Consider the following 72,089-nt stretch of genomic DNA (forward strand, 5'->3'; position numbering starts at 1 on the left):
TGCAAATTTCAAAAAACCATTAAAGAGTTAAAGAAAGTAGATTTCCAGGGGGGTGCTGAGTAATTTTTTTTTGAAAAGGGGGCAGTAGGTCAAATAAATTTGGGAACCTCTGATTTAGACCTTTGATTAATTCAACAATTATCTGTTGATCACCCATTGTTCAGTGCTGGGAAAGTACATAGTTTAAATAAGACAACTTCTGCTCTCATAGTCTAATAGGGAAATATGACACATGCACAAGTAATTATAATATAAAATTAATGTATGATGAGAATGACAAAATTAAATGTAATGTGAAGTATCAGGGTAAAGGTCATTTCCAACCAGGAAATTCAGAGAAGGCTCTTGGAGGAGGTGGGTGTTGAGTCAAATCAGTTTAAGGATAAATAGTAATTCAATTCAACAGACACTTATTATGTAACCCTGGGCAAGTCACTTCACCCTATTTGCCTCAGTTTCCCCATCTGTACAATGAGCTGCAAAAGGAATGGTAAACCACTCCAGTGTCTTTGCTAAAAAAAAAACCAAACAAACCCAAATGAGGTCAGGAGGAGTTGGACATGACTGAAAAACGACTGAAGAACAGTAAGAAGGAATTCGATAGGTGAAAGAGAAGATATTCCCAGGCATAGGGCAGAAGTAGAAGAATGTGCTGGGGCCTGCATGAAGAATAGAAACTAGTTTAATGTAATTGGAGCATAGAGTATGTGGATATACATAATGATAATTATAATAGTATGTCTCTATAGTACTTCAAGGGTTAAAATATATTTATTCACATAACCCCATGAGGTAGGGAATATAAGTATGGTGTTATAGAAATGGGAGCTATTATGATTATTACTTGAGAATAGGGTTAATTTTGTAATTACTTCTGGATTGACAGCACTAACATTAGTAGCCACTTAATACATGTTGAGTCGATGTCAAATTGATGTCAAATCATGGAATCATTAGTCCAAAGCCTTATATCTCCATGGATGTCTGGCTGATCTAGTATGAAAAGTAAGTTAGGCCTTCTCCTGAGCAAACCACATTTGGACCATTGTGTTCAGTTCTGGATGCATTTTAGGAAGGTCATGAACAGCCCAGAGTGTGTCTGGTAGAGATCATTCAGGATGCTAAAAGGACTGGAGACCATGCTACATGAATTGCCATTGAAGGAAGTGGACACATTCTCCAGGAAAGGGAAGACGGGAATATAATATTAAAAGAAATCTTGGTTCTGGCCTCACCCTGGTCAATAAGGCAAACTCAGGAAAAGAAAGATAAAAGTATTTTATTAGCACACCCAAGGGAATAAACAGTTGGGTACGCCCTGTTGGGTGCTGCTTTTATATTCTGGAGTAAAGAGTTTCCATATAAGGGCAGGAGTATGTTGATTGGCGCACATATGATGGGTTATGTGCCATGTCATCAGCCTCTCGGATGCTCAAAGGTATTTCCAGACTGCCATCTCCTGCAGGAGAGCTGTGCCCCTACCCAAAGTCTCAGCAAAGTTTAAACATGAGATCACTCAGACTGATTCTGCACTAGTAGATAATTTTGCACAATCTCCCCTTTGTTACTAACCACACTCATGATGCAGCACCACAATCAGACTTATATCGGAACCTCTATCCTCAACTGAATCATCTTAATCACTGCTGTTTATAATTTGGGAGTCCTCTTGGGAATCAGTTCTTTGTACCAAGGCAGGCACTGTAAACACAGGTAACATACAATGCCCATGAGGACTCACAAGAGAAAACCCACAAACCTACTTCAGCCATGAGGAATTTAGGAGCCAAAAGGTTAGCCATTCTCATGGGAACCAGGGTTCCTTCCCATCCTCCTGGAACCCGTTCCAAGCTTTCCAAATCAACATGGGTATGAATGTAACTCAAGTTGTCAGAAACCTTGGTGCAGTAGCACTCCTGACCTACCAGAAGTGCATACCCCTTCCCTCTCTGCCGGGGGGAAATCCAGAGCCTGCCAAATTTTAAGGCCACAGGCCTAAGTGTGTAGACCTCAGTATTAAGGTCCTTCACTGTGCCTATGGTTTCATTAACAAATGCATGCAAAAATTTGTTCATGTTATTCAGGAGCACCAGACTGTGTCTGGTCCCATACATGGAATGGAAAAGGTGTGTTCAGTTTCACTCATTAAAGGAGCAAATGTAGCAGAAACTTGGATGTCTGCACACTTGCTTCAAATGTGTGTGCCAGGAGGCAGAGTAGGTGTGGTTTGGAGGCCAAAAACACCTGCCCTAACCCACATCTGCCTGTTCAATTTGAGGGGAGCCAGTAAAATGTTTTGTTGTTGTTGTTGTTTTGTAGGAAATAAAATGCCTGTGGGTCTATCCTAAAAAAATCTAATACTGTGTTCCAGGGCCCCTGGCCTAAAACCAGTTCTCAGAAAGCCATTACCCCCAATAGTCACATTTCGTTTCAGGAATAAAGTATACTGACATCCCATTTGCCATCCTGTTTCCTGACCTTGTGCACCATTTGCTCATAATACAATACCAGAGGTCTGACAATATAATCCAAGGTCAAGGGGGGCAAGAATTGTGAAAGATTAGTGATCTTTTCCCAATTAAAAGTGAATGAGTGGGAGGTTAATTTTCTAGCCTACAGAGTACAATTTGATGCTGTATTTAAGTTTGCCTTATTGATTGCCAAAGAATAATCATACAAGTCCTGGATGTCTGCTCCCATGCCTACCAGGGGCATCTCTTCCCCCAAGGACAAAAAGGTATATGCATATATGGAATAGAGTTATCCCTTCCATGTGGGGAGGGGTTAGGGGTGTGGTCTCCCCTGCCCCACCCCCATCTAGAAAATTTGCATAAAATTTTTTGACCCTCCCTTCATACCAGAGAAGTCTGAATTATTATTGTATTGAAACATAAAATATGTTGATATTATACAATATTATACAAATATTTTATGCATTTCTGAGTTTCTCAACTTTTTTTGTATTGTCTACTGGCCTTTGCATGTTGTGTTTGGCTCCCACAAAAATCCCCCAAAATTTGAATTTAATTTTTCATGCCACACCGTGATATATCAAAACCACAAAGGGGAAAGTCACAATGTTGAAGGGATAACTGTAAATGGTCCAGTTAAAGGCATGGCTGACATATTGGATCAGAGGTCCATAATTGTTGACAAGAAAGGCAGCTAGAGACCACAGGATGGGCCTCTGTATAAACATTACAGGCATTACAGGCAAACCAGGACTGGCAAACTTGTAGTACAGGGGTCTCAGTTCCCAAATCGATATCAGTCCAAGCAGAAGTGAGAAGCAGCATACAGAATAGGTAACAGGTCTGTATCTCACAGAGAACTACTAAAACAGGCCAAATTACAACGGGGTGAATAAAGAAATCCAATATAGTGTAGTTTTAGGGGTATCAAGTCCTTTGGCAGTGTCCATGATCTTCAGGAATCTAGCAAGCATCTCCTATGCATCTACCAAACATCTGTGCATGGATCAGAGCACCCTCCATCATCTCCAGGTTCCAGGTTACTTATGGAGATTCTCTAGGTATTGTTGCTAAAGTCTGCTAGTGATAAGACTTAGTATAACTTAGTAAAATGTGACAAAATTTAATCAGATTGGCCTTCCAGTAATTAGTTCATGTGGTAAATACTCATTCAGAACTTATGGATCTAATCCTATTAACGACAGATGTATTAGAAGAACATCAAGTTAGGAACCCATTATTCACCTGAAACTTCTCTTTTAAGGATATATTTTGTCTTCATATCATCCTGAGAGAAAGAGATACTTCAAGGACCTAATCTTGGACATGAATACATATATACATATATACATACATATATGTATATATATATACATATATATATACACATATATATGTATATATATATACACATATATATAAACTATCAGCAAGCAGATGGCAAGCCTAAAAACTCATTGACTTAGTTGCTTGGAATATGGAGTTGACCAAAAAATTCAGATTAAAAATAGTAAGATCTGGGGCAGCTAGGTGGCGCAGTGAATAGCACACTGGCCCTGGAGTCAGGACGACCTGAGTTCAAATTCAGCCTCAGACATACAACATTCGCTAGCTGTGTGATCCTGGGCAAGTCACTTAAGCCCAATTGCCTCACCAAAAAAACCAAAACAAAACAAAACAGTAAGATCTTTCACACTTGCATTCCATTATAGTAACTCAGATGATTTAGTATTATTCTATTAATGAATAGATTTAATATTGCAACAATAAAACTTCTACCGTTCACTGACCCAGGGCTAGGATATTATTATTACGTTTCTCATGTTGCAATAACAGCTAACAATGAGCACATATAAGGACATCCTGTTTATCCTTAATTTACAAATTAAGAATGATCACATGCTGGGGTTTCACACACACACAGTGAATACATGATTGTTCAGTCATGTGAAACTCTTTGTAACCCCATTTGGGGTTTTCTCAGTGAGGACATTGGAGTGATTTGTCATTTCCTTCTCTAGCTCATTTTACAAATGAGGAACTGAGACAAACAGAGTTACCCAGGGTCACCCTGATAGTACGTATCTGAGGTCACATTTGAACTTAGGGAAATGAGTCTCCCTGACTCCAGGCCTGGTGCTCTATCCATTGCGCCACCTAGCTGCTAAATATGATCGTTCACTCAAAACCCCAGAAAAATGTTGACCACAGTAAACCTCCTATCTGTGTTGCCTACTGATCCCTGAGGCAAAAATGAGTTGTAAAATGCTACAATAATGAAGTTTGAGAAACTAGGACCACTCCTGGCTGATGCAGAGGAAGGATAGGTAGGATATTGCAGTCTAAAATTCTAAGGGAAAATCAGTCATTTTTAGAAAGTCATGTGTGCGGGTAGCCCCTGGCTTATGAAAGCCCTGTAAATTTGAAAGGGCAATGAGGGCAGAGGAACTTACAAATTTGGATCTAGTAAAGAGTGAACTTTATCTGAGATTATTTGACCATCCCTTAGGAATAAGAATGTTACTGAAATGGAAATTCTAGGAATCTTAGAAGGAGTGAAAAGGAGAGTAAAGCAGGTTAGTCCAAAGTTCATCCTTTATTTTGGGAGTGGATTTCAAAGAGTTCAGAGAAAGGATAGGTAGGATATTGTACCCTATGCCCAAGATGGCACTGCATTCCATTCATGCCTCCTTTCTTTTGGTTTAGGGCCTTGAGGGATAGTAAAAGGCAGATAGATGGCATTGTCCTCTTCTGGGGCATCCATGCAGTAGGGCCTAGGTGACCAGAACAATTTTAGTGGCAATAGCAGTTGAGGCAGAGACATGGCAAAGGAAAGAGTCACCTACAGAGAGAGAGAGAGAGAGAGAGAGAGAGAGAGAGAGAGAGAGGGAGTGTGTGTGTTCACACTGGAAAGTCTTTTCCTCCTCCCCATCCCCAACTAATCTATATTAGAGCTAAAATTAAAAGAGCTAAAATAAGTTATCCCTAATCTAGATTAGAAGTAAAAAAAAAATATGTTTTTCAGTAATCTGAGGTGGAGCTGGTATTAAAGCACTGTGGTACTTAGGTCCCCCATCGAGAAAAAGGGAATACAAACTACCCTGTACGACCATTGGGACCTCGATGTGGCAAGGCAATCCTTTTACACCTTCGTAATTGATTCACAATGTCACTCACCACTGCAACTTTTACAAACCTTTCCATCCGTCTACAAACCTACCATGGCTCCCCCTCCCCCACCCTCTGAGCTGAGAACTTTGCCTTATATTTCACTGAGAAAATTGAGGTCATTTTCCGAGAGCTCCCTCTTCTCTCCTCATCTCACCTCACTCTGATGACACCTGACATTATCTCCTCCTTCACAGTTCACATGAAAAGATGGTCCTTTGCTTTGCTATGCAAACCCCTTTCTTTATATGCACAAATGAACTCATTCCATCCTGTCTTCTGCAGCACATTTCTTTCTTTATCATCCCTGCTTTCATATTAATCTTGAATGTCTTCCTGTCTATTGGCCATTTCCCTGCTGCCTACAAACACATCCATATATCCTGCAAACTGAAAAATAAACAAAACCAAAAGAAAAACCCTCGCTTGATCCATCTACCTCTCCCCTGCCTCCCCAATCATCTTATATTTCTTGTCTCTTTCTTGGCTAAACTTTTTGACAGCTGTCTAAAATCCATGCCTCCAGTTCCCTTCATCTCACTCTCTAAACTCCACAGTCTGGCTCCTGACCTCAACATAAGCAGGAGCATTGTTTAACAATGTTTAACATCTGGATCTCTGAAGAAGAAAAGCAAGCATGACACATTTTAAAATTTAACCTGCACCATTAACATTTTCTCTATTACTTTCTTAAATCTAGACAATCAACACAAACAATAAATCAAATTCTGTTTTATTGATTTCAAAGATGCTTACACTGAAATGTTCCATCATATCCTTACTTCAAAGTTATCAATAATCTCTTAATTGTTAAATCTAATGATTTCTTCTTAATACTAATCCTTTTTAAGAGCTCATAAAGGATTTCCCTCTCTTTATTAGTTTATTTTAAAAAAAAATTCCTCCCCAATTATATGTAAAGATAATTTTTAGCATTCATTTTTACAAGATTTTAAGTTCAAAATTTTTCTCCCTCCCTCCTTCCCGTCTCCTCTCCTAAAATGGTAAGCAATTTGATATAGGTTATATATGTGCAATTATGTAAAACATATCTCCATATTAGTCACAGTAATATAAATCCTTCTTGACAGCCTTTGATAGCATGGATTACCTTCTCCTTAACACTTTTGTCGCTCTAGGTTTTCATGACTCTGCTCTGTCCTGATTCTCTTCCTACTTCTCTGACCACTCCTCAGTCTCCTTTGCTATACTTTATTCAGGTCATACCCACTAACCTTAAGTATCCCCCAGGGCTCTCTCCTGGGCCCTCTTCTTTTCTCCCTCTATATTGCTTCACTTGGTGGTGTCTTCAGCTCCCGTGGATTCAATTATTATCTCCAGGTGGCTTTCAGATCTGTTCATCTGCCCTGATCTCTCCTGACCTCCAGCCTCACATCCCCAGCTTCCCATTGGATGTCTCAAACTGGGTGTATTATAGATATTTTAAGCTCAACATGTCCCAAAATGAACTCATTACCTTTCCTCTAAAACTCTTCCCTCTTCCTAACTTGGCCATTAATATCAAGGGCACTCCCAACCTTCCCATTGCACAGGACTGAAACCTAGATGTCATCCTCAAATCCTGACTTTCTCTACCACTCCCTTATATCTGATCTGTTGACAAATGCTGTCACTTCTACCTTTGCAGCATCTCTCATATCTGCCCCCCTCCCTCCTCTGACACTGTTACCACCCTAGTGCAGGGCCCCATTCCTAGACCATTGAAACAGCCTGCAGGTTGGTCACTGTGCCTCAGGTCTCTTCTTTCTCCAGTCCATCCTCCACTCAGCTATCAAAGTGATCTCCCTAAAGTGAAAGTCTGACCATGGAACCCCCTACTCAATAAACCCTACTGGCTCACTATTACCTCTAAGAGGCAATAGGAGTTAAGTGACTTGCCCAGGGTCACACAGCTACTAAGTGTCAAGTGTCTGGTCTGAGATCGGATTTGAACTCAGGTCCTCCTGACTCCAAGGCTGGTGCTCTATCACTGGCCGACCCCAGAACTGGAATTCTCTTCTTCCTCCTCTCCTTCTCCTAGCTTCCCTCACTTCCTTCAAACCTCAGCTCATATCCCCGCTTCTACAAGGAGCCTCTGCAGTCCCCCTTAATGCCTGTGCTTCCCTCTCAAATTAACTCTAAGCTCTCCTGTAGATATCTTGTTTGTATGTAGCTGTTCTCATGTTGTCTCCCTGTAAGATGGTGAGCTCCCTGGAGGCAGATTATTTTATGCCTTTCTTTACATCCCCAGCAAGCATAGTGCATCCCACTTAGTAGCTGTTTGATAAATGCTTATTGATTTGACTTGGCAGACGATCCTAGACAGTGACCCACAGTTTAAGAAGCGCTGAAAGGGTCGTGAGTGGGAAAAGTTTGAGAAGCCCTGTCTAGAGCAATGAATCCAGGGGAAACCACAAGGGCAGGTAAAAGCCAGGGACTGGCAGAGGTTGTTAGCTCCTACGGCCTCAACCAAGAGGTTCCTGGCTGGCCAGTATGTTAGATAAACCAATGGTGCCCAGGAGTGTATATCTTCCCCACCCTGGTTGCCCTGCTTGTACCAGTGCTGGGGTAGATGTGTTTCTGGATTTCTGAGTTGGGACTGGGAAGATATTTTCTCTGTAGAGTTGAAATAGTAATTACAGTAACCTTTGAGGACCCTTTGCAAAATCAGTACTTCTCTAATTGTCGAGTTTAGGATCATAGCATCTCAGAGCAAAAGCAAATAAAATGGCAGCACTGAAAGAGATTTTCTAGTATAGAATGTCAGAGCTAGAAGGGACCTTAGAACTGAGAATGTCAGTTCTGGAAGTGACCTTATGATATAGGATGTTATAGATGGAAGGGCCTTTAGAACACAAAATATTGGAGCTAGGGGAGCCAGAAACTCAGCAGGGAGAGATCCCTTTCAGCTGGTCTAACCTATATCATACAGGCATTCCCTCTTCAATATCCCCACAAGTGCTCATATAGCCTCATTATTTGGAGACCTCCAATGACAGGGAATCTGTTGCAGAATATAGAGTGTCAGAATGGGGTGGGAGGGGAAGAACTTTAAATATATATATATATTTTTTCAGACAAGAGCTGTGATTTCATTAGTAGAGGAAACTTCTGGTGAGCAAATGTCTTTAGGGAAGTTTAGACACAGGAAACAGAATCATTGAGGCCATGGAGGGATGCATTTTCAGAAGTGTGTCAGCTAATAGTGAAAGATTGAGTTTGATTCAATGGTGCATGTGTAGAAGAATAATGCTTTCAGTATGGGGACCATTTTAGGAAGGACCCTGATAAGTATGTCCAGAGGAGGTGAATGAGGATGGTAAAGGAACTAGATACCAGACCACAGGATGATTAGTTACAATAAAATAACAAACAATTAGTAAGCATCTACTGTATATGGAGCCCCAAGGGAAAAAAAATTAGATTATGCCTTTATGGAGCTTATAATATAAAAGTAGAAGAACAAGAAAGTATCATAGATAGCTGTAACATATATGATAAGAAGGAAGTTGGGATATTTAACGTGGAGGAGAAAATGGTTGAATAAGTATTTATTAAGCACTTACTCTGTTCTAGGCCCTGTGCTAAGTGTTAGGATATAAAGATTTTTCAAAAAACCTGTCTGTGTCTTCAACGACCTTACATTTAATGGGAAAGACAATGCATAGAAGGGAGGGATGACCAGGGAAGAGAGTTTTGTTCTGGAGTGATGGGAAGTGGGATGGGTAGGAGGGAAGAGCAGACAGGTGGTGGGATAGCTGTATGGGCTTTGAGGCTGAAACTTTGTCTGGTGCTTACGGCCAGACAGTAGATTTTTAGCAGGATAAGTAGGCTAGTTTGCACAAACTCAGTCACCAATCATCTAGCTTGGGCTCTAGGTCAAGCTTTCCAAAGATGAGTAAGCCTGGATTCAGGAAGACTCAGGTATGGAGGACCAGGTTTCAGGTCTAGTGTGGAGGGTGCTGATCCAAGTAGGAAGGGGCAGGTCAGTGGAGGTAGGCAGAAGGTGAAACGTCTGGGTGGCTGGATAAGCTGTGAAGATAGGGGACATGATTGTCATTTTCAGGTTTCTAGTTCCATAAAGGCTAGGTCAGATAGCTGATCTCCTGTGAAAGAGGGCGGGGGTAGGGGAGTGAGGGGCGTGGGGGAGGTTGGAATGAACACCATCAACTAGAGGACAGTTGAACTGCTGAGAACAGATTAGAGAGGAGATACACAGATAGTTATGACACCACTATATGGATTGTCTTCCCAGTTAGAATGTAAGCTACTTGAAGACAGGAACTCTCTCTCTCTCTCTCTCTCTCTCTTTAATCTTCATGCCCCCATTACTGAGCACAGTGCCTGGTCCAGAATAAGTGCTCAATGAATGATTTTTCCATTCATTCATGCATTCCGATCTCCATATCCTGAGTTTGTGTCATATTGTGTCATAACTGTGTGTGTTTTTATTTTACCTAGCCCTCTGCTGGAGGGGAGCTGAACTGTGGAGAGCATCCAAGCACAGTAAAAGTAGACCTGCAGGGGACAAGATACTAATGCCTGACCATGCCTGCTAGGTGCCCACTGGGTCAGCCATCACCAAATGTGATGATAGGCTCTCTCAGATACTGGGCTTCGCCAAGGACAAGATGAATCTGCTGTTGGATGGGCCAAGGATGCACATGGCAACACCGAGCCATTTCTGCTTGTGTAGTCATCCTGCCCCGCCTTGACTGCATCCAGGGTCTCAGGATGCTCAGCCTCTAAGGGTATGCGGCATCACAGATGCCGTCAGATATGTGTCCAGACATCCTTAGAGACCCACAGCCTGAGACTGGGGCAACCCAACAATGACTATAGGTAGAAGCTTTTTACATATTTAGCACATAATGAACTGGTATCAACAAATTAATTTATTGGCCCAGGAGAGTTCAAGCAATACAATGGAGGTAAAATGTCAGAGTCTGATAAACCTAGTGGTTTCATGGTTCCCCAGGGTGGGTTGGTGGGAGGTGCCATTAATTTCTATGGGACCGATGCAAGTTTTATCTGTTTCCACTAAATTATGAGTAAAATTTCATGTTTTGATCCACTTCCCCTTATGATCTCATATGGGGGGCGGGGGAGGATGATGCCTCTCCATAGGGGAGGGTCAGTCACTGAAATTCCCAGAAAATCTGAGTGGAGGCCAAGTAGCCAGAAGTGAGCAGTCCCTAAAGTCTATCAGGTCTTTTGGATCATGAAGGAGCCTTTGACACAAGAGTTACATTGAAACAAGCCAGCAAAGAGACAGCCAGTGGCACAATGGAAGACCAGTTCAAATTCAGCCTCAAACACTTATTAGCTGTGTGACCCTGAGCAAGTAACTTCCTCTGCCTCAGTTTCCTTATCTGTAAAATGGAGATCATAGTAGCACTGACCTCACAGGGTTGTGAGGATCAACTGAGTTAATATCTGTCTAGCACTTAGCACATAGTTGGTGTTTAATAAATGCTTATTCCTCTTTCCTCTCTCCAAGTATCTGATAAATAGTTCAATTCAGTTCAATGAACCAAGGGTGTGCTAGTAAATATTCAACACAGTTTTAGATTAACCTGCACTATAGACATTTTGTTTCTGATTTCCAAGGTGTAAATGCTCATATTGAAAATTTAACAACGTGCTCTCTAGCACTGGTTCAAGCTTGCTTCAGCTCACCCCTGAATGAAGAAGACATTTAAGTGCTTACAAGGTTCAGATCACTGGGAATTCATAGAGGAAAAATGACCCAGCCCTTGCCCTCACATACAAATCACTGGGTGCTGTGGGGATCAGATGATTGTGGAAGGTAGCCTTAGAAGTAAAATTAGGCTGAGGATGGAGTACATGGCCTTGGGCCCAATCCTCTTCATTTTCTTTTCCCTTTTCCTTGTTGATTTCATTCACCCCCATATCCTCAATAATTGACTTCATGCAGCTAACTCCTAAATCCATATCTCCAGGCTTTCTTTCTTGCCTGAGTTAGAGTTCTATATTTCTAATTCCCTGCTAAGTAACTTGAGTTGGGTGTCCCACTGGCATCTCAAACTCAACATTTCCAACATGGAACTTGCCATCTTTACCACCAAAAAATGTGTTCCTTTCCCTAACTTCCCTATTTCTGTTGATGACACCTCCAGTCACCCAGACTCAAGTTTTAGGCATCTTTTTCTCATCCTACATATCTAACCAGGAAACCTAGGTGGTACAGTGGATAGAGTGCCAGGCCTGGAGTCAGGAGGATCTGAGTTCAAATCTGGCCTCAGACACTTAACTAGCTGTGTCACTCTGGACAATTTGCCTCAGTTTCCTCATCTGTAAAAATGATCTGGAGAAAGACATGGCAAACCACTTCAGTATCTTTGCCAAGAAAACCCCAAGTAGGGTCACAAAGAGTTGGACACTACTGGAATGACCGAGCAACAACACCACCTATCTAACCAGTCCATAGATCCTCTTTGAAACTACCTCCTCCACCCATTCCTTTCTCTTCATTCCACCAGTTACCACCTCAGTCCAGGTCCTCATTTTCCTTATCAATTGATATCTTGGTCATCAAAACAACCAGCATCCACTTCCAAGGTTACCTTGGTAAGACATCACTATTTGCTTATGCTGAATAATCCAGGTCCCCAAAATGTCAATGATTCCTTTCTGCCTCCTGGATAAAGTTTGAGCTCCAGCTGGTTCCCTGAAACAGATGGATTCAGAGACGGCTGGGATAAGAGAAGACTGAACTTGACTGTCTTAATGCCATGCCCACAGTGCTAGTCAGAGAGAAAGTAGAAGGACCTTAGATGAACTCATAGGATTGTGGGTTTTAAGGGCCTAAGAAACATAGGCCTAAGAGAGAGGGGTAAGATGGGGCCTACGAGATAATCTAGAGAAGAGGTTTTCACCCTTTTTTATTTCTTGGACCCCTTTGGCATTTGGGTAAAGCCTATGGCCCCCCTCTCAAAATAATGCTTTTAAATATATAAAATACATGGGATTACAAAGAAAACCAATTATATTGAAATAGATATAATTTTTTCTTATCCAGCTTCATGGACACTCTGAAATCTGTCTATGGATTCCTTGGGAGGGAACTGTGGACCTCAAGTTAAGAATCCTATCTAGTCTAACCCTTTCGCTTTACAAATGAGGAAACTGAGGCCCAGAGAAGGGAAGAGTCCATGGTCATACAGGTAGTAAATTCATGGAATTTGTATTTTATCCATTCTCAAAGCCTTTTCAGGGGGAGGACAGTTTCTTGTACTCTTGTGTGGCAATGGGACTAGAAATGTTCACATCCTACAGTTTGTTTTTTTCCTTTCTTTTTTTTTTGGTTAGGCAATGGGGTTAAGTGACTTGCCCAGGGTCACACAGCTAGTAAGTGTTATGTGTCTGAGACTGGATTTGAACTTGGGTCCTCCTGAATCCAAGGCTAGTGCTCTATCCACTGCGCCACCTACCTGCCCCCACATCCTACAGTTTGAAGATAGAGAAAGGAAGGTGATTGGGCAGGGGATGGGCTTTGGAGGTCTCATCCCAAACTTGACATCCAACACTGGATGTTTTTTGCAGCTTCCCTTCCCACTCCCCTAGTCTAGGTCTGGGTACTCAAGTTTCTCTTTTGCCCCACCTCTGACAGGGAAGAAAAGATTCCTGGATCTCAAGTTCAAGGAGAAATGCCTGAGGCAATGCAGGAACAGAGAACTAGAAGGAATATTAGAGGCTAATGAGACTATTCTATTCCTTTCACAATGAGGAAACTAAGGCCAAGAGAGGTCAAGAAACTTGCCTAGAGTCACACAACTATTAAGTGTCTGAGACAGGATTTGAACACAGGTCTTCTTGATTCGAAGTCCAATACCCAATATCGCCTTTCAAAGGAACCAAAGTAAAAATGGGAACCCATGATTTACATTGCTGAGTGATAATTAGGCCAGGCAACTGGGACTTTGCCTCAGGGCAGCAAAATTTTGAAGGAACAAATATGCAAAGGACATCATGTGAAATGCCAGGGGGGATGAATCAATGGCTAGAATTAAAGTCACTGGGAGGAATACCAACAATCTCAGACCTGCAGATGATACCACTCAGATGGCAGAAAGTGAAAAAGAATTAAGAAGCTTCTTGATGAGGGTGAAAGAGGAGAGTGTAAAAACTGCCTTGAGGATTAACATAAAAAAACAAAGATCATGGCAACTGGTCCCATCACTTCCTGGCAAATAGAGGGAGAAAAAATGGAATTAGTGCTGAATTTTATATTCTTGGGCTCAAAGATCACTGCAGATGGTGAGTGCAATCATGAAATGAAAAGTTGAAAGCTATGGCAAATCTGGACAGCATACTAAAAAGCAGAGATGTCACTTTGCCAACAAAAGTCTATATGGTCAAAGCTATAGTTTTTCCAGCAACAATGAATGGCTGTGAGAGTTGGACTATAAGGAAAACTTAGTGCTGCAAAATAGATACTTTTGAATTGAGGTGCTGGAGAAGACTTTTGAGAGTTCCTTGGACAGCAAGATCAAATCAGTTAATACTTAAAGAAATTAATTCAGGCTGTTTACTGGAAGGTCAAATACTGAAGCTTAAATGCTTTGGCCACATAATGAGAAGACAGTACTCATTGGAAAAGACCCTGATGTTGGAAAAGGTTGAAGGCAAAAGGAAAAGGGCATGGCAGAAGATGAGATGGATAGGTAGTGTCATGGAAGAAATGAAATTGAGCTTGGACAGACTTCAAGAGATAGTATATGATAGAAGGGCTTTGTGTGCTATGGTCCATGAAATCACAAAGAGTTAGACATAAATGAAAAACAACAACTTTCTTTCAGCCCCTAGATGCCTAGGGGTAGAGTAGCTAGTGGTAGTGGGGAGAAGGCCCTACAGTACCTCATCTTTCATCATTCAACACAAGAGCTTCAGAGTTAGCGAAGTAATCCTCCTTCTGTAGTAATGAAACTGTGAGTGTGGCTGAAGGCATCTGACTCAACCCTATAATTAGTAATTAAATCCTTTATTCCATTCCCATTCAAACAAAGATTTTTAAAACAAAATTTTTATTGATTTATTTTTTGTCTTCACATTGTCTGAATTTTCCCCGGAATCCTTATCTCCCTTCCTACCTCCCAGAGAGCCATCCCATATAACAAAAGATTTCTTTAAAAAGAAAATGAAGATGAGAAAAAAAATAGAAAAAACCAACACTTTGAAAACTCTGCCAATAGATGCAATATGCCATACCCATGCCCCACCACCACCCTCTCCTACAAAAGAGTGGAGGTGGGGTCTTTTCATAGCTCTTTGGGGTTAAGCTCATTGTTTGTATTTTGCAACTTTCAGTTTTGATTGGTTTGTGATTGTTCTTTCTATTTGCATTGTTGTAGTTACTGTGAATATTGTTTTCCTGGGTCTGCTTACTTCACTCTGCATCAGTTTGTGTAGATCTTTCCATGCTTCTCTGTATTCATGACACATATAATTTATTACAGCATAGTAATATTCCATTACATTCATGGACCGTAGTTTGTTTAGCCATTCCCCAGCAGATGGGCAGCTACTTTGTTTTTAGTTCTCTGCTAACAAAAAAGTGCTGCCATCAATACTTTGGTGTATCTGGTGCCTTTCTTTTTATCAATGCCCTCCTCGGGATATATGACTAGCAGCAGAATTTTCTAGAACCAAGGGCATGAACATTTTAGCCCTTTATTTGAATGATTTCAGATTGCTTTCCAAAATAGTTGTACTAATCTGCAGTTTTCCCAACAACACGTTCATGTGCTTACCTTTCCATAACCCCTCAATTGAAGCTTTCTTAATTACTTTTGACATTTTTTCATATCATGAATTATGGAGCAGCTAAGTAGGTCAATGCATACAGTGTTGCCTTTGGAGTTGAGAAGACCTTAGTTCGAATCCTGTTTCTGACTCTTATTAGATGTGTGACCTTGGGAAAGTCACTTCACGTCTCTGGGCCTCCATTTCCTCATGTGTAAAATAAGGGGTTGGACTCTATATCCTCTAAGTATGAATAAGATGGATAGGAATTGTTTCTTCTGCTGCTATAGGCACCACGGTTGCTAGTCAAGGCTTCATTGTCTTGTGATGTCACCCAAGGACAGGGCAGAGGGGGAGCATGGGAGGTGGCGGGCTCATCGGAACTCCAGGTGCTGCTCTGGGGGGATGTTGTATTTGATCTTGTGGGCTTCAAAGAGGTTGCACAGTTCTGTCATGTAACGCTGGTGCAGACGGTCCACGTCTTCTTGGGATGGGTTGATATTTTGCTCCACCTTGATGGGTTTCCCCACTGGGAGATACAAAGCAGAGGGAGAGGGTGAGAGGACATATGTACTTCCCCCCTCCCCCAACAAACAGAGATCCAATGAATGGGCAAATTCTTGGGCCTAAACTGACACTCACACCAACAATCATATACGACATCCTGGGCTAATAATACACAAGGTCTCAGTTTCTCTGCCTGTCAAATGGGATTCATCCAGTGACGTGTTGTCTTTGAAGCATTTCTAAGCACCATGAATGCTCAGGCTCTTAAGGTTAGGGCTACTGGATGCCTAGGGTTTGAATGGGCATTGGTAATAGAGAGAAGGGGCAGCTAGGTGGTGCCACAGTGCACAGAGCACTGGGTATGGAGTCAGAATGACACATCTTCCTGAGTTCAAATCCAGTCTCAGACACTTACTGGGTGACCCTGGGCAAGTCACTTAACCCTTTTTGCCTTAGTTTCTCATTTGTAAAATGAAATGGAGAAACAAATGGCAAACTTCTCCAGTATCTTTGCTGAGAAAATCCCAAAAGGGGTCACAGAGAGTTGGGCATGACTGAAATGACAACAACAATAACAGAGAGGTCCAGAGGAGAGAATTCACCACTGTTACCATTTAACCCAATAGCTTCAGAGTCAGTGATGCAATCTCCTGCTGAAATGAAGGCCACATATCATAACGCCATATATTTTAAAGCTAGAAGAGACCTTACAGGCCAGTGAGTCCAAGGCCCTTATTTTACAGACAAGGAAACTGAGGCCCAGAGAGGCTAAGGAACTTGTCCAGGGTCAAAAATATCTGAGGCAATATTAGAATCCATCTTCCCGATTCCAAGTCTAGTACCCTATCCACCACTCCTACCTGGCTCAAGCCACTGACTCTTATAGGTAAAGCTTCTGGGCCTCATCTTGCCAGGGCTCAGGCCACCATGCAGCTTCTCACATTTTCTTCCCCTAGATATATTTGTCTTCTTCCATTAGAATGTAAACTCCTTGAGGGTAAGGACTGTCTTGTTTGCTTGTACTTGTATCCTCAATGATTAGTATAGTGCCTAGTAAGCGATTAGGAAATGCCCTCTGGGGCCAGCTAAGTTGCACAATGGATAGAGCGCTGGCCCTGGAGTCAGAAGGACCTGAGTTCAAATTTGACCTCATACACTTGACACTTACTAGCTGTGTGACCCTGGGCAAGTCACTTTACCCCATTGCCTAGCCAAAATAAATAAATAAATAAATTCTCTGTGTCTCTGTCTCTGCCTTTGTCTTTGTTTCCATGTCTCTCCATCTCCCTATCCCTGTCTAAAGTTTGCAAAGCACTTTATAAATGTTATATCTTTTTGTCCTCACAACAACCTTGGAAGGTAGATGCTATTGTTATACCCATTTTGCATAAGAAGATAATTGAGGCAGAAGGTTGTCACTAGCCCAGTGTCACATGGCTATGTTTTTGAAGTCATATTTGAACTCAGGTCTTCCTGACTTCAGGTCCACCATTTTATTGACCTCTATTGCCTGTGTGCCACCTAACTCTTCTCTCTCTCTCTCTCTCTCTCTCTCTCTCTCTCTCTCTCTTCTTTTGGCATAATAATAATAACTAAAATTTCTATAACACTTTAAAGTTTGCAAAGTGTTTTATGTTATATATTTTTATCCTCACAGCAACCCTGAAAAGTAGATGCTACTGTTATATCCATTTTACATATAAGGATAATTGAGATAGACAGAGATTATCACTTACCCAGGGTCACACAGCTATTTGGTTCTGAAACCAAATTTGAACTCAAATCTTCCTGACTCTAGTTCTAGCATTCTATCCACTTTATTCCTATGTGCCACCTAATTCCATGTCCCCCTCTCTGCATGAGGTTAGTAGTGCAAAGATTACAATTTCCACTTCACAGATAAGGAAATTGAGGCTCAGTGATGTTGACTGACCCTCCCAAGGTCTATCTAGCAAATGCTGAAGGCAAAAGTATTAATAATGGTGACAACAATAATGATGATAATAGTCTGGTAGATTCCACTAAGCTGGAAAGACTTTGAGTATAGGTCTACTGCTAAGCACCAGCCTAGGGAAATGGGGAGGGCCTTATCACCAGGGGATCAAGATTTTCAGCCACAACAACTCATTAAATAAATAGTCTACCAAAGTTCAGAAGAGCCACAACCTTTATGCGTACAGAGAGGACCCACACGGATATTTTTGAGGTATTAAAGTATAATGATAAAAACGATCATTGTAATGATAATAAACTACTCTATAATTTAATATAGTAACACCTCCTTTTCCAGAAATCAGTTATCTAGCAACCTTTCCTCATCAGAAAACAGCCAAGAACCAAGCATGAAACAAATACAACCTCTGAACAGCCAAAACAACTGTCATAAAGCCCAGTGCATGTTCTTTCCTCATCAGACAGGGCTTTAGCCATCTCTCAGCGCCAATTAACTGTTAATTTGCACGTAATGATGACAAAGCTTGGTGAGCATCAGAGTGCTGTAGCAGGGCTGGAGGTTCAAGGACTTGGATGACAATCCCGGCTTTCTGATTTCGTAATTACTGCGGGAACCTCATTTGACTTAACTATGAAAAGGAGGTTGGAGTAATTGATCTCTAAGGTACCTTCCAGTTCTATTTCTGATTTTCTGTACTTCTAAATTCTACCTCCTGCTATCTCATCCTGGAATTTCCCTTGAGTCTGGGGCCTACCCATACCCCTAGAACATGCTACCATCCTTGCTCACCCTGGGACATCCCTCTTCAAGGCTTGCCCCCCTGCCCCCAGCAGTGAGTGCCTCCCGGAAGCTCCATTTTGTGAAGGGCCACGAGGGCCTTCCTTCATTCCCCTCCTTTTCTCGGTTCCTGGCTTTCTGGACTCCAAAAGAGCTGTCAAACTCTTCCTCCCCACTCTTGCTTTTAGCTCCCTTTCGTGAGTTGTTGGGTAGGAAGTTTTTCTTGACATCAAATTTGAATTTGTTTTTCTGCAACTAAAACTTTTAGGGCCAAGGAGAAAAGATCTTGTCCTTTTTTTGGCAAGGCAATGGGGTTAAGTGACTTGCCCAGGGTCACACAGCTAGTAAGTGTCAAGTGTTTGGTCTGAGGCCAGATTTGAACTCAGGTCCTCCTGACTCCAGGGCTGGCACTCTATCCACTGCGCCACCTAGCCGCCCCGATCTTATCCTTTTTCCGCAGAATAGCTCTTGATCCTTGAAGCCAGCAATCATGTTTCTCCTCCAATCTTTTCTTCTCCTGGCTACACATTCTCAATTCCTTCAATTAATTTTCACATGATCTCATCTTCCATCCTCTCACTATCTTTCTTATCCTTTTCTGGATGCATTTCATTTTTTTGAGCCTCCTTAAAATATAGCCCCAGAACTGGATAAAATATTCCAGATGTGTCTAAGCAGAGCAACGTTCAGTGAGATTATCATCTCCCTTGTTGTAGACACTAAGCCTCTAAACCTGAGTTCAAATTCAGCCTTAGACACTTACTAGCTGTGTGACCCTGGGCAAGTCACTTCCACACTGTCTGCCTCAGTTTCCTCATCTGCAAAATGGGGTAATATCAGTTCCCAGCCCCCTGAGAGGATCAAATGAGTTAATATTTGTAAAGTGTTTATGCCTGACTCACAGTAGGTACTATATTCATGCTAGTAATTATTATTGTTATTAATAATAACAATAACAAGGGCTCACATTTGAAGGTATTCTGTTACGATACTATAACAATAACTGACATTACTTAGCTCTTTAAGGTTTACAAAGTGCTTTCTTGTGGAAGAAGAAGATACATCCTAACCTGGGGCAGAACTAAGGATACTGAGGGAAGTACTTAGGAGAAAACACATGGCACAATGGAAAGCCTGTAGTCAGTGGACCAGGTCTGAACCCTGGTTCTGCCACTTCCCTCCTACATGATCTGAGAAAAGTCACTTTGCCTCTCTAGGCCGCAGTTTCCTCATCTGTAAAATGAAGGGATTGAACTAGATGATTTCTAAGGTCTCTTAGCGTAAATCTATGACACTATAAGTCTAACTTGCAGATAACTGTTTCCATGCCGCCGTATAAGGAAGAGAGGATTAACAACCAAGCCATCCCAAAGTACAATGGGCTGCCTTGGGGGGTAGTGAGCTGCCCATAACTGGAGATGTTCAAATGGAAGCTGGACGTCCATTTGTTGGGGATCCGTGTTTTGGGCTGGATGACCGTGAGGTTCCTTCTAACTTAGATACGCCATAAGTCCTTCTTTGTTGGTGCCTCACTCCAACCCAAACAGATGAAAAGAGCATTGCCATTTTGCTGTTTACTGCCTAGGTGAATTTGGGAAGAGTTGCTTTTGCTCTCTGGGCATCAGTTTTCTCATCAGCAAAATGAAAATGTTGGACTAAGTTTCCTTCTATGATTTTAGCACAGAACTTCTTTGCCTTTTGGCTTCCATGGAGGGGGATTTTAGAGACCAGCAGGGGAATGCGGCTGTACATGGGAGCTATGCTGGGACATAGGCAAGAACGGAGCCTAAAGAGTGGGACACTTAGGGCCCATCCCATGTCAGTCCCACATCCCTTGACCTCCTTGTAACTTACCCACAGTAGTGATTTGCTGCCGGTAAGGGAGCAGGCCAAAGTTGTACTGGAAGATCCCTCGGCCATGGAAAAGCGGGAGGGAGATGCCCATGACCTTCTGCAGTTTCTCCTGGATCCAGCGTAGCCAGGACCCCTGGGGATTGTTAACTTGGTCAAAGAGTTCATTCTCCCCAAAGGAGAATATCGGCACTAGAGCTGCCCTGGAAAGACGGAGAGGAGATGAGGCAGAGGTGAGACAAATGCTCATGCCTGGGGTGCTCAGATGCAGGGTGGACAGGGGTCCTGGGTTCAGCACCGAGGCTCCTTCTCCAGGAGCTCTGGTCAACAGCCATTGAACAGTGCTGAGGAAAGCTGAGGCCACAATCCCTGATACCATCTTTACAGAGCAGGCCTCAGCCCTTAATCTGCCAAGTTCCCCTCAGGTACCCACAACCTCACAGAATCTTAAGAGTTAAAAGATGTTTTAAAGACCACTTAGTCCTGAACAGGAATCAGTGCTAGGCACTGGGGATAAAAAAAAAAAACCAACACTAATAAGGAAGAGATAGCTATATTGTCATAGGACTGAAAGTCTTCTCTTTAAAGTGTAATTTCTTTTGGCATCTCAACACCAGAATAGAAGACATATTGGTCTTAGAGTAACTAAAAAACTAAGAATGGGCCTTACCCATGAAGCAAAGCAAGTTTAATAAATCCTTTCCGGTTCCTCAGTAGTAGTGTGTAGCTTCCAGGACGAGCATCCAGGGCCTCCTGGGACCCTCCCACAATGACCACCAGCAAGTTTCCACCTTTCTTCTTACTCAGCAGGTACGAGACACACTCCTTCTCTGATGTGACTAGACCTGATGGAGGTCGGGGTTAGGGAACAGAGAGGGAGACAAAGGCACCAGGTCTTGCATGATGGTGACACCCACATGAGAATGTCTCGTGATACCCAATGAGAATACGGCCCTCCTTGTCCCCTTGAGGGAGTTGCAAATCAGGAAGGGACACAGCATCCTTGAGGTCCCAGGTCAGTCAGTACATGGGAAGGCAACTGAAAAGGGGAGTTTATGGTGTGTTCCAGAACAAGTATTATAATACATCTTCATGCTCCAAAGGTCATCAAGGTGTAGTGGAAACAATAATGGACTTGTAGTCAGGAGACCCAGGTTCGAATCCCAACTCTGAAACTTACTACCTGGGTAGCTATGGATATACCATTTTCTCTCTCTTAGCCTTAGTTTCCTTTTCTGTAAAAGGGGGACACTTGCATGACTTTCTTTATAGGGATGTTCCTTATAATGCATTGAATACTTTAAGTGGTTATAGAAGTGCAAGTTATTCATATCATCAATCTTTCTCATGACGCCTCTAAATAGACCCCTTATGCTAGCAAAGAATAGTTGTTTTCTGTTCCTGCTGACCTATTCCATGGTCTGTGCCTTTGCATTTACTATTCTTGTCATCTAGAAAACTCTCTTCGTCCTCCTCAGTGATCTACATTATTTACCCACTGCCAAACTTACCTCCCTGAGGAAGCTGTCTGGTATCATACCCCCAAGTAATTCATTCTTCCACTCAGAGCATGCCCCGGTGCTTACATACTCAATTTATATTTTGTCTGTGTCAAACTGTCAATATGTATTCTGGAAAAAGTTTCCTCTTTGTCATTTCTTTGTTTGTGACACCACCTAGGGCATCCCAGGGAGAGGACCATATCTGCCCAGACTTGGAGCTCCTCAAAGGCAGAGACCACGTCTCTCCCATCACAACTGGGTCTTTGTGTGTGGGATCTCTATCACTCATTGTAAGATCAAAAGGATTTAGGGTTAGAAGGAATTTCAGATATCATCTAGTTCAATCAACTTATTTACAGATAACGAAACTGAGTCCCAGAGACAGATAGAAACTCTCTTAGAGTTACATAGCTAGTAAGGAGACCAGAAGGACTCAAACCTGAGTCTGGTACTTCTGCTACACAACACAGATTGGGAGAAAGGACCATGTCTCTCTTCTATGAAAGTGGAAATTCCTCAAAGGCTGTATTCTCTTTCTTCCATATAAATCTTTAAGAGAGTTTGGTGCAGTGGAAACAGCATTGAATTTGAAATCAGAAGAGCTGGGTCACAGAAGAATCTCTGCTCTGCTACTCAATATCTTTGTAAACTCATCTGAATCAAAACCCTTCTCTTGGCCTCAGTTTTCTCATTTGCAAACTGGGAGGGTAAAACAGATGAGGAGCTTCTATCTTTAAGTCTTATGATCGCTGAAAGTCATTCTAACTTTGTCTTAGGCCCTTTTCTCTTCTTCTCCTATACTATTTCACTTGGTGATTTCATCAGCTCTCATGGATTCAATTATCATCTCTATGCAGATAATTTTCAGATCTATTTATCTATCCCTAGCCTCTTTCATTAGGTCTGATTTGAATCTCCAACTCCCTATTGGACTGGATGTCCCATACACATTTTAAAGTCAGCTTGTCCAAAACTAAACTCATTATCTTTTCCCCCAAACCCTCCTCTCTTCCTAACTTCCCTGCAGCTGTCAACGGCCCCACCATCCTCTTAGTCCAGGGGTGGGGAACCTTTGGCCTTGAGGCCACACGTAGCCTTCTAGATCCTCACATGTGGCCCTTTGACTGAATCCAAACCTCACAGAGCTGTGGCCTTGAGGCCACATGTGGACCTCTAGATCCTTAAGTGCAGCCCTTTGAGTGAACAATTTAACAGGACAAATGTGAAGTTTGGATTCAGTCAAAGGGCTGCACTTGAGGATCTAGAGGGCCATATGTGGCCTCGAGGCTGCAGGTTCCCCACCCCTGTCCTAGTTATCCAGGCTGGAAACCTAGGTGTCATCCCTGACCCCTCACTCTCCCTTTCACACCCTTAACCAATCCATTGCATATCCGCCATTCTCACCTTTGTAGCCTCTCTAGTACATGTCCCCTTCCCTCCCCTGAAAGTGACCCCTCCTTGGTGTAGGCCCTCATCACCTCATTATTGGATTATTGCAGTAGCCTGCTGGCTACTCTCCCTGTTTCAAGTCTCTCCCCAATCTTGTACTCCTCTGTCAGTGATCTTCCTAAAGTACAGGACTGCCCACATCACTCTCCTTACTCAACATATTCCAGTGACCCCCTGTTACCTCCAGGACCAAATGGAAAATCCTGTTTGGTTTTCAAAGTCCTTTGAAACCTGTTCCTTGTCTACCGTTAGTCACCTCCACAGAAGCTAGGTTCCTTGCTGTTCTTTGCATAAGACACTCCATATCCTGACCTCAGGCATTTCCACTGGCTGTCCCACATGCCTGGAATGTATCCTTTCCTTCTTTCTTTTTTTTTTATTAATTTATTTTGCTTATCAACAATCACTTCCATGAGCTTTTGAGTTTTAAATTTTTCTCCCCCTCCCTCCCCGCCTTCCTTCCTAAAATGGCACACAACCTGATATAGGCTATACATATAGAATGTACCCTTTCTTCTTCTTCTTCCTTTTTTTTTTTTTGCAGATAACAACTCTTTATTCTATTAATCATACAAAACTATTGACCAGTGGTAGTACTTTAATTTACAAATGGCCATTAACAAGATATTTAACTTGGGTTTACACTTAGTACGCCATACAGTGAAAACTCCAACTGAATTTTTGTGGCTCATTATCTTGAATGTTACATTACATTTTTTTTAAAGTAACTTTCTCAATAATGTGACACCAAAATAATTTTACAGGATAGATGCAGAAACATGAGATAATTTTTCTAAATAAATGTTTTAGGAAGAACAGAATGTATCCTTTCTTGACTCAGCCTCCTGGCTTCTTCCTTCCAGGCTTAGTTAAAATCCCACTATCTGCTTAGTGTAAGTGCCTTCTAGGGGTGTGCTGGAGACAAATCAAACTGGTTCCTGAAAGCTAGGCAAATATTTATGAGCACACATCTGGGCCCACCTTCCCTTAGAAATTACTTCCAAGTTATCGTGTATATATCTGGTTCATACCAAGTTGTTTGCTTCTTGTCTCCTCCGTTAGATTGTAAGCTCCTTGAGGGGAGGGACTGTTTTTGCCTTTTTTTTGTATCCCAAGCACTTAGCACAATTCCTGGAATGTAGTAAATGCTTAACAAATGAAACTTCTAACAGTTTCATAGATTTAGAGCTGGAAATTACCTCAGAAGTCAACTAGTCCAAACCCTTTATTTTACAGAGGAAACTGAGGCTAGAGAGTTAAATGACCTCCCTAAGGAAATATAGTTAGTAAATGGCTGAGTCAGAACTTGAACCTGGGTCCCCTAATTCCATCCTATGATCCAGTGATCAGTATTTCCGACTCTGGCAGTTTAGGTTCAATGTCTCCCAACACTTATTACTGAAATCTCTCCCCTCCCCCCACCCCAATCTAACCAAAATCTCTCTTACTTCATATCAGAGGCCATTGCCTTGGTAGAGGGACAAGTACTATTGGCTGGTCTCTTTTAACGAGTCTTTCTATCTTTGTGAACCAATTCCCACCACTGTGCAGAGACATCCTCCTTCACAAATCAGGTATGGGTAGGGACTGGCAATGGGGAAATGGGTAGGGGAAGAAACATACCTCCAGTCATGATATAATCCCTGAAGAGGGGAATTCGGAACCACAAAGTCAGCATCATCAGATGGGAGCGGATCCCAGGAAACACAGAAGAAAAACTGGTGCCTTCTGTACAAAAGTTGGTAAAGGCTCCAGCAGCCAGAACGCCATGTGGGTGGAAGCCAGCAATATAGTTCTGGGTTGGGTCCAACTCTGCTGTCTTGATGAGCTAGGGAGACACCAACCATTGGAGCAGTAAGCACCTTCTCCATCTCAATGGTTTTAGAAACTTAATGTTACAGAATCTCCCAGGAATGGTTAGTGAATCCTGCCTTAAGAAAACCTGACATATATAAAAATTTGAACTTGGAAAACATCTGTGAAGAGATGATTATCTATAAAATGAGTACCATGCCCAGTTTGGCATCCTTTGGTACATTTTTATGTTCATTACAGCTCTACTCAGTTGCTAGTGGTGTAGACGAGACCTTGGGTTCTTGAAGACAATTCAGTTTACTTGTCTTCCATCCATCTTATTTCAGTTCAGTTCAGGAAGCTTTTATCAGACACCTGATATATGTGGGGTTCTGTGCAGGGTCCTAGGGATACAAAGATAGAAATCAATACCATTCCTGCCCTCGGGGAGCTTACACACTTCTGGGGGCAGGGATACAACATTTAAGTAGATGGACACAATATGAATTTAAGGAGGGAGAGAGAAGCAACAACTAGGGGAATCGGGGAAACCTTCACGTGAGAGGTAGCGTGTGAGCTGAGTCATGAAGGAAGCGAGGGATTCCAAGAAGCAGGGGTAAGGAGTGGGAGCATTCTAGACACGCAGGACAGCCTGTGAAAAGGGATGAAAATGGGAGATGGAATGCTAGACTGGGGAATAACAAGTGGGCCAGTTCAGCTAGAATGCAGAATGTGTGGAAGACAGTAATGTAAAATAGTTCTAGAAAGATAGGTTGGACATTGTGCGATGATCAACTATGACAGACTTAGCTCTTCTCAGCAATGCAATGATACAAGGCAGTTCCAAAAGACTCGTGATGGAAAATGCTAACCACATCCAGAGAAAGAACTATGGAATCTGAATGCAGAATGCAGCATATTATTTTCACCTTTTTTTTTTTTGGTTTGTTTTTTCTTTCTTGTGGTTTTTCCCTTTTGTTCTGATTCTTGTTTCACAGCATGACTAATGTGGAAATATGTTTCCATGATTGCACATGTATAACCTATATAAAATTGCTTGCTATCTTGGGGAGGGTGGAGGGGAGAGAGGAAGGGAGGGAGAAAATTTGGAGCTCAAAATTTTACAAAAATGAATGTTGAAAACTATCTTTACATGTAATTGGAAAAAATACTATTATGAAAAAAAAGAGAGAGGTTAGAAGCAGAAAGAATGTGAAGGGCTTTCAATGCCAAGCTGAGGACTTTGTAGCTTTTCTTTTAGGCAATAGGGAGCAAGTGAAGATTTTTAACTAGGGGGAGAGACATTGTTAGACCCATGGTTTCAACGTATCATTTTGGTAGCTGTGTGGAGAACAGTGTTGCTCAAACATCAATGCCTTTCCTGACTCCTCCAACAGCAGATGCCCTCCTTCCCTAATTATTTTGTATTTGTGTTATATCCATTTATTCTATATATGCTTATTATACATGGATATGTTGTCTTTCCCAATGGAATATAAACACCTTGAGGGGAGGCATTGTTTTATTTTTGTCTTTGTATCATCAGTGCTAGGTACAGTGCTTAACACATAGCAGATGATTAATATATTCTCCTGACTCATTTCATTTATTGATAAATTTGAGAAGGGAGAGATTAAAAACAGGGAGAACAGTTGGGAGCCTAGTGAGATAGTCCAGGTGAGAAGTAAAGAGGCCTGGAATTAGGATGGTTTGTGTGTGAATGGAGAAGAAAGGAGAGATGTGAGAGACACTGTGAAGGAGATTCAGTAGGTTGGGACATTTGAGTGAATACTGGTCATGAGGGATGGGGAAGAGGTAAAGAGGAATAAGAGATTGGAAACTGGGGCGAACTGAAGGAGAAGGGTGCTCTCTTAGGAAGTTTGGCAGAGGAGGGAAGAGGAAAGATAAAGAATTCTATTTTGATTAGAAGTATAGATTGAAATAAGCATGAGATATGGGTTTTTGTTGTTAATAATATAAAATTGTTACAAAGGAGGGTTTCTATTTGGGGGAGATGTTGGGTTACGAAATAAAAAAGCATCAATAATTTTTAATGTGCAAATAAGAAAGCAAAAAGAGGAGCAGAAGGAACACAAATAGGGCAATTTTGCAATTAACTTAAATCAAAGTTAATATATACTTATTTAAAAAACAAAATTGTCCATAATGGAAGTCCACAGTCTATTCTACAATCCTCTTTCTTATTTTTCTTTGTATATTGAAATGTTTGTAGTTTTTGATGATTAAGGTCACAATTAATAATAGTTTGATTTTGAACATGTTGAGTCAATTGTGCTTGCAGACTCTAAGCAGTGATGGGCTCCTCCAAACGAGAAAGGCTTTGAGAAGGTTCCCTGCGACAGTCTGTACCTGCCACCCAAGAGCCAGCCTAGCTGATCTCATCACTGGAAAACTGATCATGTGGTGAAAAAGATTTTGGCCACTGTGATCCATGACAAAGATAAAAAGACAGCACTGTCTGGGCAGACAGGGCTAATGAAGATGCAGTTTTTGGTGATCTCTAAACAGAAATTTAGATATTAATCGTATTAGTGTTAGTCTTTCAATGTCAGTTTTAGTGTTAGTTTTTCAATGACAAATAAGTTGCCATATTACTGGAAGAACATTCTTTTTTACATATATATATATATATATATATATATGTATGTATTTGAATTTTGGCTTCATTTCTGATCTCTGTCCCATTTCTCCACTACTCCACACACCTACATGCTTAACCCCATCCAACCTCCCAGGGAGCCTTATAAAAAGATAAAAAGAAAGAGAAAAAAACAGCAAAATTTATCAACCAACTGCCTATGTCCAACAGGCTATACAATATTCCATTCCAAATAGAACTGCAGATGGGACCAAACTCTCTTACCTCCTGTACTTCTATTCCTAAAAGGGTTGGTTCCCTACCCCCCAAAGGGTTATAAGAGGCTTAGACTCCCCCAAGAGGGAGAACTAGGAGAAACTGGTGGAAATTGAAGAGAGGTCGATTTTTGATCCATATAAGGAAAAGTTCTCCAAATGTTGAACAGGTTGCCCTGGAAGGCAGCAAGTTCCCTTCCATTGGAAGCCAATCAATCAACAAACATTTATTAAGTGCTTGCTCTGGGTCAGACACTGAGCTAAGATCCAGGGATGCAAAGATAACAGTGAACAGTCCCTAGTCTCAAGGAGCTTACATTCTATTGGGAGGGACCATATGTACAAAGAGGTATAGACACCACAGATACAAAGTGATTTTGAGGGGGAATGTCTTTGAGTGGAGGCTGGATAACCACTTGCTGGGAGACATCTTGGAGGGGAATTCTGTTCCAGTAGGAGGTGGGCTAGATGCCTTTTGAGTCGAAGCCCTTTCTAACTCATATTCTAAGATTCTAAGAATAACACCGTATCATACACCTTTTCATATTACTGCATATTGTATCTGTCAGGTAACAAGCATTTGTTAAGTGTTTTCTATTTGCCAGACGCTGTGCCAAGCATTGGAGCTTCAAAGAGAGGCACAAAACAGTCCCTGCTCTCAAGAAGTTGACAGTCTAATAGGGAAGATAATATGTATATATCAAGGTGTATATATATACATATATATATATATATGTATATATATAGTATATATACACACACATATATACATATATACATATATATACATTATATAAATATATATATTATATATATAGGATATATACGTAGAATAGATGGAAGGCAATCTGTGAGGAGAAGGCAGTATGAGCTGGGGGATTGAAGAAGGTAGGATTTCAGCTGAGTCTTGAAGGAAGCCAGGGAAGCTAAGAGGTGAAGAGGGAGAATATTCTAGGTGTGAAGGACAGTCAGAAAGAAGGCAGACAGATCGTATCACTTCTGTAGAGCTGGAAGGAACCTCAACAATATCCAACTCTCTTACTTTACAAATGAGGAAACTGAGGCCCAGGTAGCTTATGTGACTTGTCCAATGTCACACAAGTACTTATATCAGATGAGGCAATATATGTAAAACCCTTTACCAATCTTCAAACACTATGCACATTATATTCCAGTTATCTGTGATTTCAGGAGGCTGGGTCTTCCTTCTCCAGATGCAGACTGTAGCTGCCTATGCCTTAGTGTGGGGGGCCTGGAAACCTAGCTTACTAAACATTTGTTGATCTAAATGGAATTAATAGTTTGGTTTTCATTGACTACTGTGACAAAACAATAACAATCCCTCTCCCCAACCCCACAAAATTGTGCCCGTGCTAGCCACCCCTCTGGAGATGAGCCTCTCTGGTCCTTGGATGACTCAAGTGCATCCATCCTCAAGCCTGGACTTTAAACTTTACCAGCTTGGTAGATACAGAGTCACAGAATTTCAGAGCCAGAATGTATTTCAATGTATATAAACCAGTCAACAAGCATTTATTAAATGCCTACCATGTACCCAGCATTGTGCTACCTGCCCTGAAGGAGCTTACCCTCTATCTCTACTCCAGTATGTGTCAGAGGTGGTCAATCATCTAGCCTCTCCTTGAAAACCTCCAATGAGAGGGAAATCACTTTCTTCTGAGACAGCCCATTTTTGTATCTTTTCTTCTCTCCTACTAGACATTGGTTTTCATGAGATAGGGTGAAAGCCAGTCACAAAATGGAGTTGGTTTGGTGTGGGAATCAAGAGAGTCAATTGGATTCTATCTCATGAACACCAGCTCCATCTTGTGCTGCCATATGTATTCTTCTCCATCTTGTTTTTCTGCAAATCATCCATTGGAAAATAGATGGTATAAGCCATCTATTGTTTCATGAATGCAGGTGGATGCAATTAATCCACATCCCTCAATTCTGGGAAAAGAAAGATCTTTAAACTTACTTGCCACCTGTCCAACTTGACCAAGATTCACTCTTCCTCTCTCCCAACTTGGAAAGCCTCTAACCTTTCTTCCAATTAGAAATCAGGTTACCTCATTTTGTATCCTAGTTTGTATCCTACTAATTGTTTTCTTTTAATTAATTGATTATTATTTGATTAATTGTTTTTTAATACATGAAAACCCATCTCATTTTGTATTCAGGGTCTTTGGACTGACTGGAGAGTCTATTGACCCATTTATTATGCCTGTTTTGCTAATAAATCATACAGCTCAGATTGTGTTTCCTCAGTTTTTATTAATTATCTGCCTTATTTAGGATCATGGGATCATTGGTCTAGAGCAGGAAGGAACCCCACAGACGACATAGTCCAACTTCATTTTACAGATGAAGAAACTGAGTCACAGGAAGGTTAGTTAACTTGTCCAAGCTAACCTGCCATCATCAGGGGCAGGATTTGACTTGGGATCCTCTGACTCAGTGGAGTACCAAGGGAAGGTAATGGAGGTAGCCTGCCTTGGGTTCAGGCAATTAGGGGTTGTATCGAGGACAGCATCTCCAATGAAAGAGGAGAGTGTGTGGACAAAGAACCACCTTCTCAGCAGGATTGAATTGCCAAGACTGGGGCAAGGGCAGCCCTGGGCGGTGGGACCTGGATGAAGATGTGAGGATGGGCATCAGTCCATGGAGAAAGATGTTATGATGGGCAGTTCCCTGTAGCTTACAAGGACCTTCTTTGTTGAGGGAAGAAACCCAGGGGCATCACATTAATCTAGTTTAAAAGTATCAACCTATTATTTTTTCTCCTTTTTTGTACTGTAATATTTATTTTATTTTTAATTTTTTTATTGGCATGACTATAATGTTTAATAAAAGGAAACTTTCATTGTGTTTATTTTCTGAACATTGTTATTATTTGTTTCATTTCATGATTATTAACAAAAATAATTTTGTCATATAGACATGGAAATGTTAAAAAAAAAAAAAAAACTGGCCTGCTCTGTGTGTCAGATACACTAAGTATACCTCTGCTCTGATTCCAGAACCTGTATTCTTTCTTCCAGGTATATCTACTCCCTACATTTCTTGAATATTAGACCTTTATGAGAGAAATCTACTGCAAAGGGTTTCCCACCCACCCCAGTCAACTTTCTCTTCTAATTCCTGTTGCATTGTGTTTATTTATAAAAACTTTAATGTCATGTAATCAAAACTGTTCATTTCATCTCCTGTGATCATCTTTATCCTTTGTTAGGTCAAGAACCCTCCCCTTATCTATATCTGTGAAAAGTCTCTCTTTCCATTCTCCTCTAATTGCCTTATGAGATGACCTCTTACATCTTGGCCCTGCATCCATTTGGAGCTTACTGTATGTCAAGTGAGATAACATATGGAAAGCACTTTGCACACCTTGAAGCACTATATAAATGCTAGCTATTAGGATGATTGATGTTGATACTGATGTCCCACCTATTTTGCAGAAATAGAAATAAAACCCAGAATAGGGAGGTGATTTGCCTTCAATCATAGTTAGTAACTATAAGAGTTAGGATTTGAACTCCCCAAACTCCTGACTTCAAGTCTCATGCTCCTCCCACGAAACCAGAGTTCCTTTAAGTCTACATAGAGTACTCATCCCCTGAGATGGGTCCCGGGCTATATAGATCAACACAGGCTCAAGCTGGAATCTCTAAAGGACCCTGAGAGAAGTTCAGGGGCCCAACCCCTGCCCTTTCCTGTGACGACAGTTTTATGGACTGTAGCCATGGCTCCATAGAAATAACACAGAGCTAGAAGGGACCTTAGGGATCATTTAGTTCAACTCCATTTCACAGATGGGGAACCTGAGGCTCAGAATGATAATATGACTTGCTTATTGTCTTGAAGGTAGTAATTAGGACAGTCACAATTAGAGCCCAGGTTTTCTGACTCCTAACACAGAGCCATTCCCCCATTTCATCAAAGTATCTCATTCTTGGAAACCCTAACATAGCTGGCAGCTTCAAGTCTAACCCTGGGGGCAAGGGTAGGACCCTGATCCTCAGTGTGCTTTCCTGAGGCCAAAGATCATTTCTTCCATCTTATCTACCTTCTAGAAGTCAGAAACTTTGGACTTTCATTTACATAGGACAGTGCAAATTCCTTCAGAATTTGCTTAACAAGAGGAAAGGGAAGTTCCTTAGCTGGACTTCTGATGGGTTAGGCTTCAACAAAATCAGTAGTAACCTGCAAGGTGCAACTCCCACAGGTACTAGTCCCCAACAACTCCCTCTGGCCAATCATAGTACAGGAGCATTTAATCTTAGCAAGTCCCAGGCATATAAAACTAGAACTGTAAGTAAGAGGCCATCTGGTTACCCCATCTTTAAAAAATATTATTAATATCCTTTTATTTTTAAAAGACCTACATTTCGCAGTGTATCCCCTCTCCCTCTACTAGAGAACAAGCCCTTAAAAGAGGAGGAAAAAAACAACTAATTTAAATACACTAACCCACATATCAAAAAAGTCTGACATTATACGCAGTGCTCCATACCCATAGTCCCCACCCCCATACACATACCCTGCAAAGAAACAAGACCAACACCCTCATTTTACAGGGGAAACTGAGACCTAGAAAGGTTGGAAGAAGTTAGAAGAAGGCTCAAAAGACATATGGTCCAACTACACCTGTGTAGGAGACCTAACTACAAGATCCCTGACAAATGATCACCCAGGTTCTGAAGATCTCCATTGACAGAGATCTCACTACACAAAAAGAGTCAAACTCAGGGCCCTCTCTGAAGAATCCCGGATTTTGTCCACCTAAATGCACCCCAATACCAGCCTCCGAAGGGCTCTCCCAGAGACTGGAGTCCCAGGTAAAGCTAAATGCAGTATACATCCGCCCCTTGCTGGCCATTCTGTAGTACTGCCCTCATTGCTACCTGAACTGGGCTCAGGGAGTGATTTTGTGACGGACCTTCTCTGAATGCTCTCAGGATGTCCTAGAACCTTGTGTGCAAACTTGATTTGTCCAGACAGGATCCCAAAGCCTTATAGGATCAGCTCAGAGTCATCTGATCTTTATTTCTAGCCACCCTTTAACAGTGAAGTGCTCCCAGGCATGGCTCCTGTCCTGGTCTGAGGATGGAGGCCTGGTCCCTCACCTAAAAGAATGAGCCCTGCTGGATTTAGAGGGGCCTGGGTTCAAATCCTAGCTACATGGCCCCCAACTTCAGAAATGTCCTAGGGACAAATCGGCTTCCCTCTAGTCTCCAGGCTGGGAGAAAGGGACAGGCCAGATCATTTAGATGGAAGTGGGTGGACTCAGCCCTAGGTCTATTCCCAGATGCTCTGAGGGGGAGGGTGAGTGAGCAGAAAGGGCACACCTGTGTGACCTTGACAGGCAGGTCATGTTAATTCTTGGAGCCACAGTTTACACATCTGTAAAATGTGGGAAGTTGGACGAGATGACCTCAAAGCTCTTTCCAATTCTAAATGCTATGATTTTTACGATCTTTGGTTTTAGGAGGGAGATAGAGCCCCTACCCTTAAAACAATCCCATGAAAGAAGTAAGAAGGGAAGGAAGAAAGGAAGGAAGGAAGGAAGAAGAATGAAAGTGAGCTGTTAGACAAGGAAGAGGAAAAGTAGGAAGGAGCAGTGGAAGCCAAGTGAATTAATACTTAATTTATGAAATTATGAAATAAGGCAGGTACACTTGGTTCTTTGGGTACTCCCTGGGAAAAAGCACAATGGCAGGTCAGAGTTGTGAGGAGGCAGATTTAGGCTTGGAGTCAAGAAAAACTTCTTAATGTTGAAGCTATCCAAAAGTGGAATCAGTTTGCTTGGGACAGTTAGATAGATAGATAGATAGACAGACAGACAGACAGACAGACAATTGGATGGATGGATGGATAGATAGATTGGAGGGCAGAGCAATAAACTCCTCCCAAGCCTTCCTTTACAGAGGGCTCTGAACTTTCAGAATCTTCCAAGTAACTCCATTTTCCATCAGCAGCTCTGCTTGGTTTCAACTCCAGAGAACATCATGCCCCGAGGCCAGGTACCCCCTAGTAGTACCCTACCAACCCCCCACATACACCCACCCCTGTCCCTCAATATTATATTGTAAGCTCCTTGAGGGCAAGGACAGTCATTCTAATTTGTAGCCCCAGTGCTCATTAAAGTGCTTGACACATAGTATGAGCTTAATGAATGTTTTGTTAATTGATGTTTAGCATTGAGGAGAAACAACTCAGGAGGAATAGAGTATATAGCTCCAGTATTGAAAGGTCCTTTAATGTTTGTAGAGTGCTTTGCAAATCTTCTCTCCAGCCCTAAATACTCCCATGCCCTCAATGCCCTGCCCTCCCCTTTCTCTCTCCGTCTCTATATCCTCCATGGGGCCTCCCCCCTTCTAGTCCCCTTGATCCCTCCAGCTCTGCTCCCTCCTAGCCCTCTCTGTGAAACCTGAGCCATATTCACTCCTCCCCAGGTCTTCTCCCTCCCATACCTATTCAGTCCTCACTTCTCCCAACCTTGTTCACCACTAGTGCTCCCCTTCCCTCCCTCTCATGCCACCTCCCCCCAGATAGCCCTTTGCCCCTGCCATGTTTCTCTCTAATTGCTCTAGTGGACCTAACACTGATAGGCATTTGTCTCATGGACCTGTGCCAGCCAGTTCTGGCATTCATGATCTTCAAGGGGATTGTGGAAAGTATGTGGAGTCAAGAAGGGATAAGGAATAATCAGATGGGACGATGAAAGGGCACAGAGTAAGGACTGAATAAAAAAGTATATTAAATGAACTGAATATTTTATTGAATGAATTCAGGAAGGAAAGCTTAGGTTATACAATATCAACTGAGCTCTCACTATTGCTAGGCAATCCTACTATACCTCCCTTATCACCTCACTCTCCATAGCGGCTCTTTCAAATTTTTTCATCCTTTATCAAACCTCCCATGGTTCCCCCTTCTCCCGTTCTATCAGCTGAGAACTTTGCCTCATATTTTACAGGAAGAAAAATCGAGGGCATTTATGATGAACTCCCTCTTCTCCCCTCTTTTTCATCTCCTGCCACTCAGATGCCTTTGGCCACTGTCTCCTCCTTCACCCCTGTTTCACATGATTAAGTGGCCTCAGTCCTTACCAAGGCTAACTCCTCAATTGATCCCATGCCATTCCACCTCCCAAAAGATCGTCTCTTACTTATTATGCTGTCATTCCTACTCTGTCACTTAGCTGGTTCTGTACTGCCTACAAACATGTTCCTACCTCCCTTATTGTCAAAAAATCCTCACTTGATCCTTCCATCCTTGAAAACTATCATCATATATCTCTTCTGCCCTTTGTAGCTAAACTTGAAAAGGCTGTCTATAATAGGTGCCTCCATTTTCTCTCCTCTCAGTCTTTTCTTAATTCCTTACAATCTGGCTTCTGACTCTATCATTCCACTGAAACTGCTCTCTCCAAAGTTATCAATGATCTCTTAGTTGCCAAATCCAATGGCCTTTTCTCAGTCTTCATTCTCTTAGACCTCTCTGCAGCCTTTGATGCTGAAGATCACCCTCTTCTCTTTGATACCCTCTTCTCTTCAGGTTTTCAAGATGCCACACTTTCTCCTGGTTTGCCTCCTATCTATCTGATCACTCCTTCTCCATCTCCTTTGCTGGATTCTCATCCAGAGCATACCCTCTAACCATAAGTGTCCCACAGTGTTCTGTATTGGGCCCTCTTCTCTTCTCCCTCTATGTTATTTTTCTTGATGATCTCATCAGCAACCTTGGATTTAATTACCATCCCTACGCTTCTGATTCTCAAAGCTACCTATCCTAACCCAATTTCTCTGCTGACCCTCCAGTTTTGCATCTCCAACTGCCTTTCAGACATTTTGAATTGGATGTCCAGCAGACATCTTAAACTCAGTATGTTCAAAATGGAACTCATTATCTGTCCCCCTAAATCCTCCCCATCTCCACCTCTCCTATTACTGTAGTGGGTAACACCATCCTCCTAGTTCCTGAGACTTGAAACCTAGGAGTCATCCTGAATTCCTCACCATCTCTCACACATTCTGCACCATCCCCCCTGCCCCACCCATCCAAGCTGTTGCCATGGCCTATCAAGTTCCCTTCTGTAATAATATCAAATACATCCCCTTCTTTCCTCTGACACTGTCACCACTGTTGCAGTAGTGTGATGGTGGGCCTGCTGGTCACAAGTCTTTCTCCACTCCAAGTCATCCCCTATTTAGTGACCAAAGTGATTTTCCTAAAGCTCAAGTCCAACTATGTCACTGCCCTATTCAGTATACTCCAATGGCTCCCTATTGCCTCTAGGATCAAATACAAACCCTCTGTTTGGCATTCAAAGCCCTTCATAACCCTACCCCTAACTTCTACTCTTCTTACACCTTACTCCCTACTACGAACAAGACGCTCTCTCTCTCTCTCTCTCTCCTCTGGGCACATTCTCTGGTCGTCACCAAGGCCTGGAATGCTTTGCCTCCTTATTGCTGCCCACTGGCTTCCTTTAAATCCCAGTTACAATCCCATCTTCTACAGGAAGCCTGTTTTTTTTATTTTATTCTTTTTATTAATTGTTTTTGATTTATCAATAATCACTTCCATAAGCTTTTGAGTTTAAAATTTTTCTCCCCCTTCCTCCCCACCACCCTCCCCAAAATGGCGTACAATCTGATATAGGCTATACATTTACTTTCATATTAAACATATTTTCACATTAGTGATGTTGTAAGTAGAAATTAAAATCAATAGGAGGAACCATCAGAAAGGAAACAAAACTCAACAGAAGAGAAAAAAATAACAATTCAGCTTTACAGGAAGCCTTTCTCAACCCCTTTGAATTCTAGTGCCTTCCCTCTCTTATTTACTTCCTATTTATCCAGTATATAGCTTGCTTGTACCTAGTTGTTTGTTTGTTGTCTCTCAGGTTTGAATGTGAGCTCCTTGAGGGCAGGGACTGTCTTTTGCCTCTTTTTGTGTTCATAGTGCTTAACACAGTGCCTGGCCCGTAGTAGGTACTTAATAAATGTTGACTGACTAACTGGATATAGCAACATTTCCTCTCCTCCATTAGTTTGGACCAGAAGCTGATATTCCATGGTTCCTTCCTGCTTTTGCTTTGAATTCCAGGTTCTTTCTACCATGCCAAGGCAATAATTCATCCACTCTCAACTCCCCATTAAGTCTACTTACTGAGATAGGAAAGTAGTCTGCCAGGTACTTCCACACACGCCATTGCTTTATGGTCTGGCTCTGTCTCCCACCTTTCCTTGGGGTGTCTCTGTCCAGGTACCACCAGGCTGAATAGAGGATGCTGAGGAACCAAAAGCGGGTGAAGAGGAGCCCAATGAAGATGACTGTGCAGACTACGCCTGGGAGAAGAGGACATGCAGTGCGGTCAGCATGGCGGCTCAGGCCCAAGTGCCCAGCTCAGCAAAGGCAGATGCTTAGGTCAGGGTGGTCTGAGCATGAGTCAGGTGGCCTTTTTTGGTAATGAGTGTCCTGTCATGGGAGGTCTTTAAGCAGAGATTGGATGACTCCATCAGGGAGGTTAGAGAGGAGACGCCTGCATTGGATGGGAGGGTACACTAGAATAAGTATGAAGCCACAAACACTGATAGTCAATAGTCAAAGGTTCCTTCCAGTTCTGCTAATCTACATTCTATGTTCTAGGGTCACTGACACTCCATGTTCTGTGATCTAAGGTAATCCTGAAGCAGCATAATGAGGTAGAAAGAGCACTGGGCTTAGCATCAGAGGACTTTGATTCCAGTCCCTGGTTCTGCCACTCATTAGCTGCGTGGGCCTGAGCAAATCATTTTATCCTTTTGGGGACTTTGTTGTACCTCCTGCTCACCCGGTGTTGCCCCACCCTCCACCCTGGCAAAATAAGGGCATTAGACAAGGTGAATTCTAGGGTCTCTTTCCTTTTAAAAATTTTTGTGCATATCTTTTATTTTTATATCACCTTAATTTCTAAATATATAACTCCTCCTTTCTGTACCCAGAACCTCATCCCTTATAAGGAAGGAGTGGAGAGGGAGAGAAGGAGAGGGGGAGGAAGAAGAGGAGAGGGAGAGAAAAAGTGAGGGGGGAACAGAGAAGAGAGAGAAGAAGAGAGAAGGGGTGAAAAGAGAGAGAGAAAGAGAGAATAGCAGCTTAGAAAAACTAAGTTACACATCAATTGTGTCTGACAGTATATTTCACCCACCACCAAGGACCCTTTCTTAAAAGTGTTCGCCTTGATACCAATGCAGCCGGGTCTTCTGTTAATCTTGTCAGCATATTTCCCACTCCATGTTCCTAGGGTTTCATATTAGTTACTCAGTCCTTTGATTGTGACTTTATATTTACTCCTTTGCTCCATTGTGTTGCCTGGCTCATCAGAGGCACTCAGAAAATATCTGGTGAATGAATGCATGGGCCTAGAGCAGCCCTCATACAAGCTCCACACTTTGAAAGACACAAATATAAATATAAAGGAAAAAAAATTCCAAGGTAGAGGCTGGATTATCAAATGGGCAGGAACACAGCTAGGGTTAATCAGAGAATGAGGTTTTTTCTTCTTTTTTTATTAATTTCTTTTGATTTATCAACAATCACTTCTATAAGCTTTTGAGTTTTAAATTTTTCTCTTCCTCCCTCCCTGCCTCCCTCCCCGCCTCCCTCCCCAAGATGGCATACAATCTGATATAGGCTATACATATACATTCCTATTAAACATATTTTCACATTAGTGATGTTGTAAGGAAGAATTAGAACCAAAAGGAGGAACCACAAGAAAAAGAAAACAAACCAAAACAGAAGAAAAATAGCAAATAGTATGCTTTGATCTGCATTCAAACACCATAGTTCTTTCTTTGGATGTGGATAGCATTTTCTATCATGAGACCTTTGGAGATGTCTTAGATCCTTACGTTGCTGAGAAGGGTTAAGTCTATCCACGTTAGTCATCACACAACATGACTGTTACTGTGTACAATGTTCTCCTGGTTCTGCTCACTTCACTCAGCATCAGGCCATACAAGTCTTTCCAGGTTTTTCTGAAGTCCACCTGCTCATCATTTATAACAGCACAACAGTATTTCATTACATTCATACACCATAACTTCTTCATCTATTCCCCAATTGGTGGGTATCCCTTCAATTTCCAATTCTTTGCCACCACAGAAGGAGCTGCTACAAATACTTTTGCACATGTGGGTTCTTTTCCCATTTGCATGATCTCTTGGGGATACAGCCCTAGAAATGCTTTTGCTGGGTCAAAGGGCATGCACATTTTTATAGCCCTTTGGGCATAGTGGGAATGAGTTTTAAATCCAGCTTTGATGTCAATTCCTAAGAACACAGGATTCAGAGCTGGAAGGAGACCAGCTGGAAGACTCTTCTAACTCCCTCATCCTTAATAGGGAGTCTTTGGTGAACCTGCTTCTGGAAGTGCCTGATGGCATGGGATGGAGGGACCCTGCTCTCCCCTTCAGAGCATGGTGAAGAAACACACTTTGTATTGGTTGCTGATTTGGAACTGGGTATGCTTTTAGAGGGCACTAACTGACCAAATCTCTCTCTGTCCCTCCCTCCACCACACTTTCCTCCCTCCCCTCCTCTGAGTCTCTCTGTCTGTGTCTTCTCTCTGCCTCCCTTCTATCTCTCCCAGCCTCTCTGCCTCCCCTCCATTCCTCCTCTCCTCCCCTTCTCTCTTCCATGTCTCTTTCTCTGCCCTTCCCATCTCTCTCCTCCTCTCCTCTCCTCCTCTTCCTTCTCTCCTCCCTTCTTTTCTGGCTTTGTTTGAGTGAGGAATTAAGGACTGCATTCTACTCCAAACACACCTGCTCCCAGGACTGAACCCTCATGGACCAGTCCTCTGTTACATACAGATGATGGTGGTGATGGTAGGGACTGAAGTTCAGAGAGATTAAGGAGTTTGCACAACACCAAGGATATGTGTGACCACCAAAGGAAGTGGGTCAGTCACGAAGCTAGTGAAGGTTAAGAGATGAGTAGTCCAAGGCTTTCATGCACACCTTTAAGATTTTAAAAAGAACTAGGTGAAGACAGCCTGCCCACCAGTATTTAATGGAGGATTTTAAAGGCATGGACTAAAATCACCCAAGGAAAGCTATGAGATTTACCTGGTTAGAGGGACTTTCTACCCACTGATGAGATCACTGATCCATCCAAGCAAGTATCTCTTTCTTAGCTTTACCTACTAGATGATGATCTCAAGCAAAGGTCTATTTCTTATTTATTTTCTGTCACATCTGTATTGTCCACTGATAGTTGGCACTAAAGAGATTTAAAAAATATTTATAGCAGCTCTTTTTGTGGTGGCTAAGGATCAGAAATCTAATGGATGCCCATTGATCAGGGAATGGCTAAACAATTTTTAGTATATTATTTTAATGGAATATTATTGTGCTATAAGAAATGACAAAGAGGATTTCAAGCAGATTTCAGAAAAACCTGGAAAGACTTACATGAACTGATGCAAAGTGAAGTGAACAGAACCAGGAGAACATTGTACACAGTGACAGCAATATTGCTCAATGATGAATTGTGAATGACTTAGCTATTCTCAGCAATACAATCATACAAGACAATCCCAAAGGACTAATGATGAAGCCTACTATCTGCCTCCAGAGAAAGGACTGATATTGTTTGAATACAGACTGAAGCATGCTAGTTTTCACTTTCTTTCTTTCATTCTTTCATGATTGCATATGTATAACCTATATCTGATTGTTTACTGTCTCAGGGAGGGGCTGAGGGAGGGAGAGAGTAATAGAATTTGGACAAAACTTTAAAAGAAATAAATGCTAAAAATTGTTTTAACATGTAGTTAGGTGAAATATATATTTTTTAAAAGAAAATTTTTTAAATGAATGGATACAGAAATTTTTTTAATCTCCCTCAGTGCATAATATAGTACACAGGATCATACTAGGTGCTTAATAAATTTTTGCCAAATGAATTAAATGAATGAATAGATGGATGGACGAGTGGTTAGGTGAAAGAATTCAGTGCCTCCTTTCTGCAAAGCCTTGTATCAGGCACTATAGTGGGCTAAAAGAGTAAGTATAATTATTTTCTTTTTGGGGGGTGAGGGTGAAGGGAGGGAGGCAATCAGGGTTAAGTGACTTGCCCAGGGTCACAGAGCTAGCATTTGAACTCCCCCTGAGTCCAGGGTCAGTGCTCTCTCCACTCTGCCACTGAGCTACCCCAGAACAATTGTTTTCTATCAAGTAATTCTTTCTACCCTCCCTGGTAAGCTTCAAGAGCCCATATTCTCCCTCAGTACCTCAGATTTTCCCTCAGTTATCTTTATCTAAATCCTGCCACAGAGGACAGAGCTAATCACTGCCTTCTGTACAAAGTTGAAGACCTCACATAAAACTTGACTTACCCATCTCTTAAGCATGTTATTGGGTAATATTGTGTGAAATACTTATCCATGTTCGTGTATAATCCTCCTAATATAAAAAGCTGCATCATAATGGGGCAGCTAGGTGGTACAGTGGATAGAGTGCTGGTTCTCAAAGTCAGGAAGACTCATCTTCCTGAGTTCAAATCAGGCTTCAGATGCTTACTAGCTGTGACTCTGGGCAAGTCATTTCACCCTGTTTGCCTCGGTTTTCTCATCTATAAAATGAGCTGGAGAAGGAAAGGACAAACCCCTCCAGTATCTCTGCCAGAAAACCCCAAATGGAGTCACAAAGAGTCAGACACGACTGAAAACAACTAAACAGCAAAAAAAACAACCTCCATAAAGGTGCGATTGTCTTATCAACCAGACTTGGGGGAGCTTCCCTTGGAAGACATCACTTGAATATAGTCTCCCTATACATAACTAAGAAAACTCAGCAGGATGAGAAAGAAGAAGAAATTCCATTCAAAGTAACTAGAGAAATATAAATTATCTGGCAATCCACCCAGTAAGATGCTTTCAGGACTTACATGAATACAACTACAAAACATTTTTTTTTCAGGTATTAAGGAAGACATATTTTTAAGATGAATCAATCAAATAAAAAACATTTATTAAGCACTTACTATGAGCAGTGCACTTTGCTAAACATTAGGGATGCAAAGACAGGTAAGAGAAAACCCCTCAAAGGGCTCACATTCTAGTAGAGGAAGAGAATGCCTAATTAGGTACATACAAGATATACAAAGAGTAGATGGGAGGTAATTTTAAAGAAGAAGACACTAACAGCTGGAAAATCCAGGAGAGGCCTCCTGCAGATGGCAGGATATGAACTGAGGCTTGATGGAAGCCATGGAAACTATGAGGTGGATGTGAAGAGGGAGAGAATTATGGGCACAGGGACACACCCAACGCAAAGGCAAATATAGAATGTAAAGATAGAAGATGGAATGTTGAATATGAAGATCATCAAGGTCAGTCTAGCTGGATCAAAATGTGTGGAGGGGGGTAAAGTATAAGAAGACTGGGAAGGCAGGGAGGGGCAAAATAGTAAAGGACTTTAAGTGCCAGAGAACTTAATATTTGATCCTGAAGGTAAGGGGGAGCCGAAGGAATTTATTGAGGGGCAAGGTTCTATGCTTTAGGAAAATCACTGTAGCAGTTGAGGAGAGGACTGGTGGAAGTAGGGAGAAACTCCCTAGGCAGGAAGGTTACTTAGAAGGTTATTGTCCAGGCAAAAGATACTACAACAGGGTGAGAACTGGATGAGTGGAGGAACCAGGTTGTGAGGGTAGAAACAAGATTTGGCAAAAGATTGAATAAGTGAGAGGAGGGGGCACCAAGGCTGTAAGCCTAGGTGACTGAGAACATTGTAATGCCCTTGATAATAATAGGGAAGCTTGAGTGAGGGGAGAGTTTAGAGGGGAAGAGAATAAATTCTGCTTTGGACTGGCTGAGTTACAAATGCCTACTGGACAACAAGTTCAAGATGTACAAAATCCATTTAGTGACGTGGTACTGGAGCTCAGGATGAGGACTTGATATATACAACTGGAAATCATCTGCATAGAGATGATCATTGAATCCATGGGAACTGATGAGATCACAAAGTAAGATAGTATAGAATAAAAAAGATAAGGGCTCAGGACTCAAGAGCCTTGACTTCTATCATCAGTTTAGCAGGTATGGGGACTTCTGGGAACAGAGCCAAGATGGCAGAGTAGAGGAAGTAGCTGAGATCTCCCAACATTCCTTTCCAAACAACTTTAAAATAATGTCTCAGATTCAATTCTGGAGCAAAAGAACCAACAAAAGGTAGGGTGAGATATTTTAACAGCCAAGACAACTTAGGAGGTCAAAAGGAGAGGTCTGTCACACTGGGGTGGGGGCTGGCCTGGAACCCATGTAGCAGTAACACCAACAATGGGCCTTGGGGGTAGCAGCAGCAGTTTTAGATCTCTCAAAGCACAGATGGTAAGGGGATCAGGCTACTGGTCAGAAATAGATTACAGGAGAACCCCTGTATTAGCACTAGCCTCAGAACATGGTGCTGTTCGGCAACTCCATTACCTATACCCACTTCCAGGTCACAGTTCCAGGGTGGAAAAGAGTGCTTGAAGTCCCAAAGGAGCAGAGGCCCTGAGGAGTGGTATCATTTCTGGTTGCAAGGGAGCAGTGACCACACCTCTTCTCAGATCACCACCTTGGAAGCACTGGAAGCTTCCAACCTCCTAAAACTAGCTCTGAAAACAACATTGCAAAAAAGCCTGATGCTTGGGATGGTTCCTGTCCCCCCACTCTCACCCTGAGAACAGAGCCCAACTTTAACATAAAGATAAAAGTCAAGAAACAGGCCAGAAAAAGAATCAAACAACAAAAAGAACCTGATAATAAAAAGCTTCTATGGTGATAGGGAAGATTGATACAAACTCAAAGAAGACAATGATGTTAAAACAGCTAAAAGCAAAGTCTCAGAGAAAAAAAATGTGAATTACACATTAGCCCAACAAGAATTCCTGGAAAAGATATAAGTGATTTTTAAAAATCAAATGAGTGGTAGAGGAAAATTTGGGAAAAGCAATGAGAGTGATGCAAGAATATTATAAAAAAGAAACAGCTTGGTAAAAAAAAAAAGCACAAAAATACTGAAGAAAATAACACCTTAAAACCATGCTAGTGGGTGTGACTTGGATGAAGATTTAGCAAAGGAAATTGAAAAGGAGTAGTCAGGCAGAAAGAGAGCCAGGAGAGAACAGCATCATGAAAATGTAGATAGGAGAGAGTGTCAAGGAGGAAAGAGTGATTAGCAGTGTCAAATGGTGTGGAGAGATTCAAAAGGATAAGGATTAAGAAAAGGCCAACAGATTTGGCAATTAAGAGATCAATGGAAGCGGAGCCAAGGTTTCGGAATAGCAGGAAAGAGTACAGCTAAATTTTGCCCCACAACTCCTCCACACAAATCTAGAAAACACACTAACCTTGATCCTGATTGGGAAATACAAGGGAAAAAAAGTCACAGTGAGTCATTTTTCCAGCCCAGGTTGGCATAGAGATAGAGAAATCTACAGACAATGAAGACTGGCTATAGCCAGGAATAAACACATAGAACATTCCAGTGCAACAACTGAAAGAGGACTGAGGATGTGCTCTAGGGTAAGATGAGGTTCTAGATCTAGCATAGAGATTCTAGGAACCATGCATGCTGCAGGAACAGATGCCAAGTGGTAGCTCTCTCATTTACTACTTAGTTACAGGTCACAGATGAAGCACAAACCAAGGACACCTCCTGTTAGGGTTGGCATTCCAGGGTGAAGTGCAGAAGGAGGCCCCAGCCTGTGTTGAGCAAGGTGCAAATCCAAAATCAAGTTGCAGCTGTGTGACTGTCATCCCAGATGCAGATCAGTGTCTCACCTCCAGCCTCCAGCCCAATCTGAAGACTGAGATGGAATAACCAGGGCAGGGAAGGGAAGCCTGTAGTTCTATCACCCTGAGCCTAGAGAGCTTTCCAGCTGGCTAACAGTGACTGAGTACAGTAGCAGTCTGCTGGAACTTCTAATGAATAACAAGCCCACAGGTGTGTTGCTCCCAATCCAAGTCTGGAGCTTGCAGAGCTCAGACCAGGAGGGGAGTGGTCAGACTTTGCCCTGGAGCAGACCAATTTGAGAGCACTGAAAACTTGCTGATTTTTAGCCTGTGCTCTCCCTGAGATCCTGTAATAACACAACAATCAATATTCCTAAGAATGCAACAGCAGCACCTAAGAGAACAGGAGCACAGCCTAGACATTCTCTCCAAAAGTGTGCAGAACCTGGTCCTAACATAAAGTTCAAAGTCAGAAAGTAGGCTGGAAGAGTGAACAAACAAACAAAAAAAAGAATCACACTACAAAGAGCTATTACGGTGACGAAAACTTCGAAACATGTACAAACAAAGCCACAAGGAAAAAACATAACTTAAGTTCAACTAGAATTTGTGGAAGAGATGACACAAGAATTGTGTCTTTTAAAAAAAAAAGAGTTAAAAATGATTCAATAAGTGAAATAAGAGTGCTAGAGAAAAGAACTAGAAAACTTTGAAATACAAACACAGGAGTCAAGGGAAACATAAAAAGGTAAACAGGAGTAAACAATCATAAAGAACTAACATAAACTAAAAACATAAACTAAACATAAAGAACTAAAACATAAATATAAAACAATCAGAAAGAACTAAAACATAAACTCTTTACATTCTGATACAGGGTGATGATGCATGTGTCCCCTCAGAACCAGGGTCACAGAAGTTTTATTAGGCTGAGAACCTAGAGTGGTTTTGTTATGTTTTGAAGATTTTAAAAGTAGAATGAAATGATGGCATGATATAATAATAATAATAATAATAATGATAATAATAATAATAATAACAATAACAATAGGTTTGTTCCTCTCCTGTATCTTCCAGCATCTTTCCCCACGGGAATCCCACCTTGCCTATAATCTTCAATGGATCCCTATTTACTGGTTCCTAGCTGCTCACAAATAGACCCAAGTCTCCCTATCCTTAAAAAAAAACAAAACAAAAAACAAAACGAAACAAAACCAACCACCTTCCTAGGCCCTACTATCCCCTCAAGCCAACATCCTATGTCTACCTTCTGCTTCTCAGCCAAACTTCCAGAAAAAGCTATCTACCCTTGCTGCCTCCACTCCTTTCCCCTTACTCACTCCTCAATCTTCTGCAGGCTGGCTCTTTGCCTCATTACTCAACTAAAACAGATTTCCTCCAAAGCTATCAGCAACCTTTTCACCGTCCAATCTAATTGCCTTATCTCTGGCCTCAGCTTTCTTAACCTCTCTGCATTTGACACTTTGGGCCACTTTGTTTCTCCCCTTAAATTCTCACTCCATTCTAGATTTTCCTCCTACTTGGCTGACTACTTCTCCTCAGCCTCCTTTGCTAGTTTTTCATCTGTATTTCGTGCCCTGAGTGACATTTCCTCAATGCTCTCTTCAAGGTCCTCTTCTCTTCTCTTCTCCTTTCTTTATTTTGTGATTTCATCAGCTCCCATGTGTTCCATTGTTATCTCTTTCCAGTGATTCCCAAGCCTATATATCTGAACCTGGTCTCTTGCCAGACCTATAGTCCCAAATTATCTATTAGAAAGTTTGAACTGAGGTCCCATAAGCATTTAAGACTCAATACACCCAAAACAGAACTAATTATCTTTCCCACAAACTGTCCCCTCTTTTGAACTTTCTTGTTCTTTCCAAGGCACCACCTTCCGTCAAGTCTCCCAAGCCTGCAATCTGTGTAATTCCTGATGCCTCCCTTTGACTTATCATCCCACTCATATTTTACTGAGAAAGTTGAGGCCATTTGACATGAGTTCCCTCCTTTTCCATCCTCTTCATCTCAAAACTCTTTCTTTTTTTTGCTTTTTTAAAATTTTGATCACATGGCTAGCTAGTAAGTATCTGAGGCCGGATTTGAACTCAGGTCCTCCTGACTCCAGGGCGGTGCTCTATCCACTGCAGCACCTAGCTGCCCCCCGTCTCAAAACTCTTTGACACCATCTCTTACTCTTTCCTCATTTCTCCCAGTTTCTGACAAAGAAGTGGCCCTTCTCCTCACCAAGGCCAATCTCCTTCCATGTGCATTTGATTATATCTTCTCCCATCTTCCCTAATAGAATGAATCTTCAATCATCCTCACCCTCATCTCATGAATCTTTAACCTCTCCTTAGCAACATGTTCTTTCCCTACTGCCCAAAGATATGTCCCAAATCGCCCCTGTCCTTAAAAAAAACAAAACAAAAACAAAACCTTCATTGGACTCTACCATCCCCTCCAACTATCATTCTATATCTTTCCTCCCTTTTTCAGCCCAACTTCTAGAAAAAGATGCAGACACTCATCATCTTCACTTACTCTCCTCTCACTCACTTCTCAGCTCTTTACAATCTGTCTTTTGACTTCCTCTCTCAATTAAAACTGCTCTTTTGAAGTTACCCCTTATCTCTTAATTGCCAAATCTTTTTTTTTTCAGATCTAATCCTGCTACATTTGACATTATTGACCACCCTCTCCTTCTAGACACTCTTTCCTCTCTGAGCTTTTGTGAAAATATTTCTCTCCTAGTTCAATTGTCGCTAGCCTGTCCACTCTTTTTCAGTTCTTGGCTCATTTTCCAGAACACGCCTTTTAACTCTGAGTGGTACTTAAGGTTCTATTGTAAACCCTCTTCTCCCTCCATGTTCTTGATCTTGGCAACCTTATCAGTGCCCATAAGTTAAACTATCATTTCTTTGAAGATGATATATATACATACACTTACACATATGTGTATATACAGGTATATAGAAACATATATTACACACATATAGTGTGTGTGTGTGTGTGTGTGTGTGTGTGTGTGTGTGTGTGTATTCAGACTCAGCCTCTCCAGTGAGTCTCAGTCCCACATCAACTGCCCATTGGCCATGTCAAATTCAATGTCCTGATGATATCTCAAACCCAACCTGTCCAAAGCTGAACTCACTAAGTTACCCCCAAACATTCCCTCCCTTCCTTCAAACCTCCCTGTTTCTCTTGAAGATACCATCATCCTTCCCACCTCCCAGGTTAGTAACCTCAGCATTATCTGGGACTCTTCCTTCTCACTCACCCTGCATACCTGGGTTGAAGAAGTTGTCACATCTTGTCATTTCCTTCTTTACAACATCTCTCTCATCTGACTCAGTTTCTTTACTCTCACAACTACCATTCAGGCTCTCTTCTTACCTCTCACCTAGATTCTTTCTTCTGCTTCCTCATAACTTTTCCTTCCTCGTGTCACTCCTATTTCCTATCTATCCTACACATGGCTGCCAAAGACATGGTCTTTAATGGCAAATATGACAGTGATTTCCCTATTCTATCCACTCCAGTGGCTTCCTACTGCCTCTAACATAAATTATAAACTCTTGTTATTGGTTTTTGAAGCCCTACACAACCTGACCCCGATCTATGTTAACAGTCTCAGTGGACACCACCCCTCTCCCTGCCCTTTGAGATCAGTCAAACTGACCTTCTCCTCCTGTCTCTGACCCTTGACATTAGCCTTCTCCAAAGCCAGGAATTCACTTCCTTTTTATCTCCACCTCACAGAGTCTCTAAAATAAATGTTCATTAATTAAAAAACAATTTGTGTGCTGTAAAAAATGCTGAATGTGATGAATACAGGGTGCTACGTGAACTAGCACAAAGTCAGCAGAGCCAAGAAAACAATACACACAATGACCACAACAAGGTAAATAGAATGAACAACCAAATACAAAGAAAGTAAAAGTGAATGTAGCAAAATTATAAAGATCCTATTTCCCATAAAGATAAATGACCTGAATGAAGAAATATGAGAGGATATTTGGGGTGGGCTGGCCCAAGGTGGGAGACCCAAAGTGTTGCACATGCACATGGCATGTTTTCAGATTTTTTCATTATGTTAGTCAGTTGTGCTGAATTTTTCCTCTTTTTTTTTTTGTCTTTAAAAAATGCTATTTGTCAGATAGGATGGCTTTTTGAGAAGGAGAGAGGGAGGGAGACTGGGGAAAACAATGATGTAAAACAAAAACAAAAGACATCAATAAAAACTTATTTTTAAAGCATCTTTTTTGGTGAGGCAATTGGGGTGAGGTGACTTGCCCAGGGTCACACAGCTAGTAAGTGTCAAGTGTCTGAGGCTGGATTTGAACTCAGGTCCTCCTGATTCCAAGGCCACAGCTCTGTCCACTTCGCCACCTAGCTGCTCCTAAAATATTTTTAAGTTAAAAAACTCCCGCATCTCAAGCAATATCTTCTGCATGAAGCCTTTCTTGATTCCCCCAATTGCTAGTGTTCTTCTTCCCAAATTACCTTATATTTAACAATTTTGTATTTATTAATTTTACATTTGTGCTTTGCATATGTTTCTATGCATATGTTATCTCCCCTATTAGATTGTAAGCCCTTTGTGAGTTGGGGGAAGGAAAGGGAATATGCATTTATATAGTTGCCTACTATGTGCTGGGCACTGTGCTAAGCACGTTACAGATATTATCTCTGTTGATCCTCACAACAACACTGAGAGATAGGCGTTATTATTATCTCATTTTACAGCTGAGGAAACTGAGGCAAACAGAAGTTAAGTGACCTGCTCAGGATCACACAGCTAGTAAGTGTCTGAGGCTGGATTTGAACTCAGGTCTTCCTGGCTCTGGGCCTAGCATTCTACCTAGAGTTCCACTGAGCTGCCTCGTGGAGTAGGAATTGTTTAATTCTTTATACTTGTTATTGATTGATTATGATTGTCCTCTTTCCTTCAGTCTTTTTTGAGTCCATAATTAACCAGTTCAATAAGGTACCTTCCTTTATCCTCAAATTCCTTGTCCTTCACTCTAGACTTCCTTGACCATCCACTGTTAAGCCCTGCTAATCCACAACATGGGCCTCCCCTACCATCTACCTTTTCCATTTCTGATCCTAAACCTTCGAATGATACTTGATGAAATCATGTGGTCATGAAGACTGGGTCCTCTGCACATTCATTTTTTTTCTTTACCTCAACTAAGCCCTTATTTCTACATTTTCGTCCATCTATGATTGCCTTCCTATCAACTCCCCCACAACATCTGTTCACAATTTTCCTCTGTCTTTTCAAACCCCACGTTCCTCTTCCCTCCCTATTCAGCATTTGACTACTCCTATTTTATTCAGAACAAAACTCTGCCTCAGTTTCCTCATATGCAAAAGGGGGGTAATAATAACACCTACTGCCAGGGCTGACATCTGGGTCAAATGAGATGATATTTGTGAAGCACTTAGCACACTGCCTGGCACATAGTAGATGCTTAATATTTTCTTCCTTCCTTCCTGTTATGAGATCCCTCATTTCACCTTCTCCACATCTCAAAATCTTTTGATATCTATAACTATCCCCATCTCTACTCCCTTCTTTTTGCTAAGGCTAACCTCTCTACTTGCTTTCCCAATCCCTTCTCTCTAATCTTCAATCTCTCCCTATCTACTGACTTCTTCCCCACTGCCCAGAAACACGTTCAGGCTCTCCCTATCCTTAAACAAGACTTCCTTTAACCTAACTGTCATCTCTTATCCTTCCTCTCCAAGAAAAGCCCACCCTCAGGGCTTCCACTTTCTCACCCTTCAATCACTCCTCACTTTACAGACTCATGCTCTTAGACCTGGAAGGCTCTTATTTTACAGATGACAGATGTTTAATGTATTGTCCCAGAGTTTAATGTGTTGTCCAAGGTGACGCAGATTTCTATTTAAATTGAACACCACTGTTTTAGAACTTTGGTTCAAATTCCACCTCAGGCATTTAATAACAGTGTCTTTTGGAAAGTCATGTAACAGTTCTGTGCCTCAGTTTCTTCATCCATACAATAAGGGAGTTGGATTCAAAGGTCTTTCAGGTTGATTCTATAGGGTCATAGCTCTAAATCTATGACCTAAACCTATAATCTTACTTGTTTAGTATGGCCAGAGAGGAAAGAACAACAGACGGAGTCAGGTGACATGCATTTGAACGTCAGCTCTGAAATCAACAGTCTAGGCTCAGGTGGTCTGGTCATTCTCCCCCATTGCTCAAATGTCTTTCCTATTCACTTCCACCTGTTGAGATCTCATTTCCTTCACGACAAAGATTATGTGCCACCCCTACCAGGAAGCCATTCCTGATTCCCTGAGTAGTCAGAGCTCCCCCCCCCCCGAAATTACTGTGTATTTATTTAGTTAGTTATGTGTCTCTCACAGCAGAATATAAACTCTAAGGTGATGCTGATGGTTTTTCACTTCTGTCTTTGTATCCCCAGCACTGCATAGTATTCTGCTCATATTAATTAGGCACGTAATAAATGTTAGTGGAATTTAATTGAATCTACTAGTTGTTTGAGCACCGCCAAATCATGCAACCCTTTCCTATCTGAAGTAGGATCCATTGAGGCCCAGCCATCCCCAGTGCCTGGAAGGCACTGCTTCCTCCTCCCTCCCTTGTACTCAGAACCCTTCCTTTCCTGCTAGGTAGAGGGTAGGTGTCCAAGCTTATTATGTATATAAACCCTGAGATCCCTCTTACAGAATGTCCTCCCTCCCTTCTCAACTTTCCCTTGAATACTGTCTTTGGATATCACCTTTGCCCCAACACTCCCTCTACTTTACATAATGCTCCTGGTGTGGATGCTATCCCCTTCTCAGGAAGTTAACTCTTGAGATTACATTGCGCAAAACCAACAGAGGTTGCACTGTACAAAAATTGTAACATAGAAAGTGTGATGTAATGACAGGGATTGGCTCATAGTAGATGGTAAATCTTATCATTGAGCAGAGTGCTCAGTACACAGTAGGTGCTTAATAAATATTTGCTGAATATTGTTCACTTGGAGGGTATGGATTGGGCTTACAAAGTACCGGAACCTTGCTCTTTTAGCCTCACAGAACGTGCCTATGAGGAACACTGGGGAAATCCAGGATGTCTCCAAAGTCTAGTGCCCTTTTAAGTTAACAAATCTTAAAACGGCACTGTGACTTTTAGGCAACGCTGTGTCTGTTCTGTTTTACAGGAGGAAACCGAAGCTAGCAAAACTTGACTAAGATTTCGTGGCCAGTAAGTAGTAGTGTTGAAAGGGACCTTTAAAAGATTCAATCCACTTTTTTTAGAGGCTGTCAGCCAACATGTTAGCTTCTAGCTAGCTTTCTGCTCTCAAGACACTGGACAAGCACCCCGCTTCTGCCTCTAACCAAAGCGCTGATAAAATAGTGAACCCCACGGGGATCAAGAACACACCCCTGGGGCACTGTACTAAACGGACTTACCTTTTATCCTCTACGTGTCCTTTCCATCCCCCTCCCCTTCATCACCACCACACTCTCGTGGAAAAGCAGATGGGTCTGAGGATCTCCCAGGCTCCCTTCCCAGACCGTCCTCCCCTCCTCTCTTCCAGGATCAGGCTACAAGTCCTTTCCCCTCCAGCTCCCTCCCGTTCCCAGATCGCCCTTCATAATCTAACTGCTGCATTTTACAGTTGAAGAAGCGGAAGCCCAGAGGGTTAGGGGCTTTGCCCAAGACCACATAGGTAGTAAATAGCCCTAGGATTAGAAGTCAAATCCTCGAACTCCGTCCGAAAGGTGACTTTCACCCCTCGGGCTTTCTTCCTCTCCCTCCATTCCTATTCAGCACCAGGACCCCGGGGGAGGAGGGGTGGGGAAGAGGGGCGCTAGGCTGAAGGACCCTCGGATTGCTAGTCAGTTTTGGTCCCTTCTGTGCTCCTCCTCCTTCCTCTCCATTCCCTTTCTTCTCCCGAGGGGCCCTGAAAAAGGAAAGGACAGGGGGGCGCTTGGAAGATTCCCATGGAAGGACAAGCACATGCAGAACTACCTTCTTTCCTTACCCAAAACCAGGAAACTGAAAATCCAGTGAACCACAGCTAGAGTCTGCAGCCGCCGCTCCAGTGGCACCGAGAGAGGCGCGAAGGAAATCATCGTGGCCCCAGTGACCTGGTCGTCTCAGCCAGCTGTCCCGGGGGAAGGGGTAGGGCGGCTCCCTTGGGCTGTCTGGCCAGGACTCAGCACGCCCGGAGTAACCTCCGAGGCTGGAAGACTCTGGCTATTTGGCCTCGCCCAGCCAGGAGCTCATTCCTGGGGGCGGGACTTCGGCTCTTCCCGGGGTTGAGCTGGTCAACCTTTGCTTGAGACTGCGCTCCTGCCCCGCCCCCGTCCCCCTCCCCATGCTGCTTTCAGTTGTCACTCAAACCACGGGAGGGAGGTGAAAAGACCTCCCTGAACATTTAAAGGTTGTCTGTTAGAGTCTCAGAGAAGGGAAGTGATTTACCTAAGGTCATCCATCAAGTAAGCCTCAGCACCGAGAGTTTGAGAGCCAGCTTGTTGGAAAACGAAAAGTGAAAGGGAGAGTGATGCTAGGCTAAGGAGGTTCTCGAGTGCCAACGATAAGAATTTATACTTTTTTTCAGACAGCAACGAGGACCCACTGCATTTTTTTAGACAAGTAGTACGATTATAGCAGCGTATTGGAAAGACTACTCTGATTCCCCAATTGATAAATGGTTAAAGGATATGAACAGGCAGTTTTCAGACAAAGAAATCAAAGCTATCTATGATCATGTGAAAAATGCTCTAAATCACCACTGATTAGAGAAATGCAAATGAAAACAATTCTGAGGTACCACCTCACACCTATCAGATTGGCTAATATGACAGAAAAGTAAAATGATAAATGCTGGAGGGTTTGTGGGAGAATCGGGACATTAAAGCACTGTTGGTAGAGGTGTGAACTGATCCAACCATTCTGGACAGTAATTTGGAACGATGCCCAAAGGGTTATCAAACTGTGCGTACCCTTTGATCCAGCAATACCACTACTAGGTCTGTATCCCAAACAGATTTTTTAAAAGGGAGGGGGAGAGGACCTATCTGTACAAAAATATTTATCGCAACTTTTTTTGTGGTTGCTTAGAATTGGAAATTGAGGGGGTATCCATTAATTCGGGAATGGAACAAGTTTTGGTATATGATTGAAACAGAATACTATTGTGCTGTAAGAAATGATGAACAGCATCATTTCAGAAAACCTGGAAAGACAAACATGAACTGATACAGTGAAGTGAGCAGAACCAGGAGAACATTGTATACAGTAACAACAATATTGTACAATAAACAACTGTGAATGACTTAGTTATTCTCAGCAATTCAATGATCCAAGACAATTCCAAAGGACTCATTATGAAAAATGCTATAGCCACCACTAGAGAAAGAACTGATGGAGTCTGAATGCAGATCAAAGCATACGATTTTTCACTTTATTTTTTCACAATATGACTAACGTGGAAATGTGTTTTGCATGATTGTGCATGTATAATCTATATAATATCAAATTGTTTACTGGTTCTGCAAGGGAGGGAGAAAGGAAGGGGGAAAGGGGGAGAATTTGGAATTCAAAATAAAAAAAGAATATTAAAAATTGTTTTTATATGCAATTGGGAAAAAAATTTTAAATTTGCTCTTTCAATAGTTTGGACTGAGATGGACTGAAGAGGAAAAAACAGGAGGTGGGAAAACCATTTAGGAGTCTATAATAGTGGTGGGCAGCTAGGTGGCACAGTGGACAGAGTGTCTTCCTGGAGTCAGGAAGATTCATTTTGATGAGTTCAAATCTGGCCTCATACACTTACTAGCTGTGTGAAACTGGGCAAATCTATCTGCCACAGTTTCCTCTTCTCTAAAACCACTCCAATATCTTTGCCAAGAAGAGGTAGGGAGGATTAATTAGGAAGTCCCAACACAGTAATCTAGGCAAAAGGTGATGAAGGCTGAATTAATACCTCCAATCTTCTTGTTCCCATACCCTACCTCCTTAGTATCTGTCCCTTAAACTGAATACCCTATTTCCTCAGTTCCATTCTTTTGCCCCAATTCAGTCCCCTCAAATTCCACTTTCTCAGACTCTTCAGTTCAATTCAACAAGTATTATTTTTAAAAAATTAATTTATTTATTTTTAGTTTTCAACATTCACTTCTATAAGCTTTTGAGTTTTAAATTTTCTTCCCCTCCTTTCTCTCCTCTCTCCCCAAGACAGACTGCAATCTAACATAGGCTCTACAAATACATTCCTACTAAAGATATTTTCCCATTAGTCATGTTGTAAAGAAGAATAAGAACCAATAGGAAGAACCATGAGAAAGAAGAAACAAAACAAAACAGAAGAAAAAAAAGAGCAAATAGTATGCTTCAATCTGTATTCAGACTCCATAGTTCTTTCTCTGGATGTGGATAGCATTTTCCATCACGAGTCTTTTGGAGATGTCTTAGATTCTTGCATTGCTGAGAAGAGCCAAGTCTGTCAAAGTGAGATATTACACAATGTGGCTTCACTCAGCATCAGTCCATACAAGTTTTTCCAGGTTTTTCTGAAGTCTGCCTACTCATCATTTCTTATTGTACAATAGTGTTCCATTATATTCACATACCACAACTTGTTTAGCCATTCCCCAATTGATGGGTATCCTCTCAACTTCCAATTCTTTGCCACCACAGAAAGAACTGCTATAAATATTTTTGTACATGTGGGTCCTTTTCCCATTTGTATGATCTCTTTGGGATACAGCCCTAGAAGTGCTATTGCTGGGTCAAAGAGTATGCACATTTTTATAGCTCTTTGGGCATAGTTCCAAATTGCTCTCCAAAATGGTTAGATCAGTTCACAACTCCACCAACAATGCATTAGTGTTCCAATTTTCCCACATCTTCTCCACCACTTGTCATTTTCCTGTTTTGTCATGTTGGCCAATCTGATAGGTGGGATATGGTACCTCAGAGTGGTTTTGATTTGCATTTCTCTAATCAATAATGATTTAGAGCATTTTTTCATGTGACTATAGTGCCAACTTCAAGGATCATCAAGTAGCTCGATTTGCTGAACATAGAGTTTTCGAATGAATGGATGATGGATGATCAGTTTGGCGGTGCTGACATCCCATAGTATTACAATCCAAAGAGGAAAAAGTGTAAGTCAGAGAGTTGAGTCATTTAGTTATTCAATCCATTATCTGTTATTTGTCAATTTAGCTATATCAATCAGTTAGATAATTAATTACTATGGAAATGTTCAAGATGACCACCTTTTAATCAAATACACAAAAAAAACAAAAACAAAAGAAGCACATTTCTAAATACTCATTAATGGTCCTGATTAGATAGATGTTGTGGGTTCAGCTGGCTACTTCTTCTGGTTATGCAGCTTAACAAAAGGTAGTTAACAGCTGAGGCCATTTTCTTCTACCTGGTGGTCTTCCAGATCTTCCAATATCCTTCAACGGAAGGGAGGAAGGGCTTCTAAATGTATATTTTGCTTAAAGAAGCTGCTTTAGAGGTCAGTCATCAAACGGGCAAAAATCTGTGGTGCAGATGGACCAAATGACCTAGGTTTGGTTAGATGTCTCAATGAGTAAGCAGTGAGTTGCTTAGATTTACGCCTGGCCAGGAAAATAGAGATAAAGATGACAAATAGAGATAGTGCATGGCACATAGTAGGAATTTAATAAATATTGATTGATTGAGAAAGTGATTGAAAGTGAAAAAATAATTCATTCTATATGGTACCAGGACATCTCCTTAGGTTGTTTTTTTTTTTTTCCATTGTTGCTTCTTAAATACATGTGTAACTTTCTAATGGTTTCTTCCTTTTGAGTTGATTGGAAGCTCAAAGAAAGCATTGGAGGTGGGAATGGCAAATGCATGAGAGAGTAGCTGGAGTATTCAGTGCAAGGAAGAGCTGGTAGCTTAGGCTGGATGCAACATCAAGTTCATCAAGGGGAATAGGATGAAGGATTTAAGGTAGCAGAGAGGAAAAGGAGGCATATGAGATAAATCTGGAAACGGAAGGGGAGGCCAAGTGATGGTAGCCTTTGAGTGCTGAACCAAGGAGTTTGGACTTTATCCTATAGGCAGTAGGGAGCCATTGAAAGGTTTTGAGTAGGGCAGTGCCATGATCAGAGCTGTGCATTAGAAATAGCTCATATTTATACATCACTTTATAGTCTCCAAAGGTTTTTTTAAATTTTTTTAATTAATTAATTTTTACTTTTCAACATTCACTTTTGTAAGATTTTGAGTTCTAAATTTTCAAAATCTTATAAAAGTGACTAGAGGGCACTCTCAGGAGATACGAGGGGGTAGCAGGAGTAAAGGAGAAGAAAAATGAGAAGCTAAGTGCGGAGAAGTCAGAGACAGGGCTCAGGAAACAGAAGAAAAGTTGCACTGAAGCCTATTGGGGTCTGTAGCTGCTGCTAATTTTTATGCTAATTACTATTTTTACATGATATCCTTGATTTTTTTTTCCTCTCCTCAAAGCTTAAAATATTTATTATCTGGCCCTTTACAGAAAAAATTCATCAAACTCTGCCCAGTGCCATCTACAGAATGAGAGAGAAGAATCCTCTCAGGAGAGCCTGTGTTGCCCTCTATTGACTTCTCTTGTTGGAGAGTGAGAAACAGAGGCAGGGAAAGACAGACTTTGCATTGACTTTCCTCTGAAAATGAGCTTCACTTAGCTGAAATCTGAGTGGACAAAGAATTACTTGATATTAGAAGAGTTAGCTGGAGGAAATTGATATTTACAGCTCGAGAGACAGAAAACCTTCTTTGAGCCTCAGAGCAGACCTGAGGAGCTTGGCAATTCTCTGGCTTAAGGTAGTTTATTATCACTAAAAGAACATAACACTTTCTCAGCACCCTGTAAAAGGTGGCTATGTGCTTAAAGAATTTGTCACAAGTTCAGCAATCTGAAAGTAAATAGCAGAAAAGTAGCTTTGACTGAGTTGAGTTGTGAAGATCAGACATGAAGGAGATAGCAAAGAAGTAGTTTTGCCAATCATGGGAGATGTGATATAGACTCTTCTCTAAAAAGACCAAAGATGTCTATAGGATGACTTCACATGGATAATGGATATCATATTGCTTGTCTTCTCAGTGGGTGGGGGAGGGGCTTGAGGGAGGCAGAGAATTTGGACAATTAAAATTTTTAAAAATTGTTCATATCCTTTGTCTACACATCTATTAAGAAATGGTTTTTAAGGGGCAGCTAGGTGGTGCAGTGAATAGAGCTCTGGCCTTGGAGTCAGGAGGACCTGAGTTCAAATCCAGCCTCAGACACCTAACACTTACTAGCTATCTGACCCTAGGCAAGTCACTTAATCCCTATCGCCTTACCCAAAAAAAAAGAAATGGCTTTTGGTTTTATATATTTCTGTTATTTGCCTCATTAGTTCCTTAGCAGAGATGTTTGATATATAGGTATTTTCCTAGTCAACCACTTCTACTCTTATCCTAATTGTATTTATTTCATTCATGTAAAAGTTTTTCAATTTTGTGAATTTGAACTATCTATTTTCTTATTTTTAACCACTTCCTACTTCTTATTTGCTTAAGAATTCAACTCCTAGCCATAGATGTGAAATGCATCTGATCTGGTTCTCTCTCTTTTTCTTTTTTAAAATTTTATGATCTTTAATGTTTAGTTCATATATACAATTTGAGTTTATTGTAATATATAGTATAAGCTGTTGATCTAAAGTCTAAAATATAGACCAATTTCCAACAGTGTAATTTCTAATTTTCCCAGAAATTCCTGTCAAACTGAGTTTTTCCCTAAGTAATTTATATTTTTAGGTTTGTCAGACACTAGATTATTGAGTTTAATTATTTCTTACTCTTTCTGTCTAGTCAATTTAGTTGAGCTATTTTTCTAATTTTTTCTTTAGTCAGCACCAAGTAATTTTATGATTACTGGTTTATGATACAGTTTGTGATCTGAAAGTACTATTCCCTCTTCATCCCTAAATGTTGTCATTATTTACTTTGATATTCTGTATCTTTAATTCCTTCATATGAATTTGGGTATTTTTTTTCCCCTAGCTCTGTAAAGTATCTTGTTGGTAGTTCGATTGCGATAGCACTGTAATAAATTTAGGAGTATTGTCATTTTTATTTTATTGTCTCAGTCCAACTACAAGCACTAAATGCCTCTTTGATTATTTAAATTCTTCAAGAAATATTTTGTACTTGTATCTACAAAGGCTTTAAATATGTTTTGGTAGATTGATTCCTATTTATCCATTTTGTAGTTATTTTGAAGGGAACTTCCATTTCTAATATTCTCTTCTAGACTTTGTTATTACTATATAGAAATGTTATTGATTTTGGGGTCACTGATAAATTTTGACACCTGTTAACATTTTCTTGACAAGAGCTAAGCAAGGTGTGGGTGATAACAGTGGCTAATTATGACTTCATTATGCACTACCAACCAGAAAAGAACAAAATGGGTGCAGATGCCTTATCCTATAGACCTTGTATATCTATTTTTATTAAGATATCCACAGTAGGAATGAAGGCGATTTATTACATAAAAGGGAAGTAGGTCTCTAACACAGGAAACCATAACTGAGATGCTGGAACTTCCTCTGGAAAGTATACCACAAGTAGGAGTAAATGTTGTAGCATTGGGCCAATCTTCACTGCTCTGGCTGCTATTATCTCCCACCTGCTCCTGATTCCATTATGTCCCAACCACCTTCTCCCTGCAAAGATTCCTCAGCTCTTGGAGCTCTCTCCTCCAAGTGGTGAGTTCCCCTCAGAATTTACATGTTGAGGAAGTGCCCAAGCCAGCCATGCTCACTCCTTCCTTCCTTTCCTTGTTCTACTCCTGACTCTCCAGACTTCTTTACCATAACCCTGTGGGAATCTTCCCTCCCCGGGTCCTCTCCACACACTTTCCAGCCCCTTTTTATGTGTTGTCTTCTCCCATTAGAAAACAATCTCCTTGAGGACAGGACTGTCTTTCTTTTTCCTTCCATTTTTATCCCGTGTTTAGCGCAGTGCTTGGCACACAGTAGGTGCTTAATAAGTGTTTCTTATTGTTGATTTGTGTGCTAGATGATTTATTGGACCCTTATTTTATTCCAATCAATATTAATCAGTTTAATATGATTCCACAGGGGTAGTGATTATAAGTTGTGATAGTAGGCCTCAGAGCTGTGAAACGCAGATTGTAAGTTCACTTGCTTAATCACAGGAAGCTAACTAGAGGATCTCCGCCCTTGTTTTTCCTTATTATGGTGACCAAGCCCAGTGCGGCTGAGGTGACTCAATGACATGGAAAGCACTCCAGCTATTTTTGTTGCCCCATGGTCCCTTGTGATCTCTTTGTTGCCCAACATGAGAAGGGGACTATGAGCACATAGCCAATGAGTGACCCTGGTTGTCAGCCTGCAGCCTTCCTTTCCACCAGCCCATTGGCCCACATAAATGTTTTGACATCCGCTCATCAGCCCAATCCCATGAGCCTGCTCATTGACTTTGGTAGGTCAGGATAGGTCTGTTAAGATCTTCTCGCTACCTTGTTTGTCAACCAATGAGATTCTGTATTTCATGTAGACCTTCCTAGAGGACCAAAGGCAACCAATGACATTCTCTATTTTTGGTCTGCTTCACTTTTATTATCCAGTTATCAAGCACTATAAAACTAAGGCCTTGGAGAAAGGAGGGATCTCAGATCATGAGGAAGGTGTGAGGTCCACTTCATTAAATTCCATTGGCTCAGAGCTCTGTCTCAGTGGTTTTTCTTGTAGATTGGACAATTTTGAAAATTCCCACATGCAGTTATCCTTGAGTGATTGGCAACTAGTGCAGGTGAAGGACTAAGGACTACAAAAATTAATACAGGTCTCCCCAAAAGCAGCATTACACAAAGACTTACATTTAGTACTGTAGCCAGAAATGTCAACGGGCAAGTGGTCCTCAAAACTCCCAAGTGGGTAAAACTAGATTAAAATACATTTGGGAAGTGTTTAACAAAATTAATAAAAAATGTTTTTCCTCTTCTTTGTTTTCTTCATTTTCATTATCATCATCATCATCATCATCATCAATATGAATCCATGTGGCTATCATTATGTATTCATCTGAGTTTTTGTTTAGTCATTTTTTTAGTCACACCCAACTGTTTGTGACCCTATTTGGGGTTTTCTTGGCACACATATTTGAGTGGTTTACCACTTCCTTCTCTGGTTCATTTTACAGATGAGGAAAGTGAGGAAACTCAGACTTAGGTTCTTGGGCTCTGTGAACGACTCTTCTTTAATATGTCCTAGCTTGGCCTGCATGGACCTGTCTCCATCCCACTCTACCAAAAAAAGAAAAATAGGAGAAACAAGAAAAAACTTGGAATAGCAACCTTGACTCCCTCTCTTCCCTGTCTTTGTCCTATAGGGGAGGGAAAGTTCATGTGTTAGTTATTTATGCATGGTGGTATATCTTAGGACCCCTTGTTCTCCTTGAATTGTACAGAAATTTTTTAAAAAGGTACTCAGCATCCTAGGCCCTTTGGCTTTGTAAACATTAAATATTAATTTGTAAGAAAAAATGATAGTGATAATTTGTGGTTTTCTAAGTCAACATGTTCAGTGATGCATTTCTTCTTTTTTTAAAATTTATTTATTTTTCGTTTTCAATAATCACTTCCATAAGATTTTGAGTTCCAGATTTTCTCCCCATGTTTCCCCTTCCCCCACCCCAAGATGGCATGTAATCTGATATAGGCTCTACATATACATTCATATTGAACCTATTTCACATTAGTCATGTTGTAAAGAAGAATTAGAACCAATGGGAGAAACCACAAGAAAGAAGAAATAAACCACAAAAAAAAAGAAGAAGAAAGAGATATATCAAATAAATGCTTTGATCTGTATTCAGACTCCATAGTTCTTTTTCTGGATGTGGATACCATTTTCTATCATGAGACCTTTGGAGTTGTCTTGGATCCTTACATTGCTGAGAGGCGATGAGTCTACCAAAGTTAGTCATCGTACTTTGTGGCTGTTACTGTGTACAGTGTTTTCTTGGTCCTGTTCACTTCACTCAGCATCAGTTCATTCAAGTCTTTCCAGGTTTTTCTGAAGTCCACCTGCTCATCATTTCTTATAGCACAATAGTATTCCATTACATTAATATACCACAACTTGTTTAGGCATTCCCCATCTAATGGGCATCCTAATTCTTTGCCACCACAAAAAGAGCTGTTATAAATATTTTTGTACAGGTGGGTACAGATACAGGGTGGCTGAGAGGCTGGAAGAAGGTGTAGCTACGCAATGAAAGGCTTTCCTGGCTCATAATTTATCCAGCACAAATGAAGTACAAGAAGGAAGGCTTTTCAAGATTTTCTTTTAAAAAATTTATAAAATTAAGAAGCAAAGTGTTGTAGTGAATAGAGAGCTGGCCTTGGGGTCAGCAAGATGTGGGTTCAAGTCTCACCTCCAACCCCTTTTGTCCCTGTGACCCTGGACAAGTCACCTAACCTTTCTATGTACCAGGCAACTGTCTAAGACTGTAAGATGAAGAGAAGATGCTGACCTGCACTGGTAGAGAAAGTTCATTGCTGGGAGCTTCCTATACCAATAAAACCTGAGATCCAATCCCTATCCCCTAGCTTATTAAAAACTTAGCAAACATCAATAAAGGCACTCTATCTCATGTCAATAACCTCTTAAGTGCTTTTAAATTAAATTTATTTCAGTAATAAACTTAAGTTGATTGCTTTAATTTTCACATCAACTACATTTACCAATGTATCCCTCCATATTCTCCTCCCAGGGTAATCTCTTAGAGCAAAGAATAAAAAAGAAAGAAAAAATAGTTCAACAAAATTGGCCAACACATCAAAAAAGTCTGACGTTACCTATAGTGTTGTATCCCCATAATCTCCTACCTTTTCAAAGGTCTGGGTGGATCTGTCTTCTCATCTCTCCTCTTTGGGGACACTTTGGTCATGATAATGTCATAGCATTGAGTTTTAGTTGTTTGTGCTGTTGCTTTCTCCATGTACATCGCAGTTATTGTGTGTCATTTTCCTGGTTCTGCTTACTTCATCTGTCCATATAAATCTAACTGTGCTTGTCTATATTCATCTTGTTCATAATTTCTTTACCATGAAAGCCTCTTGTATAGCTTTCACCTTGATTTTGGCCATTTAAGCCAAGGGAGAACTCTGGAGCTGACACACAACAGATTTTACTGCCCAAAGATGACAGCATCTGTATGTAGGAAGTATGATACCAGTACTTGGTATGTTCAATCAAGCAAGCAACATTTATTAAGCATTTACTAGTGTCAGGCTCTGTGCTAACCACTGAGGACACAAAGAGAGGCAAGAGATAGTTCTTACCTTCAAGGAGCTTACAATCTAACAAGGAAGACAACATGCTGTTGTTGTTCAGTTGTTTCAGTTGTGTCCAACTCTTTATGATCTAATTTGGAGTTTTCTTGGCAAAGATACTAATTTTGCCATTTCCTTTCCCAGCTCATTTTATAAGTGAAGAACTGAGGCAAACGGGGCTAAGTGACTTGCCCAGGGTCACACAGCTAATACATGTCTGAAGCCAGATTTGAACTCAGGAAGATCAGTCTTCCTGACTTCAGGCCTGGAACTCTATTCACTGTGCTACCTAGCTGCCCTCAATCATTTATTGTGCCTGTTACTTGCCAGGCACAGTGCTAGAATCTGTTGATAAAAAGATAAAATGGAACAGTTCCTACCTTTAAGAAATACATTCTTTTGGGAAGATGGCTACATATACGTGTAACAGGGTTTTAGGGAGGTGTTGAAAAAACTTGTAGGGTTCTTCAATTTTCTTGTTACCATGCTCATTCACATCATTTCTGAGTTCTTGGGTAATCCAAGGCTTTGTCTGGATATTTTCTCATTAAATACTAACTTGGAAAATCTTCTTCATTAATTAATTAATTAATCTCAGAGTCCCCAACCCAGTTAATTAAGTATTATTTAAGAAACTGCTTTTCCTTGTTGAGGGTGTGATCATGCTTCTCTAATTGTCAAAACCCGTAATCTTATAGGATTAAATCAATTTGAAAGGTACTGACTGAACAATTTGTTAACAGAGCAATCAGCAATAATATGAAGGCATAAGTAATTATTTATAAGACTTTTGCTATGAGAAAGATCACAGTCAGAATTATCGATGTAACTGTGCATGACTTCTCCTTACTTCTGGAAAAACAGTTTCATCATTCAGTTTATTCAAAGTACCAAGTAAAGTCTCTTTGTTCTCTTCGCAAAATTAAAGTTAAAACAATTCCATGATGAATCTATATTATGACTTATATGTTATCTCTCCCATTAGACCATAAGCTTATTGAAGACAGGGACTATTTTTGCCTTGTTTTTTTTGGTAGCTCCAGCACTAAACTCTGTCCTTAGTACATAGTAAGGGCTTGATAAATGCCTTTTGATTGATTGGTTGGTGGACAACAGTGATGAAGAGTTGTAGAAGTGGGCTGTGAGTAGGACCCAATCATCAGCTGCATGTGGAAAGCTAAACCATGGCCTATATGGAGAGAATTTGGATCAAAATCGGAGGAAGAAGAACTGCATCTTGGTATCCACTTGAAGGTTGGGGAAGACATCCCTTGTCTGATGGGGGACCTCCTCCTGGATGAATGGGGTAAGATGGGGAGGGATGGGCACAGTTCCTATCCTCTTTTCCATATAATCTCATTTTCTCAGCCCATGTCCTCAGTCCCTGCCCCTTCATCCCTACAATCTCATCTTCTTGGTTCCAATTTTTCCAGATATTTCATGCTATCTATTCTCCTTTTTCTTCTCAAACTCACACTCCATCTCATCCTCTTGTCCCATCAGCTCCATAGCTCTGTATCCCAAGACACTATTCTTATCCCTGTACTCCAATCTTCTTAGCTTCTACTTTCTCATTCCCATCCTCAATCATCTCAGCCCCTGTCCATCCATCCACACCCATCCTCCCATCTTCTTAGTCCCTAACCTTTCAGCCCTCCCACCCTGATTTAGTCAGGCTCACTCTCCTCAAACCCATACACCCCATCTCCTCATTCTCTATCCCATCAACTCCATGCTTAGCCCCTATCCTTTTAATGGCAGCTAGGTGGTACAGTAGATAGTATTGGACCTAGAGTAAAGGAACCCTGAATTCAATTCTAACTTCAGACACTTACTGTGTGAACCTAAACAAGTCACTTAATCTCTCCTTGCCTCAGTTTGCTCATCTGTAAAATGGGGATAATAATAGCACCTCTCTCTCAGGGTTGCTGTGAGGATCAAATGAGGTAATTGTAAAGCATTTAGCACAGTGTCTGGCACATAGTAAGTGTTAAATAAATGTTTGCTATTAACCCCATACCCCAAGCTCGTTAGCTTTTGTTTCCTCATCATCATATTCCCATCTCCCCAACCTTTATCACATCACCCCCTCTTCTCACAAATATCTCCATCCATTTACTCCCATTTTCTGAGAGCCCAATCATATCTGTTACCCAGTAATAAATCTCTCTTCTCTGGGGGATCAAAGACAGAAAAAGGATGAAGGTGGAAACCCAGACCTCCTCAAATCCTTGACATTGGGACCACCTTTCCCAACTTAGAAGAGCTAGGAAGTGTTCTGGAAAAAAAAATGCCTTTTTCCTTTCCCAGTAAAGACAGACAAACATATTGATGAACACATTGGTCTCTGTGAATGTAACTATTTACATTCACATGTATGTGTGTGGGTGGGTTTGTTTGTCTGAGGGGCCTCAGCTGATGGATTCCAAAGCTCAGGGACCCATCATGGAACAAGGGACAAAGTATCAGAAGGGAAATCAGGCTGGCTTGGTCACTAACTAGTTTTGTCTGCCCTTTCCAGGCCCTAAGCTTCTTTATCTCTTTCTGGGGGCTATTGTGAAGGTCAACAGAGATGATGGATAACAATGGTGATGCTGCTGCTGCTGCTGCTGATAATTATAAAGCATTTCTATGTTGCTTTCAGTTCATTTTACATGTTTGTCATTTGATCCTTACCACAACCCTATGAGGTAAGTGCTATTATTATTTCCATTTTATAGAAGAGGAAACTAATATGGAAAGAAGTTAAGTGACTCGCCCAGAATAACAAAGCTAGTAAATATCTGAGTCAGGATTTGAACTCAAGTCTTCCTGATTCCAAGTGCAAATTCTATCTACAGAGAAATATTATTCATGTATGTATGTATGGATGTAAGTTATGGGGGAATCCTTAACAACTTCCTGTCCCTTGTTCATGGGATAGAGAGATCTGTGGTGGCTTGGGCCACTCAGTCACTTCCATGGCCTGACCTCCTTGTAGGGATACAATTGACTCCAAGGAAGGCATCCTAGCCTTGAACAGGTGGCTGAATCTCATTGATTCTGCCTCCCTATTATTTATCACAGCTGTTCCGTCTTCTCCATTTCTACTACCATCCTTCTAATAGCCTCCTATCTAATTGCTAACTCCAACCATTCCACCAGGACATTAAGACCTAGCCAGTATGGGCATCTTGCCATTTGCCCTGTTATCCCACACTCTGACTCACCACCAGGAGTAGTGACCCTCTAGAACTTTGACTTAATTACGCCACCCCACTCTACTTAAAGTAAGGGATAAGATGACCTGATAGCTTAACCAGGTGAAATCAATTAATAATCATAGGCTTTAGATTACTTTTTCTTTTAGAATTTTATCTACTCATTTTTTATTATTATGCATTTTAAAAAATTAATTTATTTTTGGTTTTCAACATTCACTTCCACCAACTTTTGAGTTTTAAATTTTCTCCCCCTCACTCCCCAAGATGGCGTACAATCTGAGATAGGCTGTACGTATACATTCCTATGTTTTAAAGAAAAATTAGAACCAATAGGAGGAACCATAAGAAAGAAGAAACAAAACAAAACAAAACAGAAGGAGAGCAAATAGTATGCTTCGATCTGTATTCAGACTCCAAAGTTCTTTCTCTGGATGTGGATAGCATTTTCCATCGTAAGGCTTTTGGAGACATCTTAGATCCTTGCATTTCTGGGAAGAGGTAAGCCTATCAAAGTTAGTCATTGCACAATGTGGCTGTTATTGTGTACAAAGTTCTCCTGGTTCTGCTCACTTCATTCAGCATCAATCCATACGAGTCTTTCCAGGTTTTTCTGAAGTCCGCCTGCTCATTGTTTCTTATAGCACAAGAGTATTCCATTACATTCATATACCACAACTTGTTCAACCATTCCCCAATTGATGGGCATCCCCTCAATTTCCGACTCTTTGCCAACACAGAAAGAGCTGCTAGACTGCTTTCAAAAGCCCTTGGAACTGGAGTGATATTTCACAGGAATTTGGATGAGCTAAGGAAACTTGGTCATACCCCAGGGGTCACCTATACATTATCAAGCTAGATAGAACCAGAGTCATTTGAGAGGTTGCAATAACAATGGTGTTGAGTAAAAACCCTAGGAGAAATATCTAGGGCTAAGATGGAGGGTGGGAAAGGAAAGGTGTCAAATTCAGCTTTGGCCTAGGTCTCCATCCTGATGCCTTGCCCCCATTAGGTGGAGGAGGATCTTGAGAGCTTTGAAGGTCTTGGAAGGGTTTGTACTTCCCAACTTCCCATCAGTGACCCAGCAGTATCCCAGAATCAGTGTTTGCATTGGGAATCATGGCAGACTGGTAAATTTATTTCCACAAAGTGCCCAGGAAAGAAATTACACCATGCCTAAAGTGAACTTCTTGAGCACCTTGTAAATGGTGGGGAAATATGGGGGGGAAAGGACTTCAAGCAACTAGGAACTGCCACATATATTTTTGGATAAGGATAGTAAATACCCCTTTCCAAAAGCTACTTAAGACTAGCTAATTAGAATGATTCTTACCTGATCATCTTGGGGAGCAACACACTAGTGGGGGCTCAAGCTAATGACAATGCTGACTCTTCAGGATACCTCTAGAACCCTGAGGAGGAGATGCAGCTTTACTCTGGTTGCCAATATTTGTCTATGAGAGTGGGAGTTGGGATAAGAATACTCAGAACTTTTATGTGGTTAAATGAGTAATTACGTATTGTATTACTGATGTATGTGTGTGTGTGTGTGTGCATTTGTGCAAATGTAGCAGAAAGAATAACTAATATTGATTCTTTCCAGATAGATCAGTTCTTTTTAGATGGTGGGACAGACTATGTCTATGCAAATAGAGTCCATGAGCACTGAGAGCCAGAGCTGAGTACACTTGCATGGAAGCATTCCTAAAAAAGGCATTATAGGTGTAGATGGAGTCATGGAGCTTACTAATATGTCTTGAGCTCTTAGAAGGGACCTTAGTATCCTTATAGATAAGAGACCTTATCTAATCTAGTCTTTTATAGATGAGGAAACTGAGGCTCAGAGAGGAAACAAATAGTTTAAGGTTATATAGTAAGCTAGTGGGAGTCCCAGGATTAGAACCTGAACTGAAGTCAAAAGTCTTTCTACCACATGCACAATCACTGGACTTTAGACGCTGTTGAGTCCAACCCTCTCCTTTTACAGATGAGAAACTGAGGTGCAGATAATGGGGTCAAACTCAAACACAAACACATTCCACTGACCCCTACACAAGGATTCCTGCAGCCACATATTGACTTTGGAAACCACATATTAACATTATTTGTGTTCTATTGTTTTTTTTTTAATTTTGTTAAAATATTTCCCAATTACATTTTAATTTGGTTGGGTCAATGCAACCCAGTATTCGACACCTCTGGATGAAGTGACTTGCTTTAGATCACACAGGAATTGAGGGGCAGGGCCATGGTAGGGGAAGCTGCTTGACCCAGAGAAATAAGAGCTAGGGAACATATACTTGACTCCAGTTTTATCTCTATCAGAAAAATGTAAGAAGCTTATCAAGGGCTGCCCTTTGATATTCTAAGCTTTGTCATGAGCTGTTGCAAATTTTCCTTATCAGGCATAAATAGGTAAGTTTTTTTCTGGTGGTTAACCAAGGCATAGCTCAGGCTGCTTCCCCAGAAAATCCCCTAGCATAAGCGGGATGCAGGGACCTCCAATTCTGCAGCCCACTCTCCAACCCCTGCCAGGCACTTTCCCTGTGCCCAGATCCAGTAATGTGGTGCTTTTGCTCAAAGACTTCTAGTGACTTCTTATCATTAACTGAGTAAAGTTCAAACACCTCTGACCAGCATTAAAAGTTCTTTCACAATCTGGTGCCATCCTATCTTTCCAGCCTTATATCTTATTACTCTCTTTCTCCACTTGCTCTTGTCCAATCACTGGACCATTTTGTAAGCTAGGTCAGGAGTCATCTAGAATTGGGGTTCTTCCTTTTTTGTGTCCTGGACCCCTTTGGCAGTCTGGAGTCTATGGACCCCTTCTTGGAATCATATTTTTAAATTCATAAAGTAAAATACATAGGATTGCAAAGGCAACAAATTGTAATGAAATAAAGATATTGAAATAGATATTTTAAAAAACTAGACCCCAGATTAAACTCCTGTTTTAGAGCCAAAAAAAGTGGGGGGGGGGGAACCATGGAAACACAGATTAAAATTGAATTGGAGAATAAATAACCTAATCTTAAAGAATGAATGAGTTAAAAAAAAATAAGTCATTGAAACAATAAATAATTTTAAATGCTTACATCAATAAAATAGAGAAAAAGCAAACCAATGAATTAGGTATAGTTTTTAAAAACTAGAAAAAGAACAAATTAAAATCCTCAATTAAACAAAAAAATCCTCAATCAAATTGGAAATCCTGAAAATTAAAGGTGAGATTAATAAAGTTGAATGTAAGAAAATCATTAAATTAATAAATAAAACTAGGAATTGATTTTATTAAAAACTAATAAAATAGATAAATCATTGGTTAATACGATTTTTAAAAAGAGAGAAGAAAACCAAATCACTAGTATCAAAAATTAAAAGGGCGAATATACCACTAATGAAGATGAAATCAAAGCAGTTATTAGGAGTTATTTTGCCCAATTATATGCCAATAAATTTAACAATTTAAGTGAAATGGAAGAATACTTACAAAAATATAAACTGTCTAGATTAACAGAAGAGGAAATAGAATATCTAAATAAATCTATTTTAGAAAAAGAAATTGAATAAGCCATAAATGAGCTTCCTAAGAAAAAAGCATCAGGACCAGATGGATTTACAAGTGAATTCTACCAAACATTTCAAGATCAATGAATTCCAATATTAAATAAATTATTTGGAATAATAGGCAAAGAAGGAGTCCTACCAAACTCCTCTTATGAAACAAATATGGTGCTCATACCTAAACTAGGAAGAGCAAAAACAGAGAAAGAAAATTATAGACCAATTTCACTAATGAAAATAGATGAAAAAATCCTAAATAAAGTACTCACTAGGAGACTGCAATAAGCTATCACAAAGATTATACATTGTGACCAAGTGTGAGGAATCACACAAGTATCAGGAATGCAGGGATGGTTTAACATAAGGAAAACTATTAACATATTGGATTATATCAATAACAAAAGTAAAAAAAAACCACGATTATATCAATAGTTGCAGAAAAGGCTTTTTGACAAAATACAGCACTCATTCCTATTAAAGACCCTTGAAAGAATCTTAAAATGATAAGAAGCATCTACCTAAAGATACAGACACACACACACACACACACACACACACACACACACACATACACACACATATATAAACTTTTTTTTTTTGGTGAGGCAGTTGGGGTTAAGTGTCTTGCCCAGGGTCACACAGCTAGTAAGTGTCAAGTATCTGAGGTCAGATTTGAACTCAGGTCCTCCTGACTCCAGGGCTGGTGCTCTATCCATTGTGCCACCTACCTGCCCCCCAAACACTTTTTATACAAATAAAGTCAGATGTAAATAATTGGAGAAATATTAATTGTTCATGGGTGGGCAGAGCCATTATAATAAAAATGACAATTCTACCTAATCTACTTATTCAATGCCATCCCAATTAAACTACCAAAAAATTACTTTATTGAGCTAGAAAAAAATAATAAAATTCATTTGGAAGAACAAAAGGTCAAAAACAGGGGTGGGGAAACTTTTCATGTTGGAAGGCAGCGTTAATATTTAGCTATAATCAAATAAGGCTGCATTCAAGAAGCTTCAATTAGACTTGTAAGGTCTGATGCTGAGTGAAGTGAGCAGAACCAAGAGAACATTGTACACAGTAACAGTCATGTTGTGCGATGACTAATATTGATAAACTTAACCCTTCCCAGCAATTCAAGGATCTAAGACATCTCCAAAGGCCTCATGATGGAAAATGTTATCCACATCCAAAGAAAGAACTATGGAGTCTGAATGTAGATCGAAACATACTATTTGCTATTTTTTTTTCTTCTGTTGAATTTTGTTTCCTCTTTCTGGTGGTTCTTCTTATAGGTTCTAATTCTTACTTACAGTATCACTAATGTGAAAATATGCTCAATAGGAATGTATATGTGTAGCCTACATCAGATTGTGTGCCATCTTGGGGAGGGTGGTGGGGAGGAAGGGGGAGAAAAATTTTAACTCAAAAGCATATGGAAGTGATTGTTGATAAATCAAAATAAATTAATAAAAAAAAGAATGGAAGGACAAACAACAACAACAAAAAAAACTTCAATTAGATATACTTTAAAATGTACATTACTTTATAAAAATGTAACTACTATGTACTTATTGATTTCAAAAAATGAAAAACATTTGTTAATTTTTAAGTTAACTAACCTTTTAATGACTTTGTTGTGTCTGCTTTTTGTTAGAAAGCGCTTGAATATTTGGTTGCAGCATGGAAGTCCACAGTTTCAGATGATCTTCTAGATGGGTATCAGTCATTTGTGACCCTAAAGGAGTCTTGATTTGGGTCAGGTAGGAAAATGTGGATTCACAGCAATAAGTGGTTGAAAAGCAAGAAAGCATTTTTGGGGCATGTTGCCGAAGGCATGGGTATTCTATGGCATTTTTCCATATTTCAATTAGATCTTTCTTAGCATCAATGACTTTAAAATGTCATCTACTGAGAGCTCAATCAGTTCCATCAGCAGTTCTTTAGGTGCCTTGGTGATATCAACTCAGTGAGGCTGAAATGTTAATTTGAGTGTGATGTCATGATTCTCAAAGTCAGTGAACCTTTCATTGTATTCTCCAATTACTAGGTC

The 72,089-nt window shown here is 41.0% G+C and overlaps 1 protein-coding gene across 1 annotated transcript; it reads right to left on the reverse strand.

The window, feature by feature from the left end:
- Positions 1-15,124: 15,124 nt before the first annotated feature.
- On the reverse strand, positions 15,125-53,138 carry MOGAT2 (monoacylglycerol O-acyltransferase 2). The gene is made up of 6 exons (XM_027848273.1): positions 52,929-53,138; positions 37,296-37,474; positions 25,068-25,272; positions 21,164-21,338; positions 20,497-20,696; positions 15,125-15,933 (listed from the first exon to the last, which is right to left on the reverse strand). The coding sequence occupies exons 1-6, from the start codon at positions 53,017-53,019 to the stop codon at positions 15,779-15,781; spliced, it is 1,005 nt and encodes a 334-aa protein (XP_027704074.1). The 5' UTR covers positions 53,020-53,138; the 3' UTR covers positions 15,125-15,778.
- Positions 53,139-72,089: the final 18,951 nt, after the last annotated feature.

The sequence above is a fragment of the Vombatus ursinus genome, unplaced genomic scaffold, assembly GCF_900497805.2.
Source record: "Vombatus ursinus unplaced genomic scaffold, bare-nosed wombat genome assembly UNPS02005659.1, whole genome shotgun sequence".
NCBI classification, from domain to species: Eukaryota; Metazoa; Chordata; class Mammalia; order Diprotodontia; family Vombatidae; genus Vombatus; species Vombatus ursinus.

Coding starts and splice junctions, on each gene's coding strand:
- MOGAT2 (XM_027848273.1), bottom strand. CDS start 53,019: ATGATTTCCTTCGCGCCTCTCTCGGTGCCACTGGAGCGGCGGCTGCAG. Junction 37,475..52,928: donor TTTCAGTTTCCTGGTTTTGG/GTAAGGAAAGAA, acceptor CTCTTCTCCCAG/GCGTAGTCTGCACAGTCATC. Junction 20,697..21,163: donor AAACTTGCTTTGCTTCATGG/GTAAGGCCCATT, acceptor CCGTCTTTCCAG/GGCAGCTCTAGTGCCGATAT.